The 72,089-nt window shown below is 39.3% G+C and overlaps 2 protein-coding genes, 1 long non-coding RNA gene and 1 other non-coding gene across 24 annotated transcripts in view; 3 read left to right on the top strand and 1 right to left on the bottom strand.

Moving 5' to 3' along the window:
- Nucleotides 1-8,886, top strand: part of LOC141639058 (uncharacterized) — a 10,042-nt gene extending 1,156 nt beyond the window's left edge. For 3 of the 20 annotated variants that reach the window (XM_074448249.1, XM_074448248.1, XM_074448246.1), the window contains 3 exons: nucleotides 35-291; nucleotides 1,847-1,914; nucleotides 2,265-8,886. In XM_074448249.1, the coding sequence (XP_074304350.1) occupies nucleotides 4,234-5,367 (1,134 nt within the window). In that variant the 5' untranslated portion in view covers nucleotides 35-291; nucleotides 1,847-1,914; nucleotides 2,265-4,233 and the 3' untranslated portion in view covers nucleotides 5,368-8,886. The other 17 variants (XM_074448250.1, XM_074448247.1, XM_074448245.1 and 14 more) reach the window with 13 other exon arrangements.
- A 6,957-nt stretch (nucleotides 8,887-15,843) lies between these two features.
- On the top strand, nucleotides 15,844-19,341 carry LOC141639057 (uncharacterized). Of its 2 annotated transcripts, XR_012542347.1 has the most exons (4): nucleotides 15,844-17,168; nucleotides 17,245-17,339; nucleotides 17,422-17,783; nucleotides 18,231-18,260. It is a non-coding gene; the product is annotated as an uncharacterized LOC141639057 (long non-coding RNA). The 2 variants fall into 2 exon arrangements; XR_012542346.1 differs by having other exon boundaries at nucleotides 17,422-19,341.
- Nucleotides 19,342-29,022: 9,681 nt separating this feature from the next.
- On the bottom strand, nucleotides 29,023-29,129 carry LOC141639061 (small nucleolar RNA R71). Its single transcript, XR_012542353.1, has one exon. It is a non-coding gene; the product is annotated as a small nucleolar RNA R71 (small nucleolar RNA).
- A 23,647-nt stretch (nucleotides 29,130-52,776) lies between these two features.
- Nucleotides 52,777-57,101, top strand: LOC141639054 (NAC domain-containing protein 43-like). The gene is made up of 3 exons (XM_074448235.1): nucleotides 52,777-53,202; nucleotides 53,951-54,228; nucleotides 56,137-57,101. The coding sequence occupies exons 1-3, from the start codon at nucleotides 53,031-53,033 to the stop codon at nucleotides 56,842-56,844; spliced, it is 1,158 nt and encodes a 385-aa protein (XP_074304336.1). The 5' UTR covers nucleotides 52,777-53,030; the 3' UTR covers nucleotides 56,845-57,101.
- Nucleotides 57,102-72,089: the final 14,988 nt, after the last annotated feature.

Raw genomic sequence — 72,089 nt, 5'->3', positions numbered from 1 at the left:
TATATATGCTTGTTACTCATAATTAGTTGTTTAGTTTTGATAGGTTAAACATAGTTACACTTTGACAAGATGATTTGTGAAGTAAAGTTATAGTTGTTCTAGCTATAACTTCAAGATTCATTTGAGCTCATGACAAAGTACAAGAATAAGTCCCAAGTAATGATTGTTGAATGTACGAGTTACAAGTGATGAATGTTAAATGAAGTTCAAGATAAGCTCAAGATGAAGAGCTTATGATCATGATGGAAGAGATGAATCCTACATTGAAGATCTTCAGGAAGATTAGATAGCGTAAGTCATCTTTCAATAACGTTGTTTTAAGAAGTAATTTTGACAAGTAATATTATAGCTGTTTTAGTTATAACTTTACTAGTTGAACTCAAAGATATAGGTGATTCTACTATAACTTTGAGTTTCAATATGAAGAACACGGTTTTTATGTTTTTTAAAATCTATTTTTCAAAGCTTAAACCATAAAAAATCTTTAAAGGAAAGTGTTTTTATAGTATAGTGAGATCTGGGACATGATTAGATCGAATAAGTTTGAGATTATCCTATTGATTAGTAAAACAACTTATGAGTTGTCATGCTATCTAGGGTTTTCCTTCTACTCTTATCTAAACCCTAAATCTAATAAATCTTACCTAAGGTTTCGTGAAGAAGGAATTGGGCGTGTGAGCCGTTCTCTTCATACACGGTTTCCCTTTGTGCAAGTTATGGTTTGGAATAAATCCTAGTAATAATTTTTGGTTAAGATATTTTATTTTCATATATTATTTGATTAAATAAAGGGATTAAGATCTCTTTAATACTTGGATAAAAATTGAGGAAATCAAAATAATATTTGTTAAGAGATTTCTTATCTCTTTATATTAATTTTATTCTTTCTTATTCTCCAAGATTAAGGAAAATTTGACTTAATTCCTTTCTTGCCTCCCACACGAAATCTCTTGTGCAAGTTAAAGACTAGATTAAATCTTAAATAATATTTGATTAGAGATTTGTTATCTCTTTTATATTATTAAGATTTATTTTTTCTTTCCTATCTTTTAGAATATTATTATTGGAAAGATAGAAAGAAATATTGGTCTCTTGTGTAACACTCTACACGAGATCTCACGGCATCTAGGGTTTTTAGAAGAAAACCTAGATCTCCTCTTCAACTATAAATACAAACACTTATTCATTCTTTAAAAACACTTTTCAACCATTGAGCTTTAAAACATCCATGCAAACAAAACGTGTTTATCTTTATTTTGCAATTGAAAATTGTTTTTGAAAAGCCATGTTCTTTATTGCAATTACTTTTGAAATTACATTATTGGATAATGTAATACAACGGATTTACGAGCTGTTGGGTACTTTATTGAGTAGGGATTACTCTGTCGAGTAAGTTAGATTGGCATTCTGGAATGCGTTCTGCCTAATGGGTACTCGATCGAGTACGGGTAACTCGATCGAGTAGGCGGTACTCGATCGAGTACCTCGGTTACTCGATCGAGTAAGTCGGGTTATACGAATATTTTGGCTAGGTTTGATAGCAATGCGTGAAATGTTATATAAAGTATATTCGTCAGTTTCTTTTGCTTTTTACCGTATTCTAAACCTTTTTACAAAAGAAAAAAAACAACGTAAGTTCTCTTCTCGCATTGCTATCAAATCCAAGGGCTAGAGTCGTCGGATTTCGGAGTTCTTTATACCATTGAGATCGTCGTATTGTGGATATGATCCTTGTACCGTTTTTATGTCAATTCGTTAGTGTTGTTTAAACCCTAATTGGGTGAATTGAGGGTTATTGGGATTATTGTTGTTTATAGATTGTAATGGTATGATTATGTGATTATAGGAGGTAATTTCGTAGAGGAACGCTTTTGATCCGTTGCTTGTGATTGTTGATTGGTGATTTCGTTCCAGGTAGGGTTTCCCTACTCAGTTATTGTGTAAATTATTATAAGATGGTTGATTGGTTGATTGGCATGATGATTATATCGTAATTGGTTTTGGTATTGTTTTACATTGATATTGTAATTGGTTGTTATTGATTGTCCGTGGTTCGCGAGGTACGGTCTCGGCTGAATGGAGCCAATTGCGGGAGTAACTTCACGCCCTTCATTCGCCTCTTGTGGTTCTGATGTGAACATTATTTGCACACATTAAGTCCCCTAATTGAACCTATTTTGCATACTATTATAACATTTCATAGCCATTTTATCCGTCAAATGCTTTCTATTTTGCTTTCCTAGTGCATTTCGTATGTTTTGTAGGAAAGAAGGTAATTAGGCGGAAATTCCCGTCTACCGTGCATATTTGGAAGCTTATTGATGATATTAGATGGACTAGTATGAAGAGAAGGCAAGAGTGGTGACCAAGGATGTAGGAATAAAGAGTATATAGAAGGCTCATAGGCTTAAAAGCAAGGATGACGAGAAGGAAGACATTACAAGAAGAAATTGCTCAGAACCAAACCGAGAGTTACTTCTTTGGCTCTGAAATTATGCTAGATGAAACGGCATCGAAAAATCAAGTGATATAGGCTTTTGAATCACTCCAATAGGAGTCCAGATGAGAAAATGACGTCTGTTTTACAATCCGAGCTCAAATAGAGAAATTGTCCGCCAAGACGAGCGTCCCGAGACCCAATCCGCTCGTCTCCTGCAGGACGAGCGTCTCCCCTTCAAAGACGCTCGGATTGTTTTATAGACAAGAATGAAGAAGAACACTGTTTTAAGATCCTAGCATCCCGTGCTTGATCCGCTCGTCTCCCCCTGCTACAGTCTGAGCGTCCCGACCCACAATCCGCTCGGATTCCTTCACAGTGCAAAATGTCCTCTTCCTTGTTCCACTCGAGATGCACACATTTTTGAAAGACTAGCAAAAAGGAGACTCACATCTTTCTTTGAGAGGAGCATTTCTCTCCTCAACAATTAGCATTGTCATTTACTAATTTACCCTTGCTTAACCTAATGATCCACTACTATAAATACCCCATTTGTAATAATCAAACCATCAAGTTTTTCCTTAGATTAAATCAAGCTTTCTTAGATTAAATCAACTTTCCTTAAATTATATTAGGAGTAGATTATAATAAATTATCCTTTAATCTTTCCACAAAATTACACATTAATCTTTTCTTAATTATTGTTCAAGTTTATTATTGAGTAATTCAAGTTTATTATTGGGTAATTAGAAGATCATTTGGGTTTATTGGGAGATTGACAACCTTCCATCAATCATCAAATACTTCTATTATTCTTTGCATTATTATTTTGGAATCTTCATAGGTATAATTCTCTTAATCCTTTTTTTAATAATTGTTAATCTTTCTTACTTGTTCATCATGTTTTGCCTTGTTAATATGATTGACAACCTTGTTAGCATGTTAAACTTGATATTGAGTGATTAGTCTCATATCTAGGATTAATGGGTAATTAGGGAAAACCAACATGGAGAATGATTCATGTTTAATCTAATATGTTTTCATAATTAAATTGCTTGTTTGTTGTATTGTTAACCTATGCACATGTTATGTTTGATGAAATGCTAAGCCTATGAATCCTTGCATTTACAACTATCTCTTATCTTTTCAATGAGACTAGTAAGATATAAACCAACTCGAGTCTTATTAGACCATGCATAGAAGTGATTAGGAGGAAACTAAGTCGACTTGTAGGTGTTGTACAATCTAATCGATTCGGCTCCGGGACCCAACTCTTCCTAAGAACCGTAAGACATAAACCAACTCGGTTCCTTTATAACATTAATTGCTTGCAACTTTGAGAACATGTTTGTATGGTCAACTCCCATGAATCCCTTGTGAACCCATGACATCCTAGCATACTTTATTACTTGTTTACACCCTTATTTGCTTTATTGTTTGTTTTACTTTATCGCTTGCATTAGTTTAGACACAACTATAAACCCAAACAAATTGTGATACTAGCATAAATTGAGATAGATAGACTTAGAACCCAAAGCACACCGTCTCATGGATCGACCTCGACTTACCACTAACTAGTTGTTTGTTGAGAATATAAATGTGTTTGATTGGATGTGTGACGACCAACTCTTGTCCGACCAAAATGGCGTCGTTGCCGGGGATGGTGCTATGTGACTAAGTTCTTACTTGTTTGCCTATTTTGATTTTGCTTTCACCTTGAAGAACTTGTTCCTCAAGGATTGTTCTTTCCATTTTTGTGCAGTTTCCATACTTGTAGTTGTTTCTTTGTCTTAGCTATGATGGCTCAAGACTTGACATATGGAGTGTGTGGTGGATCTTTTGAGTATGACTATGGGTATGGGGAGTTTGAGGAGCAAGTCAACACAAACCTACCTTACAACTTATACGATGAAAATCCTAACTACTACCCCAACTTTTCCCACCAAAATCACCACATTCAATATCAACAACAACCACCCACTCAAAACTCACTTTACAACCAATTCCAAATGCCACAATATGAGCACTTTCACACCCACCCACAACAAAAAGATGAGCCCAACTTTGACATTCAAGATATGATTCTCCAAATGATGGGAGACCAACAAAATTTCTTCACAAAAATTCTAGAGGAGAGCCAAAATAGGAGCAATGTTCTTCAAAGCATTCTTACCCATGGTGAGGAGTTGTCTATTCGAATTGCCCAAATGAAAGAAACCCAAGAAAAACCCCAAACAAACACTCTCCACCAATCCTTGAGCATTGAACATGAATGTGAATTTGAGGCAATGACCTTTGATGAAGAAGATATGAAGTGGGAAGAGCCAATCTCCTTGAGCTCTTGTGAGTATGAAAGTGTGGTATTTGATGAGGAAGACATGAGGTTGAGTAAGCCAAATACTCTTAGCCTTTGTGAGTATGAGGGTGTGACTTTTGATGTGAACATTGAGGTGTTGGAGAAAGAGTTGATGAGGAGGAGTGAAGCCCCCATCTATGATTGGTATGGAGATAGCGATGATGACAAACCTATGGAAGAAGCTTATGCGGGATATGTGTCTTGCAATGAAGAAGATAAATGGAGTTGTGAGATTGCCTTACTTGAGGAGCCCATCCTTGAGAAGTTTGAGTTATGCTTCCATGAAGAAGATGAATTCCTGTTTCCTATTGACCATGAAGACTTTTTCGCACCCACCATGAAACCTATGATTGTTGGAGATGATATGGTGGACCTTCTCCAAAAAGTCAAATTATCATATAAAGGGTACTTGGTGGAAAAGCTCAAGAACAAACTTGCAAATGAACGTGCTTGTGGCGATTTGGCACCCACAATCTCAACTCCTAAGGTATCTGATCATCAATGTTATGAGAATTCTCCTTCTTCTTTGGAAGGATTGACAAACCCAAATGCTATCATCATCACAAAAAAGTAAAGGAGAAGGTGGTGAGTGGAGGTCTCCGGACGAATATGAGCCATACTTCATTCCTCATGTTGACAAGAATCATGGGCTTGTTGATTTGAAGCATTGGGAAAGCTCTAGTGCCAAGGACAAGGTGAAATAAAGAACATATGACAAACTTCCTTGGCCAAATTTCATGTTCAAATGGAGCAACCCATACTTATGCTTATTTGGAGCTTGTTCACAAGCTTTTTATCTTCTTTTAAGAGCCTTGAGCTCTATGGACAAAACAAAGAATTTCAACAAATTAAACTAGTTTGGTGGAGTCCTATCTCAAACCACCATTTGTAAGATATCCTTTCCTTTGATTTTGCATTACATTTACACTTGCATTTAGTTATATACATTTAGCATGCATTTGTATTATATTTCATATTCCATTTACATTAGTTAGTTCATTTAGTATAGTTTGCATTGTAGTATATCTCACATGTCTCATATAGTTAGTTGCATTCATGCATAGTCACTAATGACCAATCCTATTCTTTTCTACACTAGAAATAGTGCTTAAATCGGTTTGGGAGGTTTGATCATAGGTGACCATAGTTTACTAGAAATCATGCATCACATAGTATAACTTAGATTGCATTCATTTGTTATATATGTCATATAGAATTGCATTTAGTTAGAGTATTCATATCATATCATTGCATTTGTACTTTAATTTCCATAAAATCAAAAAAAAAAATCCAAAAACATGTATTTCTTTTTCATTCCTACTCCTACATGTACATTGAGGACAATGTTCAAAATAAAGTGGGGGATGAGAATTTATATTCCAAAATGCATAAAAATTGAAAATTTTTGAAAAACACAAAAACCTGTCTTTTTATTTCATAAAATCAAAAACCATAAAAATTTGAAAAATTAAAAAATCCAAAAACACGTTCATTTCCTTTATAGTGTAGTCTTGTATATATTGTTTGTATATATTGTGTTTGTCTATCCTTTTTCACATTGATCGACTAAGCCACATCCGAGACATGAGGATATTGAAGACCGCATGGTATGATCTTTCCAATCTCCTTTTTCCTCTTTATGTTAATGACTATGTGGTTTTATTTTGATTGATGCGGTATAAACAATGTGAATTTAGGATTGCATTTAGTTTATATGACATAATAGTTGGTAGAAGCATATGCATTAGGATGTATATATGTTAGTTGCATCATGGCATATAGTTGCATGTTAGAAAAATTTTGTGAAAGCATCTATTTGGGAAACATGACAAGTATATAAGGCCCTTGTAGATACTTTTTCTTCTTAAGACTTTGCTTGTTAGAATACTTGAAAAACACCCTAGGATGTGTCATACTAGTATCCTTTGACCCATGGATTAAGGCCTAGTCAAGAGTACCTTGTGGTGTGATAACTCCTTTGCTACCGTTTATTCCAAGGTGACCCTTGAAACCATGCAACCATCATTCATCCATGTTCTACCATACATTTTATCATCAAAGGGAATGGGAACAAAAATTGTTCAAATTTGAGTTCAAGAAATGAAAATGAAAAAAAGTTTGCAATTGCATCAAATGAAAAGAGGAGCAAAAATAGACTCCTAATACTTCAAATATAAGCACTCTCCCTAAAAATGGGGCGACTTTGAAAATGTTCAAAAGAAAATGCAAAAGTTGAAAAGTTGTCAAGTATTGAAATGCCAAAAATCAAAAAAAATGGCAAAAAGAAAGTGTTCTCAAATGTCAAATGCCATAAGAAATTGGGGGGAAAAACAACAACAAAAGCAAACTCCCAAATGCAACTCAAGTTCTATTGATCCCTTTTCCATCGTATCCACTTTTGTGCATGGTAAAGAGGGGACGACCCTTCTTCTTGTCTTGGCGAGAAGGGGAATTCCGCGATCCTCCAGTGTTTCTAACACCATAGGGAGTCTATTCTTGACAAAAGCATTTAACGATTGAGGACAAAGGTATTACCCAAGCTTGACACAACTTGGAGGTGATTTATTGGTATCCTTCTAGGCTTAGTAGTTTGAAGAAACCGTATCTATGATGGAATGTGTAACCTTAGATTGCTTCCCTTGTAGATAATTTCCGCCACTTAGATGAGGAAAGTGGCTATTATTTTGTAGATGCATCCATTACTTGATTTTGTGTGCTTAAATGCTTGGATGTGTCGCCATTTTGGCAAGCCCCACCTTGCCTTGCAAGAAGGTATCCTACCTCATGGTTGTCTTGTTGTGAGTTGAAGGGGCGGAGTGAGACTCGCTAATTGTCTCATATCGGTTATATTAGTAGGATAATTTAAATAAAGGTCTAGTTTTTATCACCTCTTTACTCGGGACGAGTAAAGTTCGGTTTGGGGATATTTGATGTGGACATTATTTGCACACATTTAGTCCCCTAGTTGAACCTATTTTGCATACTATTATAACATTTCATAGCCATTTTATCCGTCAAATGCTTTCTATTTTTCTTTCCTAGTGCATTTCGTATGTTTTGTAGGAAAGAAGGTAATTAGGCGGAAATTCCCGTCTCCCGTGCATATTTGGAAGCTTATTGATTATATTAGATGGACTAGTATGAAGAGGAGGCAACAATTGTGACCAAGGATATAGGAATAAAGAGTATATAGAAGGCTCATAGGCTTAAAAGCAAGGATGACGAGAAGGAAGACATTACAAGAAGAAATTGCTCGGAACCAAACCGAGAGTTGCTCCTTTGGCTCTGAAAGTATGCTAGATGAAAAGGCATCGAAAAATCAACTGATCTAGGCTTTTGAATCTCTCCAATAGGAGTCCGGATGAGAAAATGACGTCTGTTTTAAAATCCGAGCTCAAATAGAGAAACTGTCCGCCAGGACGAGCGTCCCGAGACCCAATCCGCTCGTCTCCTACAGGCGAGCGTCTCCCCTTCAAAGACGCTCGGATTGTTTGATAGACAAGAATGAAGAAGAACACTGCTTTAAGATCCGAGCGTCCCGTGCTTGATCCGCTCGTCTCCCCCTGCTACAGTCCGAGCGTCCCGACCCACAATCCGCTCGGATTCCTTCACAGTGCAAAATGTCCTCTTCCTTGTTCCACTCGAGATGTGCATATTTTTAAAGACTAGCAAAAAGGAGACTCACATCTTTCTTTGAGAGGCGCATTTCCCTACTCAACAATTAGCATTGTTATTTACTAATTTACCCTTGCTTAACCTAATGATCCACTACTATAAATACCCCATTTGTAATAATCAAACCATCAAGTTTTTCCTTAGATTAAATCAAGCTTTCTTAGATTAAATCAAATTTCCTTAGATTAGATTAGGAGTAGATTAGAATAGATTATCCTTTAATCTTTCCACAAAATTACACATTAATCTTTCCTTAATTATTGTTCAAGTTTATTATTGAGTAATTCAAGTTTATTATTGGGTAATTAGAAGATCATTTGGGTTTATTGGGATATTGACAACCTTCCATCAATCGTCAAGTACTTCTATTATTCTTTGCATTATTATTTTAGAATCTCCATAGGTATAATTATCTTAATCCTTGTTTTAATTATTGTTAATCTTTCTTACTTGTTCATCATGTTTTGCTTTGTTAATATGATTGACAACCTTGTTAGTATGTTAAACTTGATAATGAGTGAGTAGTCTCATAGCTAGGATTAATGGGTAATTAGGGAAAACCAACATGGAGAATGATTCATGCTTAATCTAATATGTTTTCATAATTAAATTGCTTATTTGTTGTATTGTTAACCTATGCACATGTTATGTTTGATGAAATGCTAAGCCTATGAATCCTTGCATTTACAACCATCTCTTATCTTTTTAATGAGACTAGTAAGATATAAACCAACTCGAGTCTTACTAGACCATGCATAGAAGTGATTAAGAGGAAACTAAGTCGACTTGTAGGTGTTGTATAATCTAATCGATTCGGCTCCAGGACCCAACTCTTCCTAAGAAACGTAAGACATAAACCAACTTGGTTCCTTTACTACATTAATTGCTTGCAACTTTGAGAACATGTTTGTATGGTCAACTCCCATGAATCCCTTGTGAACCCATGACATCCTAGCACTCTTTATTACTTGTTTACACCCTTATTTGCTTTATTGCTTGTTTTACTTTATCGCTTGCATTAGTTTAGACACAACTACAAACCCAAACAAATTGTGACACTAACATAAATTGAGATAGATAGACTTAGAATCCAAAGCACACCGTCTCATGGATCGACCTCGACTTACCACTAACTAGTTGTTTGTTGAGAATATAAATGTGTTTGATTGGATGTATGACGACCAACTCTTGTCCGACCAGGTTCCCGTCATAAGGGGGATGTGCACATTAAGAAACATGGGTTATTCGCTCGATGGAGATGAGCGAGTCTTAGGTGGGAACGGCTGCGGTCCACCACTGGTGGTGTGGAATATCTGTTGCGATGGATATTCTCGCAGGGCTACACACTTTAGTGTGTAGTCAGATGATTGGTGATGTGACGGTGTTGAGGGATTGTGATTGTGTTTCTGTTTGTTGTATTATCTTGTATTGTTTATGCAGTAACTGACCCCGTTAAAAGTTTTGAAAACTAGGGTGATCCATTTGAGGATGGTGAGCAGTTGTTTAGTAGGTATAGTTTGGATGCGCAGGGGTTAGCTGGGGATGAAGTCACCACGAGTCAGACAGTAGTCTTCTGTTGTTGTGTCATGACATTTTAAGTATTTTAGTTGGTTTTGGTTTAGAATAGTTTAAATTTATTTACTTAAAATATGTTTCTTGATGGTCAATTTAAATTACAATGCTTCCGGTAACCGAGATTGTAGCACTCTCATGCATTAGGTGGTCTTGGTAAGGCACCTTGGTGTATGAGGGTCTTTCAAACTGGTATCAAAGCGACGATTTAGAACCTGTAACTAATTAACCCAATGAATATAGAGAGTCAAACTAAAATGAACCCGGGTAGGAGTTGTTAGGAGCTAATGCAAAGGCTTGGGAAAGTCCTAAAGTCGCGAACTCGCCCTATAACTTTGAACCGGTCACTATGGGGTGTCATGGGATCGCTTCTTGTTTACTTTATTTCATATGCATATGTTGAATGAAGTGTATGATGGATGAATTGGTTGAAAAAGATGAAGTAGTGATGCATGATAATATGATTTATGGTTTAAGCATGTTTATGTGACGAAAGTGAATTCATAAAGTTGTGGTATTAGTAACATATGAATAGGAGTTGTGATGTATAATTATGATTTGGTTTTACATAAAGTTATATAGTAAAGGCATGCGGGTAGTGTAGTATCATCAGCATGACTCGATCGAGTGGGGGAAACTCGATCGAGTAAGGTGGGCTTGATCGAGTATGCTGAGCTCTATCGAGTGGGTATATGCATACGTTGGGCAGTAGCTACTGGTTTGTTCTACACGATCGAGTAAGGCGAGTACTCGATCGAGTGCCCGATACTCGACCGAGTACATATGTGACTCGATCGAGTATGTTTTGTGATAGTTCTGGGCAGGTTCTGGAGTTGGGGTACTCGGTCGAGTTTGTGTCTTACTCAATCGAGTATGTGTGGTTACTCGATCGAGTAAGTTCTGTGCGGTTCATATTTGCTTTGAGCCGTAGGCTATGTGCTCACATTTATCTCCCTTTTATAGCTCAAAGATATGCCGCCAAAGAAGTCAGCTTTGTACGTTAGGGCTCAGGAGATGAGTGTTGAGGAGATCGCCAAGAGTCTTGAGCATCAAGACGCGCTTACCAAAACCCTCAAGAAGATAGCGAAGGATAAGGAGGCCGGGGTAGACTTTGCAAAGATGAGTATTACGATATCTCGCTTCAACCCCACTACCTATGTGGATACATGTGCGCTGATATTACTCGACAACTGGCGCCGGGAGATGGAGAATATCTTGGGATTGGTACACTATCCGGAAGAGTTTAAGGTGTAACAAGTTGCATTCTATCTGAGAGATTCAGCTAGGGAATGGTGGGATAAGGTGAAGGATAGTGCTTTAGACATCTACAGGAAACAGGGTAAGACTGCAATCCCATGGTCTGAGTTCAAGAGGGCTATGAGGCTGAAGTTCATTCTGGAGCATGTTCGCAGCAAACTCCGTAATGAGTTTGATTCCTTTAAGATGACCAGTGATATGACGGTGACCGAGTGCTATCATAATTTCAACGAAAAGGCCAGATATGCTGAGGATATGGGGCTAAATCAGGAGAATTTAGCACTTCGCTTCAAGAAAGGGTTGACTTATCAGATCATGGAGAAGCTACCGCCGGGGCCTCTTACCGATGTGAAAGAGGCTTATGAGAGGGCTGGACGGGCTAAGAGGTTGGTCGAGATGACAAAGGAACACAAAGAAAAGGGTTTTGAAAAGAGGAAGGCTGAGAGCGATGGTGGTGCTCAATCTAGTTATAAGAGGGGTAACCACAACCAGGCAAGAGCTTATTCTTCGGGATCGGGCTTTAGTGGAGGATCTTCTTATGGGAGTAGCCGTGGTAGTAGCAGCAGCTGGGGTATATCATGTTTCAATTGTGGCAGTATGGTTCACAAGAGGCATGAGTGTATTAGTGCAGTGAGGAGAGGCTTTCAGAGACAGTCTTAGGGGAGCTTTTCACAGGGACCGATGCAGAGCTATGCTAGGAATAAACCAATTGGGTCATAGAATAGCCAAGGAAGGCAGAGTAACAAGAACGGTGGGTTCAAACGAAATGGCGGTAATTCATATCAGAAACCGGCGGCTAACAATAATCAGGGGTCAGCTGCCAAACCTTCTACATCAGCCAGTACCGTGCAAGGGAGTGGACAAAAGAGCAGTGGCAAGCTGTTTATGATGGACAAGCAAGCTGCTGAGGATGATTTACACGTGATCACCGGTATTTTTCTTGTTAACAACGTTTTTACCTTTGTTTTGTTTGATTCGGGGGCGTCACACTCATTTGTATCATTGAGTCATGCTAAGTCTTTGGGTTTGAGAGAGTTTGAGTCTATAAAAGATGAGGTTTTTTACCGTCAGGTGAGTCAGTGTCTTGTGGGAAGTTGTATAGAGGGGTGTCCATGGTTATTGGGCAAGTTGATCTTCTAGTTGACTTGTTGGAGTTTCGTATGGATGGTTTTGAGATGATAGTCGGGATGGACTGGCTGGGTAAGTATAAGGCTAGAATAGAGTGTCACCAAAAGAAAGTTTCTTTAAGAGGTCCTAAGGGGGTTAGTGTGTCTAATCGTGGGTTTATTGTCAAACCCAAAGTCAAAGTGATTGCCGCAGTGACATTAAAGTAATACTTGAGGAAGGGGTGTCGTTTGATCCTATGCCATGTGAAAGACAATAGTATGGTGGAACCGACAGTAGCTGAAATACCATTGGTGGGGGAGTTTCCAAATGTTTTTCCAGATGACATACCAGGTTTACCACCGAAGAGAGAGATAGATTTCACTATGGAGTTGAAACCCAGAGATGGGACGAATCTCTAAGGCCTCGTACCGTATGGGTCCTAAGGAGTGTGGGCGTAGCCACCTGAGTATGCCCAGCCAATCTGTGGACAATGGCAGCGATCTTTTGAAAGCCACGCTCGGCGGCGTAATGATGCTTTCGACCGGATCGTTTTAAATCGGTCGGTTTCGTCTCGGTAAGGGTCTCGAAACGATTAGAGATGTTCGGAGTCGCCACCAAGCATTTGTGGGATGCTTGGAACCCGTTCGAATCCACTTTATACCTCAGTCAAACGAAGCACAAAGCAGTGTTTGACATAGGTACTAAAGATAAGGAATCGTCCCTCTTTAGCATCATATCTCTAGAATGACTCTCGTACGCCCTGGATAAGGTTGACACTATCCAAAGTTTATGAGTAAGAGGTGAAGGTACGTATTAGGAAGCCCTTTAATCAGACACCCAATCCCGCCCGCGGTAGCAGCCTCTACTGATCGATCTTGGTTGGTTGAATGCAAAAGTTGATAAAACGGTTTAAATGCATCAATGCGCGTCCAATAATTTAAACCTAACATGTGAGAGCTTTCTAAGTCGGTTGATTTAATCCAAGTATCAAGTATAAGATGTCGAGTTGGATTTATGGTTGATTTGCATGCGAGACGAAAATTAAACATCCATTTACCGTATTAGGTTTATGGTGCATAACGTGATCCATTTGTCTTAGTAAATTATTTTGCAAATGTGATTTTTGAATGAGCAAATTAGTCATCTGATCCGTCCTATATCCGGGTTGGCCGGAGTCAGGATCATCCTTGACTAACGCTGGAAAGGGAACAGACTCTGCACCAGGCGGCCACATGAGGCGCGGGCCTGTTGGCGATGCAAGGGGGCCTCCCCTGGTTTTGAAAATAGGAAAGAAATGGCCTGTTTAGGCGCGGGTCAGTCAACGGTTTAAGACGCATTCTGACCATTTGAAAAAAGTTTGTAAAACGTGTTGAAAAATGGGTATTTGAACCCGTTTTGGTTTGAAAGGAAAGTTTAGGCCGCATTTGTTGATTTGAAGATCGAGACTCGAATAATCGTCATTATTTTGATGATATTCGATGTCGCGCTCGACTTGGCAAGCTTGACATGAATAGTTTTTAAAATAATTATGAACTAATTGTTTTAAGTTCATTTGAATATAATTAGTCAATACTCGTCATCGTACTCGGGTTAAAATCCGACATGGTATGTAGAACCAAGGATGACTTTGTGTTGGTAACTAATACAAAATGTAAAGAAATGATGAAAGGCTTTAAAATACCTCTCAAAATGTAAAGAAATGAAATAAAAGGCTTTAAAATACCTTTTAAATGTAATTAACCAAATATTATCACCGAAACACGGATTAAACCGTCTTGGTATTAGGAACCAAGGGTGAAAAATGTTTTATGGTTAAAAACTTGTAAAAGCAAATAAAATAAAAGAGGTTTGAAAATATTTGAAATGGTAAAAATCGATTACAAATATGAAAGTGAATTAATGAGGAAAGACGAGAACAAACACTATTGTGTCTGACCTGGACACCCCATTGAGGCGCGAGCCTCTGTGCAGAACAAGGGGCTTCTGTCTCAGGCCAAAACTCAGTTTTGGCTCTTCTACCCTATGTTTTGGATCGTGTTATGCATGATTTAGCATGTTATAGTCATGAAATAAGTAAAGACATGATAAAAGAAGGATTTTTACACCCTCATACTTACATGCTTGGTTATGGCGAGAAACCGACGTAAGTGTAACAACTCGTTTGGTCGGAAAAGACTCGGTTTAAAATCGTTTTAGTAAGTAAAAAGAGTGTTTTATTAAGATTAGTGACGATGTAGTGGTCGAAGTGGTCGGTCAAGTGATTTAATGCACGATGATGGTACCAAACAATGTGTAAGGCTTGTATTTTTGATCGGTAGGTCGTAAATACGCGTCGGATTTTGACTTAGGAAGTCGACTCGAGAATTTTAAGGGAGAAAAGAGGGGGCGGACACTCGCGTAAGTTCTCAAATGGGGGCATTTGAGGGGTATTTATAGGAAAATGAGTGGTTGTGTGAGTTTTGAGCAACGTGGCCACCTGGGCTGCTCAAAGAGGCGCGAGCCACATCGCGGGTCTTCGAGTTGTCCAGTCACTTTCACACAAATGCAATCATGATTTGTTCTATCCTAGGATTTGTAGTCACATGTTTGGTACTTGACCATTCATGAATCCGGGAAATCTTAGTATAGAAGGCTTTGAATGATTTGTTTTTGGTGGTTGACTCGGTTTGACTCGTTGTTGGAGTCGGGATTTGAATTTTTGAGTCGGTTTTTGGTTCGGTGTCGGTTTTGACTCTAATTGGGGTCATTTTGACCCCGTCGTCATGCATTAAAACCTCCAGGTACTTTTGAAAAGTTTTATTTTTGAAATCGTTTTAAGTGTTCCGACGTAAAGTTGTACACGAACTGTCGATCAAACGCTGCGATTCCAAAGCATGTTATAGTCCGATAATCATCGGGTGTTCGTTGGAGTCTCAGCAGATATAGGGTATCTATAGAGCCCCCACTTTGACCGAGGCTTGGACAGGACGAAAGTCAAAGTAGAGCCCCTAGGTCAATTTAAGATTACAACCCGGAGACCCAAGCGACGTCCAGGCGGCTCGAAAGGATTCGGGCCAAGGACCTGCCGCCAGGAAGGGCGACGCCAAGGCGGGTCGTCGGGAGGTCAGTGACTAGCGTGGGACGTTTAAAGTCCGTTAGACTACGTCGGGCTCGCAGTCATAGAGGCATCTTGTTTGTTTGACAAAGGCTATCCGCGTGGGACGTTTAAAGTCCGCCAGACGTACGCTCGCCGGCCGCGATGCGTAGGGCTCGCCGGCCCATGGTGCATATATGAGAAGGGCTCGCCCGGCCATAACACCGGCTATGATGCGTATATGAGGAGTCATACGCCGCCGCGATGCATAGTAAGGCTCGCCGGACCATGGGCGTATATGAGAGGCATCTTCCGGATATGTCTCGCACCATTGTGGACAAAGGCTCGCCGCGTGCGTGTAAGGCTGCGTACGTATAGGAGGGATCGCCGGATGCGTAGTAAAGCTCGCGATGCGTAGTAAGGCTCGCCGGCCATGGGGCGTATATAGAGAGGGCTCGCCGGCCGCGATGCGTAGTAAGGCTCGCCACCCATAGTGTGTATATGAGGAGGGCTCGCCAGCCGCGATGCGTAGTAAGGCTCGCCAGCCATGAGGCGTATATGAGGAGGGCTCGCCAGCTGCAAGCGTAGTAAGGCTCGCCAGCCATAGTGTGTATATGAGGAGGGCTCGCCAGCCGCGATGCGTTGTAAGGCTCGCCAGCCATGGGGTGTATATGAGGAGGGCTCGCCAGCCACGATGCGTAGTAAGGCTCGCCAGCCATGGTGCGTATATGAGGAGGGCTCGTCAGCCGCGATGCGTAGTAAGGCTCGCCAGCCATAGGGCGGTCGGTTAATTGACCGTGAGAATAGCCACGTCGGATGGGCTTGTTTTGAAAGTAGCGGACTCATGATGCCGCCGTGGAAATAGTGAATTTGAATTTTCACTACTGTTGTTTTTGAAATAAGCGGGTTCCGCGAGGGAGCCCCCTATTGACATTTGAAGGAATAGCGAATTTTGAATCTTCACTACCCGTTTTTTGAACTTGAAGTGGCGGTTTTAATCGCCGTTTGTCTGAATTTTGAAGGAAATAGCGATTTTTAAATTTTGCTATTACGTCTGAAGTGACGGTTTATGTGCCGCCGTTGACATGTGAAGGAAATAGTGAATTTTGAATCTTCACTATTACTTTTTGAAGTGACGGTTTATGTTGCCGCCGTTGACATGTGTGGTGAAAATAGTGAAATTTAATTTCAACTATCATTTTGAAAATGACGGTTTTAATTTTCGTCATTTGAAATTCGATGAAATAGTGAATTTTGAGTTTTCACTATTATTTGAAAATGACGGTTTTAATTGCCGTCGTTGAAATTTGAAGAAATAATGAATTTTTAATTTTCACTATTATTTCTGAAATTGACGGTTTTAATTGCCGTCGTTGAAAATTTGAAGAAATAGTGAATTTTGAATTTTCACTATTATTTTGAAAATGACGGTTTTAATTGCCGTCATTTAAACTTGAAGAAAAAGTGAATTTGAATTTTCACTATTATTTCTGAAATTGACGGTTTTAATTGCAGATAAAAATCCGACAAATAAAAATCTAAGTCGGATGATGAGGACTCAGCCCCCAGTTTTCCCGGCGGAGACCATCTTTCAGGGACCGGGCGGTGAGGAGCTACAGTTGCACCTACCAGAGCCTGCGGTTGCCGAGGTGACCGATGTTGGCATGGAGTGGAGGTTGGTCGTTCTGAGGGTGAGTTCCTGACTTGAACATTTTTCTTCATTCGTGTTTTGCCTTGCATTGTATTGAAGGACCTTTTTGGCTGTAGGTGACGACCGTTAGTCATCAGGCTTTGTGGCGGATGGCTAACCGCGGAGGGCGCTTGCTGGTGACCTGGCTGCGAGGGAGGCTCGGCTTTCTTAGGTACTTTTTGTGTGATGTTTTTGTGTATTTTGTGTTGCATTTCGCGTTTTTAGATCTTGATGACCTATATTGTGTTTTGTAGGGTACTGCGGATCCGGCGGAGCTTGCTCGGGTCCGTGGTGAGTTGGATACAACCAGGTCGACGATCGAGGCCCAGGGGTTGGGGATCACCCGTCGAGACCAGGAGTTGAGGCGTCGTGAGGACGAGTTACGGAGCCGAGACGCGGAGATTGCTTCTCTCCGGGCTCAATTGGATCCAGTGGAGGAGCTTTATGTCGAGATGGAGCACGAGATGCTGGAGAGTTCTCCGGAGAGGGAGTCTGAGCAGGTGGTAGTGTCTGGGTTGGCGGCGACTCCTTGCGAGACCGGGATTGGTCCTGTAATACTCCGTATTTATGAGTTTTTGGGTACTCTATCGAGTAGGCCTTACTCTGTCGAGTAAGGGTGAGTTGCGTTTTAAAATAATTTCTGACCTGTTGGGTACTCGATCGAGTAACTAGGATACTCGATCGAGTAAGGGGGCACTCGATCGAGTACCTTAGCTACTCGATCGAGTAAGCCGCTTTCGAGGGAGTTATTTCTCGGGTTTTGTTAATTATGCGATTAAGGTATATAATCTTTTCCGTCATCATTCTAAACACTTTTCAAAACCTAAATTACTGTCAAAGAGAGAAAGCAAGTACGTTCATCCCTTTAATCGCATTGTTAGCAAATCCCGGAGTTTGGAAGGTCGGTTTTCATCGTTTGTTATACCGTTGAGATCCTTGCGTCGAGGGTAAGATCTATGTACCCTTTTACTGTTTTTCCTTTAAGTTGGTTAAACCCTAATATGGGGATTTGGGGGTTTTGTGTAGATTGTGATTTGGTAGTGTTTATGTGTTTGTATGATAGGAGGAGGTTTTGTAGAAGAGGCTTTTTGATACAAATTGTTGATACCGTCTGATCATTGTTATGCTTTCCAGGTAGGAGTTCCTACTCAGTATTAGTCCCATAATGGGATGATTGTTGATGTGTTGAGATTGATTGTTTAATATCGTAATTGTTTTGTGACGGCTGTGATTGTGGATGTGATTGTTTGTCTCTGGTTCTCGAGATGCGTTCTCGGCTGAGTGGAGTCACTTGCGGGAGTGGCTTCACGCCCTAGTTTCGCCCTCCGTGGAACCCGCCACGGGAGGGGATGTGCACATTAATGGGACAGGGTTATCGCTCGGTATGATGAGTGGGGCTTAGGTGGGAACGGTTGCGGTCCCCCACTGGCAGGGCTGGTCCAGTGGACAGTCGGTGACGGAGATTGATGGGAGTGGTGTGATTGTGTGTGTGTGTGACCGTTTGAGCTGTGTTGTTTGTTGTGTTGTTGGATTATATAAATTGTGTGATTAGTACTTACCCCGTTTAAATGTTTTAAAAACTGTGGTGATCCATTCGGGGGTGGTGAACAGTTATTGAGCAGGTATGATATGACGCGTATGAGATAGCTGGGATGAGTCATCACGTGGCAGTTAGAAGTCTTCCGCTGTGTCAGACGATGTTTTATAACTTTGATAGTTTTAGAAGTAGACCGTCTGAGAATCTTGTATTTCTTTTTATCAGTTTGGTTTTGCTATGTAATCACTTTAAACTTTATTTACTTTTAAAGTTGTTTCGTTATTGTCTTATGAATATCATGCCTCGGGTAACCGAGATGGTGGCATCCTTATACCTGAGTGGTCCTGGTAAGGCACTTGGAGTATGGGGGTGTTACAAATGGTATCAGAGCGACGATCCTGAAACCTGTAACCAATGAATTTAATGAATATAGGGAGTCAATTAAAATGAACCCGGGGTAAAGGTTGTAGGAGCTAATGCAAAGGCTTGGGAGACGTCCTAAAGTCGCGAACTCGCCCTACAATTTTGAACCGGTCACCATGGGATATGAGTCGGGATCGCTATGTGTTTATCTTGTGAATTGTGTACCTATATGGTGATGTGTGGCATGAATCGGTGGATGTATGTATGTGGAAAATGGGGAATGTGTAGAAAAGATGGTGATGATGTGATTTCGTAAGCTATTGATTGAAAGCATGATAGTTGGTCTACAATGTTGTTTTGAATTGTAGGAAAAGTATATGAGAATGATGAATGATGTGGTAGAAAAAGGAAGTAGTTCATATGTGATAATATGTGATGAATGATGATGTTGCAGGATGGATGATTCATAATGTGGCATAATAATAACATGTGCATAGGAATGTTGTGTCGTATACGTATATTTGGTTTGCATAAGGTTGCATGATAAGTTTATGTACTTGTCCACTATTGTTCATGTGTATATGTGGTAAGAAGTGTGTAGCTGTAATGAATGAATTGGTTGGAAGAGATTAAGTAAGTAATTGCATAAAAATATGAAATTCATGTGTGGAACATGTTTTTGTGGTTAATGGATTTTAATACTATGGCAATGTTTGTAACATGTGAATAGGGGATTTTATGTTGTATATTATGTTATTGTGTACGTAAAGTTGTAAAATAAAAGCATGTGGTAAATCGTGATTGACAAGTTAAATAATCTATGTGCATGATTAATGTTGTTGCTTGACTTTTAAAAATAGTAATATATGATTATGAATACTGGTTTTACGAGTTTTGGACTGGTTTTGTTTGCTTGGTTGTTGTTTAAGTTGTTTGGAAGTAAAATCAAGTAGTTGTGTTTTTCGATTATAAAGAGGTTGTCTTTAAACTGTTATAACTTGAGATGCATAAATGATTTTGATGTGATTCCAATTGGAGGTGATATTTTGTCCTTTTACGATTCTAACGATAGGTCACACGCCCAAAACGACCAAGTAATGAGTGAGTTATGATTGTTTTACTGGACAAATCTGATCTTGAGAATTGGGGTACTCGATCGAGTAGCCTTGGTACTCGATCGAGTAAGGGGAACTCGATCGAGTCGTTAGTTACTCGATCGAGTAGCCCTGGTGATTTGTTTTACGTGCTTCTGATCTTAACCTACTCGATCGAGTAAGTCCCTTACTCGATCGAGTGGCCGACTCACTTTCGATCTAGTGACCCCTGTTTTGGGTCATATGCTTATCTTTTGACATTCGTTGCATATTATGTTTAATTCAAAGTTGTTATTTTACTTCTTTATGCATTGTTTTACATGTAAGTTGGTCTTGATACGTAAGTTACCCAATCTTATGGGGTGGTGAGTGGCACCTTATGGTGAGTATGAGTTTGGTGGGAGGAGATGAGCTATATGTGGTTGTCTTTGAGAAGTGGAAAAAGAAAAAGAATATTGATGAGCCGATTGAGGCATGGTGCAAGTTTTGGTGAGACGTGGTGAGTGATTTATTCGCGAAATTGAGTGATGTAAAAGTAAGTGAAAGTGGGTAAGGGATGATGTGGGTCTAAGGAACGTGAGAATGAAAAGATTGAAAGAAAGGTTTGGATAGTGGCAACTTGAGATGTGTAAAGAATTATGGAGTGAGATGGTTAGGAGTCGTGTGGGTCAAGAATATATGTAGTGAAAGTTCGTTTTAAAGGGGTTGAGAAGAGTGGTATATAGTGAACTTTAGGGAGACATGTTGCGAGGTGGATTTGTAGACAGTGAGTGAGTTTGGGAGATTTGGTTTATTAAGAGGTGAAACTACGTGTGATTTCTTTGGGCATTTAACGGCATGAAATGAAGTTGTTTAAACAGTGAACATTGATTTTATGGATAGGTTAGTGACAAGTGTGAGCGATAGCATAATAAGAGAAGATCCATGGTAAGAAAGAGTGAGATGATATCGACATGAAATAATGGGATTTAAGCTTTGGCGGAATGAGAAGGTAACCGGAGCAACAAAGAATTAGATAGAAGTAATAAGGAGTTAAGCTATTAAATGGTATTGTTGAATGTGAAGAGAAAAAAGAAGTAAAAAGTAAGCTAAGGAAAATTTTCACCGGAGTTATGTGATATAAAGGTAAGGAATCATCGAAATGTGTGATATTATCATAAGGATGTTAGTTAATGGTTATATGGGAGCTTCATGACAACATGATTAATAATGAGTTTCGAGGAATTAAGGGAGTAAGAGTTGGTGGACTATTTACACGATATGAGATTTTTGGTGGAAAGTTAGATGACGATACAATTAAGATAGTATTGGGAATAATGTTGAGGTAATTTTGTTGATGGGTTTGATGTTCTTTATTTGGGGATGTTAACCAAAGATAGGAGAAAAACCGTGTTGTTTTGATATGAGTGTAAGAGGTTTGATATACGAGCAGTGGTGGTATTGTGGTGTTGTCATTAGTGGTTAAGGGTGATGATAGATAAGAAAGACAATGACCATTTAGAGAGGTTGATTTTACAAAGGTCGGATTGATATGTATGGTTGTAAGGGAGTATAAGATGTGGTTATATGAGGCGAGCGCTAGTGGTTGAATATTAATGGTATGGCATGAGGTGATGGTTATGCGAATGGGAAAATATGTTATGAGGGGCATATGAGTTAAGCTCGGGCGACAGGTAACCTTTATCGAGTGGTAACTTACGTGATCAGGATTGACTAGTTGGATGTGATTATGGGTCTATGATGTGTATAAATGTTTGTGTGAGGTTTTGACCTCACGAGAAGCGGTATGGTGTGATAGTTATAAAGATGTTATATGAATGTTGTGATATATGTAGGGTACGACAATCTGATGGAATGAGGCTAAAAACGTAATAATTTGATTGATTTGGCATGGCTAGTTATAATTTTAAGTGTATTGATAACACATGCGTATTCCGTGAAATGGTAGAGATGGTGTTCATGAGGTGCTTATCTGTTTATCCATATAATATGTTGCGTTGTGATTTAATAAAGTGGATTTGAGTAAGTTTTTCTTGTCGAGAAGTTATCTTTGAGTCGGTGTTTATGGGTTTGAGTAAGTTGTGATGTCTATCGGTGCGGTTGTGGTGCCTCGGGTGGTGATCCTGGCACGGTACTTCGTGTTGTGATGCGGGTATTTTACGCGCGGCGCGGTGCGGTTGTTGGTGACGGTGTTGTGATGCCGTCACCGGTTGTGGTGGAGTAGGCGGGATGATTATGATACGAGTTTTCGAAAGTGCATACCAGTTATACATAGACTGTTGTTTTGTTTGTTGTTGTTCTTTGTGAGTTTTGGTTGAACATGTAGACTGTTGTTTTGTTTGTTGATGTTTCTTACCAGTTTCAACTTGGGTGTGAGGGTAGAGTATGATATGGGAGAAAGTTGTGTATGTTTTGTTGTTGTGATGGTATAGTGATTTTCTCGTTGATAGGGCACGGTTTGTAAGAGGTTGTACAGAACATTTGACCTTGTTGTAGATGAGACATCGGTGCACATAGTCATGGCAAGTGATTCGTAGAACATGTGTGGTAATGATCTCGAAAGTCTGCAGTGGTTTTAATCTTTCGTTGGGCCAGTGAGGGAAGGGTGTTTGGATTTAGTGTCTTGTTAAGGCATATATGAGTTTTGCAGTGATGAAAGAAAAGAACTTGAGGATCTTGTGTGAGTGTACGTAACACGTGTGGATCGTGAGTTATGCTTTTGGCGATAGAAGTTTTATATAGTCTATATAGAGAGGTATGTCATGTTGCGGTAATGTGGAAGAGTTGGAGTATTGGTTATGCTAAGGGTTTTGCGGTATTAGTTAGATGGAGTGTAGAGTGAATTGAAGTATGAGAACTGTTTAAGTAAGAAAGCCTTGGAAATAGGAACGGTTATAGAAATGAGGTTATAGGTGGTTATCTTTGACATGTGGTGGTGATGAGGATGATGAGATGATTTAACTAAGGATTTAGTATTAGTGAGTTACGAGGACGTAACATTTGTCTTAAGAGGAGTAGGATGCGATAAAAGTGAGTTTCATGGTTGTGCATGTTGTAAACTAATTGGAAGTAGAGTGTTAGCATAGCGTAAAGGAGGGATTTGTTTTGTGGTTGATGTTGTTAAAAGGCCATGGCCGTGCTTGTAATAGTGTGATGTTTAGGAGTTCGAGAGTTTTGATAGTGGCATGATGATGTTTATGAGTGTAAGTAAACTTCGAGGACGAAGTTCCTTTTAAGGGTGGTAGAATGTAACATTCCGTTTGATGTTAGGGGTATTTTGATATTGGATTGGCTCTGGATGATGTATTACGGAGCTAGTTGGTAGTGTATGGAGTTAGTGTTGAGAGATATATAATGGAGTCGATACGATATCGTGAGCCATGTTGTGGAGGTAGGAATTGTTAGTGGAGTTGGTGTTACGAGTTCATGTTTGGGTTGGAGTTTTGTTTTGAGTTCTTAGTCACGTTGTTGTGTCTTGATCGAGTTAGTATGTTTGTTTTTGAGTATGGGTTAAACTTCGGGGACGAAGTTCTTTTTAAGGAGGGAAGACTGTAATACTCCGTATTTATGAGTTTTTGGGTACTCTATCGAGTAGGCCTTACTCTGTCGAGTAAGGGTGAGTTGCGTTTTAAAATAATTTCTGACCTGTTGGGTACTCGATCGAGTAACTAGGATACTCGATCGAGTAAGGGGCACTCGATCGAGTACCTTAGCTACTCGATCGAGTAGCCGCTTTCTGAGGGAGTTATTTCTCGGGTTTTGTTAATTATGCGATTAAGGTATATAATCTTTTCCGTCATCATTCTAAACACTTTTCAAAACCTAAATTCTTTGTCAAAGAGAGAAAGCAAGTACGTTCATCCCTTTAATCGCATTGTTAGCAAATCCCGGAGTTTGGAAGGTCGGTTTTCATCGTTTGTTATACCGTTGAGATCCTTGCGTCGAGGGTAAGATCTATGTACCCTTTTTACTGTTTTTCCTTTAAGTTGGTTAAACCCTAATATGGGGATTTGGGGGTTTTGTGTAGATTGTGATTTGGTAGTGTTTATGTGTTTTTATGATAGGAGGAGGTTTTGTAGAAGAGGCTTTTTGATACAGCTGTTGATACCGTCTGACTGTTGTGCTTTCCAGGTAGGAGTTCCTACTCAGTATTAGTCCCATAATGGGATGATTGTTGATGTGTTGAGGTTGATTGTTTAATATCGTAATTGTTTTGTGACGACTGTGATTGTGGATGTGATTGTTTGTCTCTGGTTCTCGAGATGCGTTCTCGGCTGAGTGGAGTCACTTGCGGGAGTGGCTTCACGCCCTAGTTTCGCCCTCCGTGGAACCCGCCACGGGAGGGGATATGCACATTAATGGGACAGGGTTATCGCTCGGTATGATGAGTGGGGCTTAGGTGGGAACGGCTGCGGTCCCCCACTGGCAGGGCTGGTCCAGTGGACAGTCGGTGACGGAGATTGATGGGAGTGGTGTGATTGTGTGTGTGTGACCGTTTGAGCTGTGTTGTTTGTTGTGTTGTTGGATTATATAAATTGTGTGATTAGTACTTACCCCGTTTAAATGTTTTAAAAACTGTGGTGATCCATTCGGGGGTGGTGAGCAGTTATTGAGCAGGTATGATATGACGCGTATGGGATAGATGGGATGAGTCATCACGTGGCAGTTAGAAGTCTTCCACTGTGTCAGATGATGTTTTATAGCTTTGATAGTTTTAGCAGTAGACCGTCTGAGAATCTTGTATTTCTTTTTATCAGTTTGGTTTTGCTATGTAATCACTTTAAACTTTATTTACTTTTAAAGTTGTTTCGTTATTGTCTTATGAATATCATGCCTCGGGTAACCGAGATGGTGGCATCCTTATACCTGAGTGGTCCTGGTAAGGCACTTGGAGTATACCTGAGTGGAGGAGCTTTATGTCGAGATGGAGCACGAGACGCTGGAGAGTTCTCCGGAGAGGGAGTCTGAGCAGGTGGTAGTGTCTGGGTTGGCGGCGACTCCTTGCGAGACCGGGATTGGTCCGACGGGAGGCGCTGAGTAGTTGTAGTAGCTTGTCCGTGTTTTGGACTCTTGCTTGTACACATTTATATTTTGCGTGAGGCGGTTTGTATATATGTGTTTTTGGATTGTGGTTCATTTTGTGATTTTTTGGCTCTCTTGTGTTGTGTTTCGGAGGAGCGCAGTCGGCTGTCAATTCTCCTTTTTGCTTCACACTAGTTCCGGCATCGTTAGTGTAGAAAAACAGGCAACAGGTAGCACGCAAACACGAAACAAGCATTTGAAAATAGTGATTCGCAATTAAAATTGAATTTTGGAATTTGAAAAGAATTTTGAAAATTCCGCGACAAGTCGTCACGTTTAGAATTCAAAAGGAATTGATTTGAAAATTGAGCAATTAACTCGTGTCTTGAATTAAATTGCATCAAAATTATTGAAATTGATTTGTGACTCGATATAAGAATTTAAACGCAAACCGTCAGGGATGAATTTTTAGAAAATAATTTTACGAGTATATTTGATTCGATTTTTGTGGGGTCAAGACTCGAATTTGAGAGTGCTTGAATTTTTGAGGAAAACTAATGTCGTGTTATCAATTTTGGATTTTTATTTTTGCTGGGAAAACTAGGAAAACGCGAAAAAAATTCGGAATTTCGGTTGACATGGAAACGAACCGTCGCGGATCGGGGCGACTAGCCCTTCCCCCTTTAAAAAAAAGAAAGAAAAATCCGTATCTTTAAAGCTGCGTTATGGAAACCGTGTCAGCAAGGAAATCTGAGTGTGAGAAACCACAAAATGTCCCGGACCATCCCGAAGAGGCGCGAGCATTCCGGCGGGAGGTTTGAGGTGTCAGGAGAAAACACAACTTGAAAGGGACAATTCAAGGCGAGAATCCTGGGAATGGGCCTAAAGAGGCGCGAGCTATTGGGCGATAGAAGCCGGCTCTCCCTTTTTCTGAAAAACACGCTGATTGTTTTGTATAAATAGTGATGTTTGTGCTTCATTGTTTCATCATCCGAAACACAAAACATCTCTACAAAACCTCTTCTTCTTCCACAAAAATATTTCATGGATGCTTTTGAGAATGCGTTGCGACAATGGTGTCGGGATTCGTCGCCTCCCGAAAAGTATCAACTCATTTGCATGGGAGTTGGTCAATTGTTGGTGCTTCGTCAAGTCAAGGTGCAATCCTCATTCCTCAAAGCATGCTCTCGCTTTTGGGATTCGAAACACCATGTTTTCGTTTTCCCAAAAGGTGAAATTTGTCCACTAGCCGAAGAAGTCGGAGCCATTGGTGGGTGGCCGGGTTGTGTTCCGGTGCTTCCTCCGTCTCGGTTATGCTATAAGGAGAAATTCCGTTCAATGTTGAGCTTCTCGACGAGTCAAGTCAACTTCCTTCTTGCCCCACATGGTGTGGATATGGTGGCTCTTATCAACATCTTTTCAAACCGATTAGATGCGAATGTTTCAGAGGTGGCTAGGAGAAGAGCTCTTGCCTTTTGCCTTGTCCATGTATACCTCTTTATTGATGCTTTGAAGAAGGAGGGACCGAAATGCTATGGTAGCATGACCCTTGTACATGTGGTTAAGCAGATGGAGCATGGTAGAGACCCATTGATGCGTGTCTTTTATATGATGTTGTACATCCCATTTTACACGCATTTCAGAGCTCATTCATGTAGTTTATGCTACATTTCTCCCTATTTCCGTCTACTTCCGTATTTTTGTACATTATTGCAGAAATGTGAAGAATCCAGCGGAAATCGAGCTAAATCTGTCCCCGAGTATCCTGCATTGCATTTGACGTGAAGTATTCACTTAAGGAACGAGCTTGGCGCGCATTTTGAGGCCCAAAAGACAAATCCACAAGATTATAGAAGTCAAGTAGCAGCTCAAGCAGTCGATCGACCACTACCATCAGTCGATCGACCAACTTGCGGGTTCCAGAAGCTATTGTACACTAAAGAGCATTCGATCGACTGCCATGCTTAGTCGATCGACCAAGCTGTTATCCCAGACGAGAATTAAAAGATCGAGGAACTTGAAGCCCATTATGTTTTGGTTTTGTTAATAAGTGTTACGTATGTTTGCTATATAACGTAACCTAGAACATCAGATACAGGCATCCAATTTTGATCCGATTTTTATCTAAGTTTTTATCATTAAGTCTTTCATTAATAGTTTAGGAAATAATTAGGGTTCTTGATATTGTTCCATATTCAATACAACTTGGTTTTCGGATCCTTCTTCTGCAATTTCGTTCGGTACTATTCTGTTCTTATTACAGTTTATTGTTTTATTATCGTTCATAGATATAGAATTGCTAGTTAGTATCCCAAAAGCCAATTTATCAATTTATGTCAATTGCTTATTTAATCGTTTTAACCATGAATTCAGTAATTTTATGCCCTGATTTTATTGTTGTTATCGTTCATAGTATGAGTAGCTAATCTATTCGTGCTAGGATGTAGGGGAATTATAGTGTAGGCGGCGTAGAATTAACATGGCCTGAAAATTGCGCGTGTCAGTCGATCGACTGCCATACCTGCTCGATCGACTGACCACGTGAGGTTTACCTTCGTTTTAATTGATTTAAATGTTGTATTTAACAAATCGAATGCATGCGACTAGTTGAATCCTTAATTTATGACTGACCCATTAGATCGAAAGATAGGAAAGTTGTTAGATCACCAATTAAAATGACTAAACTATGCTGAGATCGAAAGATAGTTAAAGTTTATATTATAAGTCACTTTTCAGGACGAGAGTCAGTATTAGTGATATTAGGGACTTATAGCGAGATCGAAAGATGCTATCTGTAAAGAGTGGACCGAGAGGACCTCTTGTTTTCCCGCCTCATGTGTTTGATTTAGACCCGTTTAGTATGCTGCCGCCGAAACTATAATGAACCGACCATCCTAGTACCCCTCTTTTATCTGTTTTATTCACGTATTTAGTCTATTGCCTTTCATTACTCTTAGCTATAGACCAAATCAACTCAACCCCCACAATCGTTACCTTAGACTAGAATTAGACAGCTATTAATTATATTCGCCTCCTTGTGGTTCGACCCTGTTACCACTAGCCTAGGTCAGTTCTAATAGGAAATATAAATCTTTTTTTTGGTACTCACAACGACGGGTATCAAATTTTGGCGCCGTTGCCGGGGAGGCAATTGTTATAATTTTTAGTTGTTTTTATTCAGTCTTTCTTTAGTTTAAGGGACTTCCATTCCTTAAACTTTTCTTATATTCTTTTTGTAGTTTCTTCTTATGCGCAGGTCACAGGGTGGTGAACTAGTACCATTAAATCCTGAGATCGAGAAATCCTTGCGCGAGTTGAGACGATCACAAAGGGTGTTACCGACAGAGGAAGAGCTGAGTACTCTGTCAAGCTACTACGAGAACGCTCTGTTCGAAGGAGATCCACCTACATCTCCTGCTTCAATTTCTTGGTGAGATAGTTACTTCTCCAAAATCCCAGTCATGGTGAAGAAGTAACCATTGCTAGTCACTCGAGCCTACACATGCGAATCTCTACAAAGGATTCGAACTACCTCGGGAGGCGAGAAAATTCGAGCCAAAGCCTTCCTATATTAACCTGGTTGAGAGAAACCGATTCGGGGAGCTGCAAATGAAGATGCGACCAAGCACATGGAGATTTTTATTGACTATTGCTGCTCTATACCCCCGTCGGCCGGTGTCACCCAAGACCAGATCAAGGAGACCATGTTCATTTTCTCCCTTCGTGATGCTGCAAGAGAGTGGTATAGAGATCTGGACCGAGCCGCCCATGGGATCACCGACTGGAATTCCTTAGCCCTGGCATTCTACAAAAAGTACTTCTCTGCCTCGAAGACGAATGCCATTAGAGCTCAGATCACGAGCTTTAAACAAGGGCCTGATGAGAACTTTCATGAAGCATGGGTCCGTTTCAAGAAACTGGTGCGAACCATACCGCACCATGGGTTCGAAAAATGGAGTCTTTGCAACCAGTTCTATAATGGGTCAGATGACGATCGAGGGCTATTTTGGATGCTGCAGCCAATGGCCGATTTGCTGAGAACATGGGAGAGAATAAGGGGTGGAAGATCATCGATGATTTGGCCACTCATATGGCTGAATATGGGAATTCGAGAGGAAACCAGAGGAGAGTTGTTGAATCTTCCTCTGTTGCTGCACTAGAAGCTCTAACTGCAAGGTTTGACAAATATGAATTGGGAGGAGCTTCTAAAGGTGGGATGTACCATGTTAACGCTGTTTCAGACGGTCCTTTCGTCTGTAGAAGATGTGGAGCCGAGGGGCATTTCTCGGAGAATTGTTCTGTTCCCTTTGAGTCTTGTCTTTGCCTTTCAACACTATAGGCAGACAAACACGTACTATGAGCCGAATGTCCACACCAACTTGAGGTGGAGTAGCCGAATGTCCTGAATCCGACTCAACCTCCACAACAAGAAGAAGCAAGCTTATGTGCCCCCTCATCATAAGCAACAACAATACCAAAAACCTCCCTATGTGCCGCAAAGAACAACAATCCCGTAATTCCGATTTTACTCGAGTTTAAGAACTTGTCTTGAAGGAGTCCCAAGCTAGAGAGGCCGGGATGAAGCTACTAGAGAGCCAATTTGCTCAATTGGCTAGTAAGAGTACCACTCGAGCTCCCGGACACTTACCGACTAAAACTGACCAGAAAGAGACCCTGAATGCCATTACTTTGAGGAGTGGGTCTACCCTGGAGGGGCCTGCTATGGTCGAGGATGCCCCTGAAAAGAATGAGGCGGAACCGAGTCAAAAGAAAGCTTTAACGAAAAATAACAAGAACAAGGCGTCTACCAGGTATATCAGTCGATCGACTGATATACTCGGTCGATCGACTTATATGCGGGTTACAGGAGCTTCTGGAACTATACACCTCAGTTGATCGACTGAGCAAGGTGGTCGATCGACTGAGACCCCTGCTGATATTGAGAAATTTCGTCCTTCAATGCCCGATAATTTAAGAGACCATTTGTTTCGGGGTTCGATAACTCCGAAAGTGTTGGGGCAAGACCCGAGTGCTGATGGGTCCGTCCCGATTCCGAAGTTCGACCCAATGTCGGTCAATGGCTCACATTTGAGACGGTCTGAGGAGGGTTCAAGCTTCAATAAGGAGAAGGTGGTGGACTTTCAGCCTAAGTCCACGAATGCCGGCATGCGAGACTTAGAAGAGAGGGCTAAGGTACTTCTCTCAGCCCCATATCCAGAGAGACTAGTGCCGACAAAGGAACAAGTATCTTTCAATAAATTTGAAAAGGTTATTCGTAGTTTGAATGTACAAGTTCCTTTCCTTGAGTTGGTCAATCAAGTGCATGCCTACACTAAATTCATGAAACAACTCTTGTCTAAGAAAAAGTCACTTGAAAATGTGCATACTGTCGGATTAACCAAAGAGTCATGCTCTTATTTGTCTCACACTGCACCCCATAAGCTAGAGGACCCGGGTAGCTTTTCTGCGTTCCTTATAGGTACCTTCTCTATTGAGAAGGCATTATGTGACTTAGGAGCTAGTATAAGTGTCATGCCCCTGAGTCTAGCTAGGAAGCTCAAACTAACTAGGTTCGCAGTGACGATATGACAATCTGAGATGGTGACCGATCTGCGGTCCAGCCAATAGGAGTCTTAGAGGACATCCATGTCCAAATAGGGAAGTTTTTCTTCCCCGTCGACTTCGTTGTACTTGACATGCCTGAGGATGCCCACATTCCCATTATTTTGGGTAGACCATTTCGCACACTTTCCGGTGCGATCATAGATGTCGGTCTAGGAACCTTGACTTTTAAAGTGGGCAAGCATTCTATTGTTTTTGCCCAGCCGTCTAAGAAAAAGGACCCCATGTGGCCTGTGACTTGTAACACGGTTTCTGACAAGAAATCGTACTTTGTGCTTCCTGATTTACCTATCTCTATTCCTGTTGTAACCCCTCCGCCCCGTTGGGAGCAAATTGGAGGAAGATTTGTCTATTTCTGATATTGCAGGAGCTGGTTTGGGGAAGGAAGAGCTGCAAGTCACTCTAGCTGCAAAGAAGCCAATCATTTCACGAGGAGGTCTTGGTTGCCTTAGCTATGCCACTGATGAGGAAGTTGATGACGAACCGGTCAAGGCACGGAAGTCCGACTTGGACTTTGATGAGCAAGAAGAGGTCATCGACTGGGGACATGATGAAAGTGTTGATCCGTTGAGCCATACAGACGTGGAAGCTAAGAAGGGTGTAGCTGAGAAGATAAGCACCGTTGAGGCTACCTCTAGTAGCCAGAAGCCGACGAAGTGGGCCATTCCGTGGCCGTTCTTGATCAACTACTAGTTGATCACATGTTTTCCAAACTTTTTATTTGCTTTTGTTAGATACTTTTTATTGCTTTTGTGTGCGCAAAACTTCGCATTTTATTTTGCTTGCTTAGGATTTTATGCGTTTTAGACTTTATTTTGGGTTTTGCGCAATTTTGGGCGCGTATTATTGTGCCCTTGCAGGTTTTTAGACCTCTTTAGCTCAAGTAATTGAGCAAATACGAAGAAATAAGAAGTTACAACAGTATCTTCAGTCGATCGACTGGGCTATGTAGTCGATCGACCAGTCTGCAGGTTCCAAGAGCTACTTTTCCTTTCACCCTGGTCGATCGACTGGGCTATGTGGTCGATCGACCGACCTGCACTGCTGTACCTGTTTACGACCTCTCTCCTGCTATGTTTGGTCGATTTGCGGAATTAAGGGAGTTTTCTATTCCACTTTATCTTCCGTCATTTATTTATTTCTTCTATTTTTCTCAATTTTGAACATAATACCGCTTCATTATTGTCTTTCTCGATTTTATGCGTGGTATTTTGTTTGTCTTTTCAGGTACTTATTAGTAGCATCTGCCATCTCTTGAAACCCCTAGCTCACGCTGGTTTGGGGAGGTTTCCTTTTGCTGCGCTTAAAGTCTTGTGAGTTCCCGATTTCCACTTCATGTCATGTTTTATTTGTTTAAATTTCTCGCAAATTCCTGTTTTCCTTGTTTATTTCCTTACATGATTTTGCACAATGGGGACATTGTGCGATTTGGTTTGGGGAAGGGTTTTGCGTCGCATATCATTTGCTTGCATTCACGTTTACATTCTGTTTTGCATTGTTTAGTTCATTTTATATATGTATACCAAAAAATCCAAAAAAATTGAAAATTTTCAAAAAATTCAAAAAAATGCACGTTTATTTTAGCATATAGGTCGAGTCGGAATGGTAGTATTTCAAGGATGATATTGCATTTGCATTTGTTTATGCCTAAGCCTTGCTTGATTGACATGTTATTAGTAGAATCATATATGCATAATCTACGAGTTTTCGTTAATTATTTGCTGAACTTGAGACTTGACTTAGAAAATTGGCAAACTACATCATATTTCTGAGATTTAGAGCCTATAACTAGTGACATCCATGACCAGTTTATCTAGGATGTGAGTAGTACTCCTTATGAGGCATGTTACATAAATATGCATAAATATGAACTTAATCTGTTTAATACCTGTATGCATTCGGTTTGTGGTTAGTTGACACATGTGGTAGAGGTTTCCCCTTATTCGTTTTGCCCATGAACTCCACACTGCCAAAAAATATCCTTTTTGTCCCATTTACTACATCCTACATTTAGCCTGCCCTTGTCAAGCTAGTAGTCTTAGTTATTGGGATTGTTACTTCGTTTTTGGTGGTAAATGCTCTTATTGAGATTTAGTTGGGAAAATGAAATGAAGGAAGGAAAGAAAAGAATAGGAAAGAAAAAAAAAGAAGTGAAAAAGAATGATTCGAAAATATGAAAAAGAGGTTCCGTACTGTTTAAGCGGTCGATCGACTGGCATCATAGGTCGATCGACTGAGGTTCGAGAGAAAGAAAAGGAATCAATTCGCATAATTTAAATCCTTATCTTTTGGCGATTTTTGCTCCCATGTTTTATTCATATCTTATGGGGAGTTAGTTGATTACTTTTATACCTGGAGATTGTGAGATTTGTGCTTGCTATAGCACCGTTTCGTTTGATTTATGAGCAAGAAGTTGGATGTTGCCCTATGGTTCCGCTTTGGTACTAGCTTGATCACCTGTACCTCCACTTTTCCATAAATGTTTTGCCTCTTCTTACCCATACCTCACATATCCACATATATGCCTCGGCATGTGTCATGGTCTTTTGTTGGTTGGAATGCATATGTATGGTCATAGAGATTACTTTCATATTATACTGCAGGCATGTTCTTCTAGGTCGTAGTTAGGTGAGTGTCACTACAAATGAATTCTTTCTATCTTTACATTATTCACCTGTGCTTATGAGAGATTTGAGCGACCCGTGAGAGTCCAATTTGATAAGTCTTTGTAGTTGACGGTTCAGCAGTTTTTAACGACTTCATAACTCGGTTGCATGATTCATAGTTGCTAATTGGTTGTTAGTTATTGCATTAAATTGGTTTAGGCTTTTCATGTTGCAATTCGCTCTGAGATTGAACTCGTTCCATTAGGTCATTAGATCGAGTCTTGTTCTTGCTTGGGGACAAGCAAGGGTTTGGTTTGGGGAAGTTTGATGAGTGTCTTTTATATGATGTTTTACATCCCATTTTACACGCATTTCAGAGCTCATTCATGTAGTTTATGCTACATTTCTCCCTATTTCCGTCTACTTCCGTATTTTTGTACATTATTGCAGAAATGTGAAGAATCCAGCGGAAATCGAGCTAAATCCATCCCCGAGTATCCTGCATTGCATTTGACGTGAAGTATTCACTTAAGGAACGAGCTTGGCGCGCATTTTGAGGCCCAAAAGACAAATCCACAAGATTATAGAAGTCAAGTAGCAGCTCAAGCAGTCGATCGACCACTACCATCAGTCGATCGACCAACTTGCGGGTTCCAGAAGCTACTGTACACTGAAGAGCATTCGATCGACTGCCATGCTTAGTCGATCGACCAAGCTGCTATCCCAGACGAGAATTAAAAGATCGAGGAACTTGAAGCCCATTATGTTTAGGTTTTGTTAATAAGTGTTACGTATGTTTGCTATATAACGTAACCTAGAACATCAGATACAGGCATCCAGTTTTGATCCGATTTTTATCTAAGTTTTTATCATTAAGTCTTTCATTAATAGTTTAGGAAATAATTAGGGTTCTTGATATTGTTTCATATTCAATACAACTTGGTTTTCGGATCTTTCTTCTGCAATTTCGTTCGGTACTATTCTGTTCTTATTCCAGTTTATTGTTTTATTATCGTTCATAGATATAGAATTGCTAGTTAGTATCCCAAAAGCCAATTTATCAATTTATGTCAATTGCTTATTTAATCGTTTTAACCATGAATTCAGTAATTTTATGCCCTGATTTTATTGTTGTTATCGTTCTTAGTATGAGTAGCTAATCTATTCGTGCTAGGATGTAGGGGAATTATAGTGTAGGCGGCGTAGAATTAACATGGCCTGAAAATCGCGTGTCAGTCGATCGACTGCCATACCTGGTCGATCGACTGACCACGTGAGGTTTACCTTCGTTTTAATTGATTTAAATGTTGTATTTAACAAATCGAATGCATGCGACTAGTTGAATGCTTAATTTATGACTCACCCATTAGATCGAAAGATAGGGAAAGTTGTTAGATCACCAATTAAAATGACTAAACTATGCTGAGATCGAAAGATAGGTAAAGTTTAGATTATAAGTCACTTTTCAGGACGAGAGTCAGTATTAGTGATATTAGGGACTTATAGCGAGATCGAAAGATGGCATCTTGGAAAGAGTGGACCGAGAGGACCTCTTGTTTTCCCGCCTCATGTGTTTGATTTAGACCTGTTTAGTATGCTGCCGCCGAAATTATAATGAACCGACCATCCTAGTACCCTTCTTTTATCTGTTTTATTCACGTCTTTAGTCTATTGCCTTTCATTACTCTTAGCTATAGACCAAATCAACTCAACCCCCAATATCGTTACCTTAGACTAGAATTAGACAGCTATTAATTACATTCGCCTCCTTGTGGTTCGACCCTGTTACCACTAGCCTAGGTTAGTTCTAATAGGAAATATAAATCTTATTTTTGGTACTCACAACGACGGGTATCACCCATCATGGTTGGTGCTTGGCGAGATCATCCAAGCTTTGGACAAGGAAGGCTCTTGTGGAGAAGCTCCTTCATTCGGATCCCCAAGGATCCTCCAAGTGTGGCTGTTGGAGAGGCTAAGGTATGTAGAGCCGCCGGTTGATTCTTCTTCTTATTCCTTTCATCGCCTTACCATGAGGAAGAAATTGTACTCGGATAGCTTTGCTTCCACTGAGGCTTATTGGGCCGCAAGTGTGGCGGAAGAGGGTGGTCCTCACATCCGTTAGGTGGTGCCATGGTACCACTTGAGGTCCTTCATAGGCTTGCAAGCTTCGGGTGCTAGTCCTCGTTCTTTGATGGTGGTGGGTTTGAAGGTTGCTTCCTTCATCTATTCCGAAAGGCTCATGAGGCAAATAGGGCGTCAACAAAAGGTGCCCGCTCAAGATACCCTTATCTAAGAGAATGTTTTCCGGAACTCCGAGCTTGTGGAGGTCTTTAAAAGATGGTGGGCCACTCGGCCGCTTTGGGAGGTACCAGACCCCTTTGCCACGACATGGGTGACTCCCGCTTATGTCAAGTAGTCAAGAGCTCCGTCTTTGGAAGAGAGGTCCAAATTCTGTAAGCACGAGGTTGTCGACTTGGAAGTATCGAGAGGTTGGCAAGGCCAACTGTGCCTTCTTTGAGGAGTACGTTGATGGGGTTAGCCCCGATGTGATGAGGCCACCAAAGAGGAGAAGCTCGGGTCCCAAGAATATGGTGGGCCGTGCATGGGCTCATTTTGGGCCGAACATGGGGTATTGCAATAGACCGGAGGCCGTTGCCGTTGTAGATCCATTGAGGATCCGTTCCGAGGAGGAAATCCATGCTAGGCGGGCCAACAAGAAGAACAAGGGGAAGATGTACCCCGAAGGAAAAGTCAAGGGTAGAATGGAAGAATGAAGACGTTCATTGCCCTACTTTATTATTATGTTGTATTATTGTTGTGAGTTTTTATTATGTTGTACTAGCTATGTTTTGTGTGTTTTGTGCTAGTTTTATTATGTGAGGTGTTTTAGTCGACACCTTAGCTTGGACAAGTTGTAGACTCGTCGAGCTTTATTTGTTGTTGAAATTGTAATCCCTCCCATTATTAATTAAATAAGAGGATTGCTCGTGTCGAAATTGTGAACGCTTGTCTCTTCCATCCAATTTTGTAAAGGCAACTCGGTTTGAATCGTCCTAAACATTTGCACTTGGGAAAGTGGGATTTTTGTGGGAAGGGAGAAAGGCTTCTTTTATATTTTTGTGGGAAAGGGAATGGTTTTCCCTTTTTTTTTTATGGGGATGTTTTTTGTATGTGGTTTTTTTTGTTTTTGATTATGGGGATGGTTGTATCCTTCTTGCGTAAGAAAGGACTGCCTACGTATCCACCTCAAGAGTTGAAATCAAACCATGATCGTAGTTCGAAATGTTTTGTAAATTGGATTGGGTTTTGTGGTTGTATCCCTCAGGTATAAGAGGGACTGCCTACGTATCCACCTGAAGAGGTGAAATCAAACCATACTCGTAGTTCAGGGGTTTCGTGAATTTGATTGGGTTTTGTGGTTGTATCCCTCAGGTATAAGAGGGACTGCCTACGTATCCACCTGAAGAGGTGAAATAAAACCATGCTCGTAGTTCAAGGATTTTGTTTGTTTTAGTACAAATGGATGTTGCCATTGATAGATCAAAGGACATTCGAAACAGGCAAGGTGCCGCAACTCAGACTCGATAAAACATGCAATTTCAAATCAGAACGCGTTTGAGGAACTTGACTTGAAAAGGGTTGGTGTGGTTGCTAGTTGTAGAACTAGGCTCAGGTCGTTGGTTGCTATGGTTCAAGGGTACTATTTCTTATGTTGGTCTAGGTTGGTTGGGTTTGTAAAATCCTCCCCATCTAGGTCACTCAGTCTCACTGCGCCCCCCGAAATTATTTTCTTGACCAGGTATGGCCCGGCCCAGTTGGGTTTGAATTTTCCCCTCGGATCGACGGGTAATGGTGCTCGGACCGATTTGAGGACCAAGTCGCCCTCCTTGATGTTCCTGGGTTTGAATTTCTTGTTGAATGCCCGTTGTATACGTCGTTGGTATAGTTGGACGTTGTACAAGGCGTTGAGTCGCCGCTCGTCTAGAAAAGTGAGTTGCTCGTACCTTCGACGGGTCCATTCCGCCTCAGAGACTTGACTCTCCAGTAGGATGTGTAGAGAAGGGACCTCTAACTCTATTGATTGAACCGCCTCCATGTCGTATGCTAGGTAGAAGGGTGTGGCGCCTGTCGGTGTTTGAATGGAGGTTCGGTATCCCCAAAGTGCGAATGGGAGTTTGCTCGGCCAATCGCGGTAGTTGTCTTGCATTTTCTTGATAATGGTGACAAGAGTTTTGTTAGCTGCCTCCACCGCTCCATTGGTTTGGGGACGGTAGGGGGATGATCGATGTCGTTTGATCTTGTATTTGTCCAGCAAGGCTTGAGTTTCCGCCCGAAAGTGAGAGCCTTGATCGCTGATGATCTCATGGGGTACCCCATATCTGCAGATGATGTTGTTTTGGATGAACTTGGCCACTTGTTTGGCGGTCAAGATTCCATATGACTGTGCTTCCACCCATTTGGTGAAGTAGTCGATGGCGACGAGGACGACGCAATGCCCCTTAGTGCCTATCGGGTTGACTTTCCTAATGATGTCGATGCCCCAGGTTGAGAAAGGCCAGGGTGACGCTATGGTGTATAAAAGGGATGGTGGTATGTGTTGTATGTTGGCGAAGATTTAGCAATTGTGGCAATGTTTGACGTAGTTACGGCAATCGGCTTCCATGGTGGTCCAGTAGTAACCTAGCCGCATGATCTTCCGGGTAAGCATCATTGCGCTCATGTGAGGGCCACATTTTCCGTCGTGGACCTCTCCCATGAATTGTTTGACTTTGTGATGGTCAATGCAAAGGAGGAGAATTCCTTGGGGTGTTCATTTGTATAGTTGATCTTGGTTTATCACGAATTGTGACACAAGCAAACGGATGGCTCTTTGTCTTCTTTGATCAGAGTTGGGAGGGAATTCGTTTTTTGTTTTGTAGTTGAGGATGGCTTGCTACCAAGGTTTGTCATGGCTTTCCTCGTCGTCGTTGATGGCACAAATGTGAGTTGGCTCACTCCTTCTCTCGACACATAGGGGCATCGATGTCATGTCGTCATATATATTGACTAGTGCGGCAAGTTTTGCCAGGGCATCAACAAATTGATTTACCTCTCCTGGCAAGTGGAAGTAGTCGATTAGATCGAAGAACTCGGCCTCTTGATTGATTTTCGCACGGTAGGGAGCTTAGCTATCACTTCGGATTTTCCATGATCCGGACACCTGATTGATGATGAGTGAGGAATCGTCGTGGACCCTCAGTCTCTTGATGCCAAGGGTGATGGCTGCTTGTAGGCCAATGAGGCATGCTTCATATTCAGCGGCATTTTTGGTAACGGCGAAGTCTAGTTTGACTGAGATCGGAACATGTTCTCCCTCTGGTGATATTAGAAGGATTCCTACCCCGAAGCCTCTCAGGTTAGATGCACCATCGAATTATAGGTCACATGCGTCGGAGTGAGCATAAAGAATGTCTTCGTCAGGAAGTGACCATGTGTCGGTCGTTGGATCCTCGTTGACGGGATTCTCTGCTAAGAAATCGGTGACTGATCTTCCCTTGATAACCTTGAGGGGTACAAACTTGAGGTCGAACTCGGACAGCATGAGTGTCCACCTAGACAGCCTTCCATTTAGTACGGGTTTTTCGAAGATATATTTGACTGGGTCCATCTTGGAGTAGATGTGGACCGTGTAGCTGAGCATGTAATGCCGCAGCTTCTTTGTTGACCATACTAGGGCAAGGCATTTCTTCTCCAGTTGGGTGTACCTTGTCTCGTACTCAATGAACTTTTTGTTGATGTAGTAGATGGCTCGTTCTTCGCCGTCGACTATTTGTGCTAGCATTGCTCCCATGGTTGTGTCAGTAACAGTCAGGTATAGGGATAAAGGAGTCCTTGGTTGAGGCGGCATGAGGACATGAGGTTTGGATAGTATTTCCTTTATCCTATCGAAGGCTTTTTGACAATCGTCGTCCCAATCGATGTGATCGGAGGCGCAAAGCTTCTTGAATATTGGTTCACAAATCATGGTGAGCTTGGCAATGAAGCGGCTGATGTATTGAACGTGACCGAGAAATCCCCGAATCTCCTTCTCGTTCTTAGGCCGTGGCATTTGTTGAAGGGCTATGATTTTGGTTGGATCAATCTCAATGCCTCTTTTGCTGACGACATGTCCCAAGAGTTTTCCGGAGGTGACCACGAATGCACAGTTCTGAGGATTTAGTCTCATGTTATATTTCCGCAGACGAGCGAAGAATTTCCGAAGGTCGTTGATGTGGCCGTCCCGTTCTCTAGACTTGACAATCATGTCATCGACATACACCTCTACCTCCTTGTGCATCATATCATGTAGGAGAGTGGTAGCGGTTCTTTGATAGGTTGCTCCGGCGTTGATGATGCCGAATGGCATGACCGTGTAGCAATATGTACCCCACTGTGTACTGAATGCAATCTTGTGCATGTCTTCCTCAGCCATTTTGATCTGGTTGTACCCAGCATACCCGTCCATGAATGATAGGAGGGCGTGTTCGGCAGTATTGTCCACCAGAATGTCAACATGTAGTAAAGGGAAGTCGTCCTTTGGATTCTCCTTGTTCAGATCCCTGAAGTCGACGCAAACCCGGATTCTCCCGTCTTTCTTCGGTACAGGAACAATGTTGGCCACCCAGTCAGAGTACTCAGACACTTTGATGAAACCAGCCTTGAACTGTTTGTCTACTTCTTCCTTGATTTTCAGGGCCCATTCAGGACGCATCCGGCGAAGCTTTTGCTTCACGGGTTTGGCTCCGGGCTTAATGGGTATCCGGTGCTCTGCAATTTCCCTGTCAATGCCAGACATATTTTTGTAGGACCAGGCGAATACGTCCTTGTATTCATGGAGGAGGTTAATGAACTGTTGTCTTTCCGAGGGGTCAAGGGTTGTCCTTATCCTGAGTTCTTGACGTGTGTTATCGGCTCCTACGTTAATAGGTTCGGTCTCCTCAATGACGGGGGTTCTGGTTTCCCGTTTGTCAAGTTCTTTGGCTAGGTGAGGTGGGTAGTCACTCAAGTCAAATTCCCCATAGTCATTCAGAATTGTATTGCAGTTAAATTGAGACAAGTCATAAGCAAACTTAGCGTTCATTAAGTTGACACGAGCGAAAAGCTCGGAGAGGACAGACATCTCATGGTCAGTCAGAGGCGACACAGTAGAGGAGGTGGCCCCTGGAACAGGCTCCAGGTTGTCACCTTTCACGGGAGTGGGGATGACCCTAGTAGACTCAGCCTCTAAATCAGCCACGACTTTGTGATAAAACAGCCGGAAGGGGACCTTGACTGGGACATCAGGAGTGTTAGGAGTTATGACAGACTCTGACTCCGACTCAGACTCAGATTCTTCTTCAGTTCCCTCTTTGAACATTGGGCCTTCTTCAGTTGTGATCTTGAGAACGCGGCCTCGGCGATCGGTCCACTTGACGGTCTTCCTCCAGCCCTATGTAGCTTTCTCCGGGTCAGTGTCGGAGATCAAGGCAGTTGGGTCAAATTGATTGTCCTTCAGAGCGATGTTGATAATGTCCTCATAGTCGAGGCGCCTGATATTGTCCTCTCCAAAGAGGAGAGTGACAGCTTGTCTGTCGAGGAATGAGGACGGCTTAGACTCAGTTGATGCAGCTTCGGTATTGCTAGGGATGAAGTAGCAGTTCTGGAAGACTTCCACACCCGGGTACTTGACCTTGGCCACAGAGTCATAGATCGGCTCCGGAAAGTCATGGTAGAGCTCGGACTCTCCCTTGGGGACAAAGTATCCATTGAGGGTCAGATGATAGGGACGGAGGATAACCCCGTGCTTCTAACGCTTTCAAACTAGGAGGTTCATTTCCTGGATATCTTCATCGGTAGGCTCGTATCCTAGCCCAAAAGGGATGTTAGGGATCTTAGCCTGTTTCAAAGGAGGCAAGGTGCTTTTCAGTGGATTGAGAGGTAAACCCGGGAAGTAACACTGGCGCATCAGAATGCGGTTGACTGTGAGGTTGGCAAACGGATCACAATCTGAGGGTGTTGACTCGTCAGTTATGGCGTTCACGGCTTGGAATCCCCACATTTCATTATCGTCCTCCTCAATGGCTTGGGAGGCTATTCCCTTTCTCATGACAATTTTTTGATCTTTGAAAGCGAGAATTGTGATTGTTTTCCCGTTGAAGGGGACCCTGATCTTCCGGTGGAGAGTTGAGGTAACTGCCTTGACGGCGTGAATCCAGGGACATCCCAGGAGCATGTTGAAGGAGGCGTCGATGTCGACTACCTGAAAAGCTGGTTTGCCTTTCCAGTGGTCCGGTCGCGACGGTTAGAGTGATAAGCCCTGCAACCTTACGACGAGTGCCGTCATAAGCGCGTACTCCTTGATTTGTCGGGACCAAATCAGCTTCCTTAATGCCCAGTTTGTGAGCCGTCTTGAGGGGAATAACATTCACTGCGGCTCCGTCATCCACAAGGACCATGGGCACATTCTTCTTGAGACATTGTACGGTAATGTACAAGGCAAGATTATGATTGGCTCCGAAGAGAGGGATATCTTCGTCAGAGAAGACGACCGGGTTGTTCAAGTCAGGGGCGTCCCTTGTCATTTGTGCCACTATTTATTCCGGGGAGGATGTAGATGGCACAATTAATTTTCCCAAGGCTTGTAGCAATGCCTGCCGATGCTCAAAGGATGTTGCGATCAGTTGCAAAATTGAGATTTCGGCTTTTGCCTTCTGCAGCTGTTTGAGGATTGAATTCTCGGGAGCCTTTGGTTGAGTGTCCATGTCCGGGATAATTTGGTCATTCGTTGTTGGAGCGACCGTTGGATTGTTCGGGTTCTGATAGGGGCGTTCGGATCGGGTAAGGTGGCCGATCTCTTTCGCCTGCTTCCCTGGGACGATATAGACATCCTCAACATCATCTCTCCAGATGCCATTAGTTTCCGAATTCTGAGGGTACCTTGGAGGGGTATTCCTCGGTGGGCAGTTTTTGTGAGGGACATTTTTGTGAGGGTAATTTTTGTGAGGGTAGTTATTGTGGGGTTGATTATTGTGAGGGTGATTATCATGAGGTGCATGCCAGAATGGTCGTGGGAGCAATCCATCCTGGTGAGGGTAGTTTCGAGCGCTTGGGGGACTCTCCCTCGGGTGTGGTGGTGGAAGATTGAAGATAAGTCGACGGTAGGCATCGTCAAGTCGGGTGATCATTTTGGAGAGACTGGCTATGGCTTCCTCAACCTGTTGGAACATGGCGAGCATAGTGGCGGCACTGAACACAAACACCCCGTCCGAGGGATCTTTCTCCAAGGCATTCACCTCGTCATCAACTGGCAGGATAAGGTGAAAGCAGTCCAGGGTTGGAGATGGCGTCGGAGATGGCGTGGATTCCCAAAGGGTTGGTTTTGTTGTTCGGCTTAGTTGGCGGGGGTAAAGGCAATTCCCTTTTCTCAATCATGTCTTGGATGATGTGTTTGAGTTTGAAGCAGGTTTCTGTGTCATGCCCTTTCCCTTGATGGTACTGACAGTAGGCATTAGGGTTCTAGAAGCGGGATTTCTTGGCATCGGTCCGATCCGGGGTGAGTCCGATTGGTTGTAACTTCCCTTGGTCCATGAACCTTTTCAGGGTGCTTGCATAAGTTGACCCTATATTAGTGAACACTCTCTGGGGGCGCTCAGCTTTCTTAGTGGTTGGTTCAACGAGGTTGACCTCATCAATCTTGTTCGTCTGGCCATAAGGGCGAGATCCGGTTGAGGTGGATCCCCCTCCTCCATATGCTAAGTAGCCTCTTCCGGTGGTCTTGGCTAGGACACCCTTTCGGAGGTCATCTTGATGCGTGTCCCCGAGGATTTGCGATTTTTGGTGGAAAAGGCCCGAAGGTCTTAATGTTCAGTACCTCGGTAGATTGGCATACACTGGGCGGAGATTGTTGACAAACTTTTCCACCAAGGTTGACTCGCTCGGCTGAAATCAAATGATAATATGACCTTAACACGAGCAAGCGACCTGACGGTGAGTACATACCCTCCTCCAACGGTTAAGAAGTCGGTGAATCCCTCCTTGTTTTAAGGTTAGGACCTCAAGAGTACGGGTATTGGCTTGGATTTCAACATTGTCGGCATATTGCTTGGCAAATTCAACTGCGACCTCATCCCAAGTAGTAAGGTTCTTCAGATCAAGGGAGTAGTACCATTGGCGAGGGATCGGTTCCAAAGATGATGGAAAAAGCCGGGTGAAAAGTTCCTGTTTAACCCCTTTTATGGCCATGTAGTCTTTGAAGGCACAGATATGATTGAGTGAGTCTTCCACTCCTTTGAACTTGGGCACATCAGTCAGGGTAAAGTTGTCGAGTAGCTGATCCCTAACAGGTTCGAACCTTCGATTGTTCTCAAGATGGATATTGTTACCCCGGACTAGGAGCTGTTCTTCCAAGAGCTTTACCCTCTTCTCAGTTTCAGTCAGAGGTGGAGTGTTATGTTCTCCAGTTTCCTTGTTTTCCTTAATTTATGTGTCGATACGAGTTTCGACACGATCCGAGTGACCTTAAGAGCAAGTGAGATAGTTGAAATAGATTCACATGCTTTTCCATGTTTGTTGGCTAGTTGAGCAGTCGTGACATCTCTGTTGTTATCATTGTTGTTGTCGTTGACGGACAAAGTCGAAGACGGGGCCATGGATCTGAGGCAAAAAAACGGCTCACATTACAACTCAATCCAACACGGTACAAAGACTGAACGCAGACAACACGAAGGACGGAACAAAGAGCAGACTCAACAAGACGAGGATGACCGAGTGTGGTACCTCAGTGCTGACTCGATTTATGACGTGACGGTGTTGACCGAACTTTTGATACGCGTCCAATGTAATGGCGTGACGCCATTAGACAAGTTAGTGTAATAGGATTTGCTATTTTTATGAGAGGATAAAAGTTAGTGTAATATGGTTCACTAATAGTTTAGCATGTATGTCACTATATATATGCTAGTTTTTTCAAAGGTAGATATCACAATATATATCAACAAATAGAGTGTAACAAGTAGATTGTCAGTTAATCAATCTTTTCTTTGTAGACATTTACATTTCTTCATACAAGTTTATTGTTCAGTTGCATTATTTCTTGTTCAACTTTAGTGAGGATATATTTCATATTATTCTTTTAGAAGCCTATAATTTCCGCTGCTACTCCAACAAGGATCTTCAACAATATTAATTCACAACCAAAATTTTGGGAGCCTCCCCAAAAGCAACGCAAAATGGCTTGTTTTTTCTTTGGCGACCTCCCCTATAAAAAGCGGAACCCCATTTATTGGGAAAGTGTGTGTAAGAATGGGGTTCCCCATTTGAGGAGAGAAAGGACATATAGGGAAGATAATTTCCCACCTTTTCGGATGCAAGACCCTCTTTTCTATTTTAAGGAAAAGGAGGATCCATTACCTAATTAACGTTTTACGAGTTAGGTAATGGAGAGAGGAAAGGAAGAGGGAAAGTATTTGGCTAAGATTTAATCCCAATCATTATATAAGAAAGAGAGATAAAATGTAGAGAAGAAATGGAGATAATCCTAGTTCATAAGCTTGACTATGTTAGTGTGTAGTTGTGTACATATGTGATGTTGCTCAGGAGCTAGATAGTTTCTGGTTTGTTTAAGGTCTTATGACTACCCATTCTAGCTTATGATATCTCTTATTTTTTAAGTCCCGATTATTTGTTTGCCTTTAGTTTTGACACAAAGATCAAAGAAAGAGGAGGTGGCTAACTATTAGGTGACAAGTAATCAAATTGAGGGTGGATAAGTCAATTGTCCATCTAAGGCATAGAAAGGCGAACAATTAACTGAGATACCCAAAATAGAATAAGCAAATAAATAACCGGGATAGAGAGAGTACAATTTTAGTTGACTTCTACAAATGTAACCATTACTCCGTGGCTTAAGTAAATGACTAATGCTAACGGGTTTTAAATCCCGGTAAAGAAGTCGAGAGTATGTCGAGTACTACTTAAACTACATAATATGAAAAGCATTGGCATAAAATGACAATGCAGAGTTTTGAATGTTTTCCAGAAATTTTAAGCTTTATTTCATAATTTTCTAATGTTCTTATTATTTCATGATTTACTGAAATAGAATAATTTCACATCCATCATAAAGTTAAATTATTTGTTGTGAAGATTGATTAGGTGCAAATGAAGCTTAAGCCCTTAATTCAACTTTTAATCACTTTAGCGGTTGAATGGTCGATTATCAGTCCAACAGCTTCAATAAGAGGCTTCTTTCATCTTTAAAAAAAAAAGCCCTAAAAACCATGATTGCAATAAAGACTCACAAAAAGTCATTCATTAACCGAATGCATATGTCCAATTCTGTTACATATTTTTAGGAAAATATTATCACATTACAAAACTACTGTATTTACGTAAAAATCTTTGCAATTAAAGACAATGTTGTTTTGTACTGTTTTTTCAAACTTCAACTACTCATTCTTTTCATCCTTCTACATCATCTAGAGTTCCGATTGAATTTTTGATCTAATGACCTAACCATTTATTTAATACATTGTCGACAAACACACTGTTTTCTCATACAAGTGTCATCAATAGTCCTGAAATTCATGGAAATAATTACCGAAGTGATAGTAGATTTTAAGGTATCAGAACATTGATTTGGCTCTGATTAAATTTTGGTTAAAACGAATTACTATGGAATTAGATTATAAATTATATCTATTTCTTGTATGTTCAACAAATTTTTGCCAATTCATGTGATATATAATTCAGGGGAAAACATATTACTTAGGCGTTGTCAGTTCATATGATGAACCAAACGATTTAAGTCCTTATTTTTCGGCTGAAATGAGCTAAACTGAATTTAATGGAGCTTAGCTGAACTGAACTGAATTAAACTGAATAGAGCTGGACTAAACTAAATGAAGTTGAGCTGAGCTAAACTAAACAAAGTAGAGTTTAAACTGAAATGGCCTGAAATTAAGTAAAAAAGAACAGAGCCTTAATATCACATCGAAATATCAAACTCATAGCTCAATCCCTTAACACCATAGTATATACACGGAATGGATTCAATTGCATATTTTTAACAATAATCAATGCTCATCATTAGTGCTCGGGTGTATGAGAAAATCTCTTATTAAGTAAATACAACCTATGTTACTTAGACTCGTTTAGAAGTATCCGGCATGGGTGCGTGTCCAAGTGTCGGACTCGGCTATTTTTTTGAAAATAATGCATATTTTGGTCTAAAATGAGGTGTCCAAGTGTCATACCCATGTCCGAGTGTCGAGTGTTGGACACGGGTACGCGAGGAAATTAGAAGAGTCGGAATAACATAGAATACAACTTATGGAGGGTAGCAAACCACTTCTATTTTCTATGAATTTAAGTAAAATTCAGTACAATTTCATGCTCTTGTATTTGCAACATTTTTATCAACCAAAGAACATGACCCATTTGTAAATTCTAAGAATTCCATATTTCAGTTAATGTGTACAAATAATCACTCAAAAGTTACACTATTCCTGAAGCTATAATTGGTTACTTTTAAGATGAAACTATGTACCCTATGGCTTTATATGTTTCTACTTGGTCCCAATGTGTGTGCTCGCTTGATACTAAGTACCTTATCATAATTATTGTGTAAAACTATTGTACACGGTTATACCGTTATTTTGGAAGTTAAATACATTATTTATTTATAGTGTTTAAACAATCAAATGGTCATCTGTTAGAATACCTTTAATCATAAACTTAAACTTTTGATTGAGTTGGTTCTTTGGCATGGTATAAGAGCCAATATGACCATTAGTATTGCGTGTTAGAGTATAAAATCATTCTTGAGTCCCTAATTATAAGCTTTAACTTTTGGTTGATTCCTCCGATATCATCGACATGGATGAAGCTAAGCACACAGGCTAAGCAGCCCAAGGCCTGAATGCATATTTTTGAATAAAAACAACTTTGATTAGAAATATAGGTAAGATTAATGTTTCGGCTATAGATAAAATTTGAACCTAAGACCTTTGATATTTACCAATTAACACACTAGTTAAACACCATAGTGAAGGTTAAATCAAATAAAAAGAAGGAAAAGAAGAGGGGGACCTAGAAAGCAATGAAAGCAAAATGCCTCCGAACACATCATATCCTTGTAGTTGCGGTTGTTGCGCTAAGAAAAGCTATGGGCTTAAAGAGGCCCCACAATAAGAGGAGATCATATAAGGTCGGAAGTCACCCTTTTGAAAGCTCCCTTCGTCCTACATTCTTGTTTCTCCCAACGTCCTCCTTTGGGTCCCTCTTCCTTCCTTTTTCCTACCTTTATACGTTCTTCATACTACTAGTTATTACTACTAGTTAACTGCATGCAATGTTTTTTCTGTGTCATAGAACGTCATTGGTTCGTTGCATGTCATCGGACGTCACTAGTATCAAAGTCTGATACTAAGTTTCAATTCCACCCTCGCATATGTTATACATGCATTACAGAACATTAAAGGTAGTTATATACGTTCTTGGGCCGAATATGGGCCAAGTACAATGTGAATGTTATGATTCGTAGGCTAAGGGGCGAGTCTACCTTATCAAATGGTGTAGCAGATTATACACCGTTTTTGAACAAACGTGTGAGAATTGACGTTTCTGTTACACCATTAATGATGGTTTGACCATTATTCATTGGTTATCCGTTCTTTTAGCTGATGCTTTTGATACTTGTAGATGTTGAGTAATAATTTTGCTACATCATGTTATAAATCCTGGACTCGTACCTGACAATCTAGGCTCTAGATTTTAGAAGGTACTGTTTAGGACTGATCCAATGGTCGATCAAGTTAATGAATAGTGCTAAGGAAAATAAGTTGAAATGTATGTGAGAGGATGATATTAAAAGCAGTTAACAGTCTACGACTCTACGAGCAATGACCATAAGTTGACTGACACATATGTGTGTGAGGGAGTAGGGTATAAAACACGATATGATATATATGTCTAAAGCAAAAAATGACTCGGAATTATTTGATGACTTTTTTAGTAGAGAAAGTAGTGTTTGATAGGCCAGCAACGCACACTAGCTCGACAATGCCTTCATCCTATTCATGTATAGCATGCAGCCCAGTTTTATTAGCTCTGAATCCTCAAAGACTCCATATGTGGTGTTCGTGTAATTCATCTCACTGTACAATTTTGGAAAATTATAGGATTCATAGGCCCTCTTCAATGGTAGTGTCCAATTCTACCTATATCCCAGCCCCGGAAATGCGAAACGTAGTAAGATTCCAGGCTTAAATTCCACATCGATCATACGGGGAAGATGTGAGATTATTGCACTAAACTTTTCTACCATGTGACATATTTTTTGGGTTGAGCTCTCCCATACGTATCGACGATATCGGAGCGGTGATCAAGTAGTGATGTAAGTATTAGTGGTTTAAGTTCCTATTTTCAAATTTCAAACCTTGAATTTAAATACATAAACACGAGCTTTTGTTTATTTTCAGATTAGAGATTTTTTAAGATATACTCCATTTGTACCAGACCAATGGTAACACTTACCTAATACGGCCGTACCACACCAATGGTAACATTCCTTATTTGGCCCACAACATTACCAAATTATCCTTATACCCATTTGATATTTACATAAAATGCCACTACATACCCCACCTACCAACTCACAATTAAACCCACAATTACATACCCCACCTATTTTCTTCCCTCTTTACCCCTTTTTTTACTCTCTCTTCTTAAAAGCCTCATTTTTTACCACGTTACCATCTGTATGGTACGGAGGGAATGGCTAACTTAACTAAAAAGAATTCACAAAATCACAACAAAACTAAGGACTCGTTTGATTGCCCCATAAAAATAAGTGAATTGGAAAATCTCATCATTTGAAAAAATGGTAGATGTTTGGTTACCCCAAATGCCCAAATCATGGTATTTTATTTTTCCCATAAAGTTCCAACTCCTCCATAATGCAAAAGTTTGATTACCTAGGCCTCTCTAGGTAATTGGAAAATACTGTGTCAATTTAATTACCGGATGTCAATCAAACGATTTTTGGGCAATTTACATGAATTGACCCATTCATGTGTTTTGTAAAATTATATTAAACTAATTCCCGTATAACAACCAAACGAGGTCTACAACTTGGATTATGTTTCGTAAAACTGGCTGAAAAAGTGGTTGAAACATGAAAAGTTAGATGAAAATTATGAGCTTATAAGGTAAGTGATTATATTGGCAAACTAGCTGAAATGGTGGCTGATTTTTGGTGAAGATGATGTAAAAAAAAATATATAATCTCCCTTATACTAAAAGAATAAGAGATCTCCAATATTTTCCCGCCTAAATGAAAATTACTCTATAATTGGGTCTCATTATGTAAAATCTACAATTGGGCCATTTTGTTTAATTTCATTTACTCCCTCATTCAAAGTTTCAAACCAAAGGTTACATTCTCTTTTTGGGAGTCTAACTTCACAAATTTTGACTCTGAATTCCATCAAAAGTATAAAATTTTGATAGATGAAATTTAAATATATATATAGAGATTTATTATGAAAAAAATTACATAAAATATTATTTTTTGATGAAAAGCGACAAGTATTAAAAGTGTTGAACCTTATATTTTCTACCTCTTAATATTAAACCTTATTAATAGTAAATTTTATAATTAAATTTCAATTGAAGTTAATACTATTAGTCTATTACTAATTGTTAGTTTCTCTAATATGTCTATCTAGAAAACTGCGCATTCGCGCGGGATCTATACTAGTACTTAATAATATGGATTGAAAAAGGTAAAAAGAAAAGATAATATATGATTAGGTACCTTATTTCTCAAATATTAACTTATGTAACATTTTATTTTAGGTAACTTATTTGGTTAAATAAACTACTTGTCAAACACTTTCAAACAAATAATAAGATAGCTGAAATTTTGATCAAATGAGATATATTTTGGTCAAATAAGCTACATGAAATGTATTGTCACACAGTGTATGTGTTGGACTAACTTTTACGGTGAGTTTTTCCATTGTTTATACTCCCTTCATCCCGGTTAATTGTTCCTTCTGGACTTTTGGAGCCAAGACCAAGGAAATAAGTGAAAGTGATTTCTGATCGCATAAAAAGTAAATCTCTCACTTGCAAATGAATAAAGTTCATAAAAACTTACTAAAAATAGAAATAAATAACAATTGAATAATACACTCCAAAACCGACTTAAATATTTTTAAAAGGTGTGAAAACCGCGGTGAAATCAAATTTAGAAGCACCTATACTACCAACCATAACATTTTCTATAACCATATAGCCCTGCATTACGGTTGTTTGTTTACCTTTACGTTTTGACAAAATGACCAATGAGAGAAGAGGAGATTATTTGTGGTTATTGTTGTCAGATTAAAAGTGGAAAATAATGGATGTGGAAATTCAAGTTATTTATCAGAAATATTTCTAATATGGAAAGGTATACAAATGATTGGGACTTCAAAATGAAATATGTAAACAAATGACCGAGATAGTGGGAGTATATTTTCTCTTTGAGACAAATTAAGGTTGTAAATAATCTAAGTCGGCTCACTATGCACTCAGAATCAGTTTTATCAATGCTTAACCAATGCGACTTGAAAGGATCATAAGCTTATTTGGGCGTCTCTCGTTATTGTTTATTTATAATTTTAATACTTTTTAACATTAGGAATATTTTACATGATATCCCCTGCGTTTTCCCGTTTTCTTGTACCCCTCCGATCCTTTTTCATTTGTAAAAAAACTAACATCTACAACTCATGGTCGGGAGTTCTAAAAACCAATTCTTTTTTTTTTAAAAAAAAAAAAAAACTTAATGTACTTGAGAGATATACTCCCCTTTCATTTTGACACAAAAGTTAAGGAAACACATTATCCCACCATATAATTAAATTTAGACCACACAAATACACTACTCCACCATATAATTAAATTTGAACCACACAAACACTTACCAAAAAAAGAAATAGGGAAGTTATTTTGAATAAACGAAAAAGGAAATAGGGAAGTTTATTATGAACTAGTTTGGATGCCCGTGCGTTGCAACGGGGTAATTAATTTAGTAAAAAAAATTGGTTATAAGGTCTTAATATTTACATCTTATGTCTAATCATTTATTTAAATATGATCAAAAGTCTAAACATCTTATTTAAGAGACGCAAAAGATGTTAGGTTGATAACTAAGTTCCAAGGATGCCTCATATTTATAATCATAAGACCACTACATCTTATGTTAATCTTTCAATGTGGGATAATTCTATTATTTTTATATAATCCTACATTATTTTTCAATGTGGACATATAATATACTAATAAGCACACAATTTTATATATGTACAAATTATATGAAATCCATACGCTAATGATAACATTTTTACCACGAATCAAATTATGTTATTTTCATAATTTTCTTAACAATATTTTTTTGCCAATTGGAGGGAGTATTTGATTTGAAATAAAATGTCACCATTTTCTGAACTCGTCATAAGAGTCATGATCCGTAAATCGTTTTTAAATGAAAATAAATTGAGTATAGTATTATAATAAATTGAGTTGAAGTTTCAATTTTTTGGACTCGACGAACTCAGTGCCATGAGCCAACCAATGTTGTTAAAATCGCGATCTGAATTGTAGCATCGTAGAATCATACGATCCAAATAGTGGAAAACGATTCAAATCGTCGTAGGATCGTTTTGGTGGTATAGGATCGGTATAGGATCGTATTGGATCCCATAGGATCGTACAAGATCGTGTAAGATTGATGGTAGGATCATTCAGGATCGTAAAAGGTTTATTTGTGTTATAATTTTGTGAGTTTGTTGTTTCTTTGTAATATTTAATATGGTTATAAAGATTTTCATGTTATTAAATAAACTTTTAACATTATACATCACAAATTATACATATTTTTTTAGAAAAACTTGTTTATCCAAACTATTTGTGGCAGATCTTACGATCCTCTATTCGATCCCACGGTCCGATCCTAGCAATCCATTTCCAATCCAATGTAGGATCACGATCCTAACAACCTTAGAGCGAACTTAAACTAGATTTCGAAATTCAGAGCCGATCTCAAGCTCATTCGAGCACGACGTGCTATTGGCTGGTTACACCACTCTTAAGATTAGTTAATATTTTTGCACGAATGGGTATGTAATATAATTATATTTACGAAATTGCCTGCTAATGTCAGAAATGACCTAAGATCCAAAAATATTTAGAAATGTGTTATTAGTTAGTTTTTTGTCGTGTATACCATAGTAGTGTTAGCTTTAGTACAACAAGTTTCTCATCAACACTAATATCTCCAACCTCGTCGTATATAAATAATAGAGCCTTTCTATCTGTGTTCTCCCATTTTGGGTACCACCAAAGTTGACAATATATCACTTCATCAACACTTTTTTCTCTTTCTTATTCTCATAATAATTGCTCTATAATATAACTAAAGCATATTATAAAAATGATGATCAAACCTTAAACTTGTTCTTAGGTTTGATTTTAGTTATCACAATTTTTAAATGTTTTTTGTTGGTCCACTTTTGCAATAATTTATATTATTATATATATAGTACGTAAGTACGTAGCTTTATAGATAAGTGAAGATGAATATATCAGTAAATGGGCAATCGAGAGTACCTCCAGGATTTAGATTTCATCCAACTGAAGAGGAGCTCTTGCAATATTATCTAAGGAAGAAGGTTGCTAATGAGAAAATTGACTTGGATGTGGTTTTTGAAATCGATCTCAATAGGCTTGAGCCTTGGGATATTCAAGGTATGTACTCTTTTTTCATTGAATTATTGGATGTAAAACACTATCATTTGAAGGTGCCGAATAACAATGGAAATAACGGTTAATCTTGTGTAAAATAGTTGTACAATATGAAGTACAATATGGTTATTATTCATATTGTTAAATGAATGGGATTATCATATCGCTACTATCGATGATAGAGAATACTGACGGGAATCTCTAAATTATTCACATTTTTTCTTTTTTAGTCGTTTTAAATAAGCTTCATACTTTACATTGCAAGAGTAACTTTTTAAGTAATAATTTTCTAGACAATTATCCTTATTAAAACATCAACTTCGCAAGAAATGACACTCATTTGTGTCATTTGCATACAACTTCTTACTACTGGTATTTTACGAGCTAAGATCCAAGGCCGTCTAATAACAAGTCCCAAAAGCTCTTAAAGCCGGGGCCTTAAACTCAGAGTCTAATTTTCTAGCTAAAGGTAATGAGTTTTTCTATTACATGACGCCTCAAACGGTTTTTTTTTTAGAACCGAGCCTTTCATTTATCTGACGGCCCTACTAAGATCGAAATGCAACTCATTCTACTCTTTTTCTATCCCTTATAGTTGTTGTTCCCATTTATTCCTCTCTTAATTTTTTAGGTGGGTCTGAAATTTGAAGTTTATTGTGAGACAAATGAAGTAATCTTTCTATTCCCTTAGTTGTATATTTAAGGAAGGATTCATGAAATTAAAAGTTTTGCTTTTTTTTTTTTTTTTCAGAAAAGTGCAGAATAGGGACAACTCCACAAAATGATTGGTACTTTTTCAGCCATAAAGATAAAAAGTACCCAACAGGAACAAGGACTAACCGCGCCACGGTGGCCGGTTTTTGGAAGGCTACCGGAAGAGATAAGGTAATCTATGGAAACTGTAGGAGAATTGGAATGAGGAAGACACTTGTTTTTTATAAAGGAAGAGCTCCCCATGGTCAAAAATCTGATTGGATTATGCATGAATATAGACTTGATGGAAGCTCCAACTCGAACAATGACACCCAGGTAAGATGTTTTTTTTTTTTTTTTTTTTTTTTTTTTTAATGTATGTTTAATTCATTATTCTCTTTATAAATAGGTAATTATCATTTAAGACCATGTTACATATATGAAGCCGATCTAATATTGTTTATTTCTATCCTTTATCCTTCTAAATAGGTATTTGGGTTGCCTTGAATCAGTTTCATACCTACGTACGATTATCTTTATAAATCAGTAATTATCATTTAAAACCGTTATATATATATATATATATATATATATATATATATATATATATATATATATATATATATATATATATATATATATGTGTGAAGCGGATCTAACTAAATGCTTATTCTAACTAGGTATACGGGTTGCTTAAACCCGTTTCATACATACGTACGTACGATTTTCTTTGCATTATAAATTTTGTACATACAAGGCTTTTTTTCATGTGTTATAGTATACATTATGATCTATATATATATATATATATATATATATATATATATATATATATATATATATATATATATATATATATATATATATAGTTTAGTGGAGTATAATGATGTCTAGATTTAGATTTGATTGTGGATATTCTTGTCGTTTGCTGCCTTTTATATAATTAATTCCAAGTTGACTCTACATAAATTTAGGGGTGTTTGGTTGGGGGCTATGGAATGGATTGGAATGGATATTACCGATTCAAGTGTTTGGTTGACCACTTTTGGAATGGATTTAGAAACCCTAGGGTTTCTCAATCCACCTCAATCCCTTGGAATCCCATACTCTACTCCTCCCCCAAGTTTCTAAATCCAATCCCCCCTAGATACAAAACCTCAAATTAAGAAAGAAAAAAAACTCAAATTGTTGTTGTTCTACTCTACGTAAGTCTTTATCTTCTACTTTCATAATATTTTTTTTTTTGCTTTTATAAAAAATTTGCTTGTGATTGTTCATAGGTATACATGATTCGGTGCAATAATACATGTGTCTATTGCTTTAAACAATATTTACGGGTTGTATGACGACTCATATGACAATTGCCTTAAAAAAAGGTGTTGTTGTATAAGTAATATTGAAATATGCACATGATTGAATTATTTTCGCAGGATTGAATAGTAGAGTTCATTGTCTATGACCAGTTATATTCCGTCTGTTGATTGAATTACAATCCATTACAAAATTGAACCAAACAAGTGTTAAAAGGTATGGGGTTCTAAGTCCATTCCACCCTGGATTCTCATCCCAATCCATTCCATTCCCACACTTTGAACCAAACAGCCCCTTAGTTAGTTTCCAAGATTGAAATGATATGATTAGAGACAGTATGTTTTTAAGGGAAAACAAGAAGTTACAAATTTAGCTTAAAGTTTACTCCGTATTATATAAGTTTGAAAGTGTCTTTTTGCACATCCTCACATATATAGTTCATAGAATCCTAATGAACCAAAAATACACTTCCTCTTCGATCATTTAATAAGTTCATAGAATCCTAATGAAATAACTAAGAAACAATTAGGATTTATTAAGTTCGTATGAGTATTAATAACAACTTCCATTATAAAAAAAGGAAAATGATGTATAAAGCTTCAAATTAATCGATTTACGGAATTTATAGTGGAAATACAATATCGCAAATCATTTGTGCAAGTTTGGGATCAATAATAGTGAAATCATTAATCTTTAAATTCAATCTTTGAACCAAAATGTTTCCAAGCTACGTGATAATGATTAGTCAATCTTAAATCATGCTTTCGACTAATATAATTTCACAATCAGTTGTCATAATAACGCGTTACCTTTATTTATTCACATCTAACCTTTTTTTCTAAAAGCGATTGCGAGTGATTTGCAATGCCTAGATTTTCATGATCTCTAAGTATATATTTTTATGTTTGTTGTGTTATCTATGTTTCTTTGAAGGTATCAAGTCATGTTATGAATGGAGAGTTTGCACAAGAAGAAGGATGGGTGATTTGCAAAATCTTCAAGAAGAAAAACCACATTGTCAAAACCCTAGATACTTCCATGAACACAACAAACATGACAATGAAGTTACACTCAAACATAATTGATTCACCAAGTCACAATAATAATAATGATCAAGGGGCTCTTGAGCAAATATTCCAATCCCTAGGGAGTAATAATAATAATGACAAATTACTACTTCAAAATAAAAACATTATTACAAAATCAACATTTCATCAACTAGACAAATTCATGAAGCTCCCAAGTCTTGAAAGCCCAAGTAATGACTTCTACTACCAACCTATGAACCCCTCTCGAAACGACGTTGTTTCTATCGCCAATGACTCGGAAATCGGGATTAATGACTGGGCTACCCTTGATAGGTTTGTTGCAACTCACCTAAATGGTCATCATCATACTATGGATACCATGGCATCCATCTTTACATCATCATCAACCACCGTGGATCTCGGTGATCATGATGCCATTCAATTATCACCGTTGAGATCATCATCATCGACGTCATCAGGCAACAAAATTTATCAACAACAAGACAATAATACCCTTGACAACTATGGAAACAGTGAGATTGATCTATGGAGCTTTACAAGGGCATCCTTGTCAATTGACCCATTGTGCCACGTTTCAGATGCTGGTTTGTAATGTTACAAGGTTAAAAATGTGCATTTTATATTAGGAATGGTTATGATTATACTTGAACCACTGCTGTTATGGTGGTGGTTGTTGATATCAAAAGGGTTATCATAGCTCATAAGAGTAATTATCTTGTGGTTTTACACTTTTACTATTACTATTGAATACATATAGCAATAGTAAATAGAAGTTTCTGAGTAATTAATTAGTACGTTTTTAATATTCTCAATAATAATAACAAAGTGTAGGTCCAAAATTTCATGTTATATTGATATAAGAACTTACGTGCAGAAGCCCTCTTATATAATTCATCTAGCCAATTTCTTGGTCGTTACAAGTTCACTGTTAATTAAATCAAAGAGGTATTAAGGTAAGATTATTGATTAGACTCTTTTCCATCTTAATATTTGTCAGATCATCTTTTCACTAATTTTTATTATTTTCTTATCGTTTAGACTCACTTGCGATCCCGCAATTTGCGGGAGCCATTGAGGCACTGGGGTAATGTTGTTGTAGTTGTTGTTTAGACTCACCTCCGACTTTATCACTCAGACTCAACTTTTCCACTTAACTTTAAATTTGAGATTTAACAAAATAATAATAATAATAATAATAATAATAATTTAACACATAAAAACCATTTATTTAATGATATATCTAAAATATAACTTTGTTAGTTATTTGTTAATTTTGAGACAAGATTCACAATTACACAAGAGTCTTGAAACAAGACTTACTTAATACTCTGTACAACAAATAATCTCGCCTTTCAGATGTCAACTAGCTTATTTGGTGAAGTCATGAGAGGTGGAGCTTAGCTCAATCTACTCATGACCTCGGTTCATAACCCGTCCCCATTGAAATTGCCCTTGTGGTTCCCCTTACAAAAAAGAAAAAGACAAATAATATTACTCTCAACGTAGTTGTTAAGATGGAGGTATCGTGACAATAGGTCATAAGTTTAAGTCTCCCTCTTCATATTATGTACTGATCTTGCTCCTTATTTGATGTAAACAAATACAGAAAAAGTAAGGTTTACTACTATGGTAATATTTCTTTGGGCTTAAGCTAATTAGCATTCTACCACATTTCTCAAAATGATTATGTCATTCATAGACACATTTTACTCATTCATAAATCATTTTACATTTTTACCCTTCCCATTTTAACACAATTATCTTTCAAATTTGTTTTCATTTCTAATCTCTTTTCAACTTACTCCCCCTACCTGCCGCCACCGCCCAACCATCATCCCTCTCGTCACCGCGTCAGCAACGATGCCCCACATACTCCCTCGCATCACCGCCCCTACCCCCTCTACCCAATCCAACCCACCCACCTCTTGCACTACTCCTTCCCTATCGCATTACCCCTTGTTTGTCGCCGCTGATCGCCAACCACCGTCCCTCCTCGACCACCAGATTGTCGCCCACCACCCCTCCCTCTGCGTCTCCGCAACCTGCCCTCCCCTTTGCTGCCATCTATTCCCAATTAAAACCCTAATTTCTACAAAATATCTCTCAAGTTATGTGATGTTATTAAATTAATACAATAAAAATTGATATTTGTAAAGTTTAAAATGTTATTATTATTTGATTAATATGAGATCTAAGATGTATAATTGATGAATTTTACCAAGTATTTGATTAATTTTCGAGAGGAAGAAGAAAAGGGAGGAAAAGAGAGAATTTTTTTTAGAAAGGTAGATGATGGAAAACTTGTGGAAAAAGTCCATGAATAAATAAATTTCGTACATGAAAGAATAACTACGTCTCAAAATATGCAAGAAAATTTGATAGTACAATAAAATGATTTGAACAAAGTGAATATGTGTCATTTATATAAATTACTACTCCCTCCTATTCACTATGATATTCCAAATTGCTTTTTGGGTAGTTTTTAAGAGGAATGAAATTTATGGTCGAAAATAAAGGAAATGGAAAGTAATAGAGGAAATGTGGGGTTAAATGCCCTAACAACCACAAATTATGGATTAATAAGGAAATTGGAAAATCTTAATAAATTTGTAATTTTAGGAAATGTGGAAGATATTAAAGAATATGAGGGGTAAGTACAGTACTCTTAAGTCAATTTCCAACATTTAAAGGGAATTAACTCCTACTTGAAAATTTAAGGGTTATTTCATGAGAATAATCCATCCTATACTCCCTCTTCTCATATTAATCCATCCCCGTGTTTAACTGAGAATAATCCTACCTATTGCATCGTTTAACTTACAATGAACTCATGGAAGGGAAACCTAAACAACCGGTTTTCCCCTAATTAGGCAACCTGAACTTCATCATCTTCAATCTACATCCCTTTACTCCATCATCAATCACCAAACACAAAAAATCGCAACTCCCAAACTAGAAAGTTTGATTTAATAATTAATAATCTATGGTGCAGGAGATAAACGATGAAGATCACATAAGACAAACCAGATTACAAACAAAAATCCCAGCTATATTCGTTCACAACTCAAAGCTCAAATCAACCAAAATCACAAGTATAACCTTCACATAAAGGACCAAATTTACAAAATTTCATAATTAAGACAAATTGTCGCCAAAAATACGCACAGATTTCAAACAAAATACCCAAATTATAAGGGGATTTGTTCGAAACTTAAAGGATAAGCGATGACGCGGGTTTCGAAGAGCTTCAACAATAAATAGCCAACTTCTTTGTCCCTAATTACCATCGCCATAGCTTGATTATTACAATCTATTAAACAAAAACCAAATAAAACCCAGAAATTATTCAGCTGAACAGTCTTAAAACCACATAACATCTACAAATTTTCCCTCTTTTTATCAAATTAGGGTTAATTCCTCTTCTCTGAACCAGATTATGCCCCGAAGATTGAAGAGGATGAAAAATTTTGATTTCCTAGTACTCTTTTAACAACCACTGTGGTAAAACTTAATTTTCATTATTTCTTTATTAAATTACCCATCTGGGTTTTTGGGATATTTTATGTTAGATTTAGATGGTAATTGGTATTAGTGATGTTATCATATCAGTCTAATTTTGTGTTTAATTTAATGAGAGGAATAAATTAAGGAAATAAATAAGGTGAAAATGGGGAGAATTAAAGAAGAAAATAAAAGAAAGAATGGGAAGAAATGGAGATGGCAGAAGAAGAAATGAAAAGGAAGAAGAAGATATGAATAAGGAACCAGAAAAATAGAAAAGAAATGGACCCCACATAATGACCTGTTGGGAAATGGGTGATATCAGGTAAATTATGTGATCAGTTCAATACAAGCTAAATGACGTCAAAGATTGGATTTTTCCCAGTTAAACACGAGGATGGATTAATATGAGAAGAGGGGGCATATGATAGATTATTCCCATGAAATAACCCAAAATTTAAAGGCAATTGATAATTGATCAATTATGTAACACATGATTTCAACAACTGATGTGACTGGTAAACTGTTTACAGAAAGATGGTAGTGAAGAGCTCATCTTCGACGTGTAGAGAGTTTTGTACCTTCTCCTTTTTCTAGAAACAAGATTGCAGCAACATTAGGGTAAGATTATTGGTAGTTTTAAGACAAAATTTTGGTAAGTTTTAAGACAAGACTCACTCAAGACTACCAATAATCTACCCTAGTTTTGACAAAGTCTTAAGTTGAGTCTTGGAAATACAAGATTCAACTTAAGACTTTGGGTGAGTCTTGACCCCACCTTAAAGAGAAATTAACCAATGAGTAAATCTCATATGTCATTTCCTTTTTGTGAAAAAAAAGAGTAAAGTGGAAATGTAGAGTCTGAGGTGAGTCTGATGGAGAATGTATAAAGTCTCATGTGAGTCTGAGATGGGTCTGAACAATAAAGAAATAATAAAAGTTAGTGGAAAACTGATGTGGCAGAGTCTTAAGACTTGGAAGAGTCTTACTGATAATCTCACCCTTAGATGGAGTAGTAATTAAGAGATCTGAGAGGGGTTTGAGCCTTTGAGGGAACACAAATTCTTGTTTTAAACGGTCTTAAGTTAAGACGTATCGACAATCATAATTTAAAATGTAAAAGGGATTATGAGAGGTCTTAACTTAAGACCGCCTTAAGCAAGTAAATCATATAATAAGGGGTGTTACACGGGGTGATTAGATGAATAATTATACAGGGTAAAATAAGACCCAACAAAAAAAAACACCAATGGAAAATCGGTTGGACGTTCGATATGATCACCTGAATATAGTACCCGAAATCCGAATCAGTGCAAATCGAACAGAAACTAAAACAAATCCAATACTAACAGAATGATACTCGAACTTGAATAAATTTGAACCGATTGACTAAACTGAAAATATCCATGCATTTTCTCATAAAAATACTCATATGTTACGTGGTTTTTCATTGATTATTTATTTACGCAATTTATTTTCGCAGTACGTTTTTTACTCAGCTCGGTACTTTTTGTATAATTATTTTCATTTGCATACCCCTAACAAAAAAAACCCTAAATCCAATTCTCTCAATTCCAAGACATCCAACTTCTCATGTTAATCAAATTTTTACAATTAAAGATGATAATTAGAATGTAAAACATATTTTTGATTAATTAATTGCAAATTGTTAATCATATCATTGTTTTCTTTATGTTTTTTTTATTTTTTTTATTTTGATTATGGTCTGGGTTTTAAGGAGGTTGTAGGGTGGCGGTGTTGGTTGACGATGGAAAGGGGAAGTCTAGCATTAGACGGCGATCGTCAGCATAGGCGTGAGACGTGGTGGTGTTCAGGCGTTGATAAGGGGAGAGAAGAAGAAGATCGAGTGCTTTGCGTGGTGCTGAGCTGGGTGGTGTTCGTTGGTGGTTGCAGGGAATGGCCGACGGTTTGGAGTTGACCGGGATGGTCGGAGGTCACCGGTGGTGGGCTGGGGGAGGGTGGTAGTGGTGGTAGGAGGAGTTGGCAGTTTGTGTTTTGTAGTACAATAACTCGATTTATTTTTTTGTAAAAATTTCGGGTAGGCTGTAGATTGTAGTGGTGGTGGTGGTTGGCGGACAACAGTGGATGGCGGTGGTTGGCTCAACGATTCAAACAATTATTTAATAATAAAAAAATAAGCATAGAAAGTAAGTAGAGGTCGAACCCAAATGATCGATGGTTTATTGAAGGGTCATCCAAATACTAATAGCGGTGTTTTGTGTTATGTGTGTTGGGTTTATTTTCTAAAATTACTACAAGAAACAACAATAAAATGAAAATTAATGAAAATAAAGCAAGTATTGAAAGTAAGAGGTGTAAACAATATAGAGAAAACACCACAATGTCATGGGTTCATAGCGGTAATCAAAGGGAAATCCACATGTATAAGTCTAGGTTGAGTCAAGGTTGTAGTCGGACTATGGACAGAGGCTCTCGATCTTACTTCCCTACCTAGGTCAAGTCGGGTTAGCTCTCGCGTACACACGTTCTACCCACCAACATAATGCATCGTTTAACAACTCCTAAGGCTCTCGATCTTATAGGAGTGTTGAATAAATAAAGAATCATATAAGTTTGTTAAAAAAGCATTTCATCAAACACTTAAGATGCACTAGTTGAAACCACAACTACTTTTAATCAATTATTAGACTCGTTTAGCATGGATCTACCCTTTAACCATCCCTTATTCCCCCATTAACCCAAACTAAGAGACTACTGACTACTCATCATGATTATCATGTCAATAATATCATCACATCATAACAAACCTGAACATGATGATTAAGCAAAGTAACTAACCAAGGATTAACAAAAGATTAAGTAGAGATTACGAAATTATACCAACTCAAGATATGAACAATAATGGAAGAACAAAATAGAAGAAATCCTTGATTAGATGAAGATTGTTACCTTCTTCAATAAAAACCTAAGAAATCTTCAAGTACAAAATTAGATCTTGAACTAATTATGAAATGATTAAGGAAAGATTAAGCTAATTAAACTAACTAGTAGGCTATATCTAGTGCTTAGGGTAGGTAGCTGGTCTCCTCCTTTAATAGAGTACAAGAGGGTATTTATACTGCTACAAGTTTAGGGTTACTTAAGAGCCTAAATGAAGTGTCAACCCAAACAAAGAACCATAGCCTCGCTCGACCTCACTATGGCTCGCTCGAGCTTGGCCTTGAATGGCCAACTCTGATCCAAGCCTCGGGTGACCTCTGGCCTGGCGCTCGAGCTGTGGCTTGGCTCGCTCGAGCTCAACCTGCAATTGGCTACTCTTGGCTTGGCTGCACGTTGACTCGTGAGGGCTGTTCATGGGTTGTGGTGGGCTGGCTCCTCATTACCCAAAAACTTGTTTATTGACCTATGGTCCTTGACTTTGATCTCCGCTTCGTGCTTGATCATTAAAAACATCCATTTAGCTCCAAAATGCTCCTTTAATGCAAGATTTCAGTTCTTTTTCGACAAAAAACATAAAATCTCATAGATTTGTAAATACGAAGCTAAAGACACAAGAAACGTCCCTAATTGGCACATAAAGCATGTGAAACTACGCTAGTTATGGGGCTAAAAGTGCGTAAATATAAACCACATCACCAGCTGATATGTTTACCAAGCCGGTTCCGCATAGCAACTTCTAATAACATTGTTTGGACTTGCTGAATATCAGAAGCATATGATTGCCCCGTTGTGGGCAGTATCTGAGTAGGAAGAGAGAAGAGTATATGCTACACCTGGAATCTATAGGGGTGCATCTGGTACATTTGTGTGATTTTGAGAGGATTTACGTCAAGGTGGAGATTTGTTGGATCTGTGCCACGAATCTGTTACTTGTCGTTTCGAATGACGATGATGGGCGTAGACCAAAATGTTATCGATCCTTATCTGTATTGGGTTAGGGTTCGAGCCTTTCTAGGTCATTTGGTATTAGGTTTTAGAGAGTACTATATAAACTCTGTAAGCCTCACCCTAACAGTTATGCATATCATAGCAGTCTGAATCTGAATCTGAAATCTGTAAACTCCTAAATATTAATAAAAGTATAAAATTCTCCTCCCTTATACCTCGTAGACGTAGCTAACACACCTTTAGTGAACCACATAAATCTGTGTGTTTTTTCGTTATCGATCTTTATTTATCTTTCTGGCGTCTATTGTTTATGATCATAAAAACAGTAGCACATAGACTAAAAGCAGTGACAAGAATATTTCAAACAGCTAGTGAGCATTGTACAACAAAAAGTTAATACTCCCTTCCCCATCTTGCGTTCTTTTTTTAGGGAAAAAGGTTATATTATCTAGTTAAGAAAAGTCGACATAGGATCAAACGCAACTACATCAACAATCATATCTGGGCATACATCCACCCATATCCTAGAAGAGAAATATAAAGGAGTATAATGAGCCATCAAATGAGCGGCTTCATTACCCCTGCGCTTGACGAAACTAAACTTAACGGAATTAAAAAGATGTACCAAATATGAAATATCAATCACAGCATTTCCAAAGTAACTAGATGGAATTTTCTTTGTCTTGAGATCGTTAGTGAGTACTAAGCCATCCGACTCCTAGATCACATGAGAAAGACCCATTTGGGCAACCATGCTCACCCCCAATTACACAACTTTACTTCCGCGATCTCCGCATACCTCTGTGCTCGCACTTATTTGACCATGGTCCTTCCAACCTCGCCCTTATTGTTCCTCACCACCACTCTCATCCCGCACCCTATCCCCTCAATGGTGGCTACATCAAAATTTATTTTCCATATGCAATTAGGAGGAGCACACCACTGAGTAGTGTGCCTGCCCCCTCCTGCACTTAGGGTCACGTCCTTTCCCAGTTCAGCCTCTACATATAACTGGTTATACTTGAGCGCATCCTCTACCATTCTCGCCACACCCTTCTCTCCACCATGGAAAACTTTATTCCATTCATTTCAGATAACCTAAAGCATAGTTACTTTCCGTCCTATCTCATTTCTATGGTCTTGCTCTTTATTTCGTCGAAACCACTCCACCATGTCATGGATGCTCTCCCACTCTTCAACCAGATCAATTTTCATCTCTTCCCATATCAGCTAGGCTTCAGGACAGAAAAGCGGGCTCCCTAGTTTCAATTTTTTTATGGCATCTAAAATAGGTCGCATCCACCTCCTGTACTCTTCTTTGCAAATTACTTATAGTAGGCAGGGCGTACTTAGAGCAATGCCACAAGAAAATATGTACCTTAAGCGGGACTTGGAGGCTCCATAACTCTTTCCATAAGGGGTCACTGGTACCATTATTACTCGACGCTTCATTTAGCCCCTTCTTCCAGTGGATAAAACTGTAACCCGACTTTACATAGTACTTACCATCACACGCGTAATGCCAATAAAATTCATCGTCACCCGTACTCGGACAAATAGGGATTTTAAGTATGTCATCCATTTCAGCCATCATTACGGTTTGCGCTAGCTTCTCCTCATTCCACGCATCATCCGTATAAATACCGCTACTTTTGCATTTAAATGTCCATGTCTAGGTGACCAAACTCTAAAGGATGGCGCTCTCAAAGTCCAATTGTCTTTCCAAAAACGCACTCACTGCCCATTTTTTTATCAACCACTTATCACCCTCTTAATCACTCATTGTCCCTCCATGATACTTCTCCAGGTATAAGATGGGTGATGACCAATCATAGCTTCAAGCGGACTTGTTGTAGGGTAATAACGCGCCTTTATCAGTCTCCCAACAAGTGTATTTGAATATTTAATGAGTCTCCACATTTTCTTAGACAACATAGCCGCATTAAAATCCCCTATCTGACGAAAACCAATGCCCCCGGCTCCTTTCCTGCGACACAACTTACTCCATGTGTAGATACCTCATTTCTTCACCTCCCGCAAACCACCCGGTGATGATTGGACTGCATGTTTGGTATACGGAACGATTTGTGACAGTTCATAAGTTTATCGTCAAGTGATCGCTCAAACACTTGTGTCTACCTCTTAATTGTCATCTACGTGCTGATACGGTCATTTTGGCAGTAATTAGAGTACATTTGGAGTCCGGGTAAAAAACCGTCTTCATTTTCTAATAACCGAGTCAGAATATTCTGGAATGTTCCGGATATTTCTATTCCATATTTTCCAATCTTTTGATCTTTAGTAAAATATCTCCCGTAATATTCACACAAAATATTAAGGAAACGAGATTAATCCGCTATTCCATAATAGAAACGCGGAAATCTTTCTTCCGTAGGAGGAAACCACTGAGGAAAGGACGCAGCAAGTGCTGCGCCTCTTCCAAGAGACGCAGTGCTTGCTGCGCCTCTTCCTCAGTCCTTTTCTGCGTATTTTTCGTATCTTTTCGAGATTCACTTCCAAAGTTTCTCCGAAAACCCTAGTTCTTTCGTGTGATTAGTATAAATAGAGACCTTCGGTCTCACATATTTCTCACGCGAGTGTCCGCCCTTCTCTTCTCCCTTTGCATTCTAGACCACGTTCTTACTTTTTGGCGTCTACGTGCTTGAACTTTTGACCAGGTAAGCTCGGATCCTTCTGAGTACCAGCCTCGTTTTGCATGACCGACCAATTTGACCAACTCCGCATCAATCAACATTAATCAATCTTATTCGTTTTCCTCCTAAGAGGGCACTTTCGTCGTACATTCGAGTCGAGCATCACTAAACGTTAACTTAGTTCATCTCGTTTCGTCAAACATGTAAGTCTGAGGGTATAAATCCTTCTTTTGTTTATTGTTCTTTATTATCGTAATCAATATTGTAAGATTTATGTCGAAAGTACTCTTAAAACCGATTTGTAAAACCTTGTTTAAAAACCCTTTTTACGGATTATCAGAAGACAACCGTCGAGAAAGGACGCAACAACTGCTGCACCTCTTCAAAGGGACACAGTACCTTCTGCGCCTCTTCGTGAGGCTGCCGCAGTTCCTGCTTCCTTTCTTTTTCCTTCGTCTTTTGATAATTCGATTGTTTTGTTTCCTTTTCATTGTTTCATTAACATAACAATTTGAATGTGATAATTTTAACCTGTAATTTATCCATAATTCTTTATAATTAATTCATCTTTTAAATCCCAACTTAAATCCCTTATAATTCATATTTGCGGGTTTTCGTCATTAAAATCAATTCGGTTTTTAGAGATTCGATTTACCCATATTGAATCTCTGGAATTCATATTTGATATACTTGTATATGTTATTCACCGTCACCATCATTAATTCATCATTTATAACCTTTTTAGTCTAATTAATTTGATTAGTTTGTTAATTTATAAATAATCTCATTAATCTTGTATATATTCGTTCTAATTAGTTTCATTCGTGTTTTATCGTTTTTATGGCCTCATTCACATGTAAATAATATGTTAATCACTTTCATCCGAGTCAAATATCATTAATCGACCATTAAATTCACCAATGAACATTAACGAGATGCAGTTCCGGCTTCACAGCTAGAACTCAACCTAGGAATAGACGCAGCGACTGCTGCGCCTCTTCCAAGGGACGCAGCTCTGCTGCGCCTGTTCCCGGTTGATTTCTGTCCCTGAACTCCCGTTTCTGCCTTGACCTAGTTTAATTACGTATTTAATTAACTATTACTCGTATTATCATCCATTATCTGTTCGTTTATTCATTTATTCTTTCTTTTCTAAAACCATCCGTTTTAAATGTATTTTCGACATAAATCATTAAATCCAATGTAATTGTTGTAATTTTCCTTTATTGTATTATTATTGTATTTCTTTTATTGTATTGCTTGTATGCTCTCACATGCAATTAACCTAAGTTTCTACCTCGACATTAATTGTATGTTAAATTACGTGTTAACCGACTTAGTTAATTCTCACATGTTAGGATTAATTTATTGGATGTTGTATTGCATGCATATAAATTGATAATATATCGAGTATAGACAATTTTAGAGGCCGCTATCGAGGCGGGTGGGTTTAGGTGTTCGATCAAAAGAGCTTCCTAATACGTACCCTCACCCCTTACTCCAGATCTCTGTGAACATCCGTGTTCATTGGCATCCACGAGAGTCACTCTAGACATAGAATGCTAAGGGTAACGAGTGCTTAGTGTTCATGTCATTACTTTGTGTCTTGACATGACACGAGGTATTTGAATGGTTTCCAATTTTCCACAATAAATTGGTGGCGACTCCACAAATTCAAACAAACAAAGAGGAAAAGCTTGCTTCGCTTTTCGCCCCCGTGGGCCCGTGTCCACAGTTTGGCGACTCCGCTGGGGATAATACACTTACGTGTAGCCAAAAGGGTGAAACTGGAACAAGGTTAGGGAATAGTTTGTACAAGACAATTGTCGGTTTTCATAACTCGGTCTTCCTAGATCGTTTCATTCGGCTTTCCTAGGCCCAACCCAACCTATTCGACCAATCGCTCCAACTAAACGGTCATAATTCTTATTTGGGCCTAAGGATGGATAGCGATTGATGTCATCCATACCATGTTACTTACTCTTGTTTGTATCAAGGACTTTCACTACTTGAGGAAATGGACTAGGCATCGGCCTTACTCTTGTTTGGTACGAGCCTCTCCACAGACCTCGGGTTTGATTGTTCGGTATGGAAACCCACCCTTTAAAAACCAAAACCCTTCTAAATACACTCAGCATCCCGTTATAATGCTTGTATAATGTTTGTACCATATGTGATCACCATTTCTAAACAAACCATGGCGATTTTTGTAAAATCAAAATCCCTTTTAAAATGTAAAATTTTTCGAAACATAGGCCTAATATTAGCGCAAAACCAGTCGAAACTCTGTCCAATTGTCAAGTCAAAATTCGGGCCTCAAAACCCATTTCAAAACCTCACTTCGAGTCCACTCCTACAACTACACTAAAGTTGACTAGGACCAACATTTTCAAACTTTGTCATTTCCTCAAAACTCACTTGACACAAGTGGCATACTCCCACTTCACGAGTCAAAACATTTCTTTTTTTTTCGAGTAAGTGTGCTAGAATGGTCGATCGTGTTTTGATTCGTCGTTGATCTCTTATCCAGTTTCCAAGATGCCTGAAACAAGCGACGTGAACTAAAACCAACTCTAGGATGGTAATGATCAAATCCTAGCCGCACTAGCTCATCTCCAAGTCACTCAAGACCAAGTGTATGATCGCCTTGACACAATCGAGGGCCGAATATATGCCGTGGAAACGAGGATGCCTCCTCGAGAAAGTGAAGTGTCTGATGAATTTGTGAATAACTTCGGGGACAAAAACCCTCCCATAGGTATGACTACAGCTGAGAAACGACTCCAATACTTGGAGGAACAATTGATGTATCTCAAAGGGGATGACATTTATAGGGAAAATAATCGCAAATATGAAGCCGTGAGTTCCAAGTTGCCAACCAACTTCAACATGACGGATATCCCTAAATTCAAGGGGCATGAAAACCCTTTGAACCATGTCCGTGCTTTCAAGGATTACATGTCTATCAAAGGCATTCAACCCGAGATGTTCTTAAGGATCTTTCCTTCATCTCTTGACACCATCCCAAAACAATGGTTCTATTCTCTAGAGCATAAGAAGATCGCTACCTGGGACGATGCCGCAATTGAGTTTGCCAAACAATATGCGGATAATGATGAAATCCAAGTCAACATGCGCACTTTAGAGGTTCTTACCCAAAATGACAAAGAAGGTTTCACCGACTTCCTAAGTAGGTGGAGGAAGACTAGTACTCAACTTGTTGAACGTCCAGATGAAGCTACCCTCGTGGAGAGGTTCGTGGACAACCTAAAGCCCATCTATGCAAGTCATTTAAGGTACCAAAACATTAAGACCTTCAAAGACTTAACCGTACTAGGAACAAGGATCGAAGACATCCATAAAGGGCTCTTGTCCAAAACGGTAGGTCGTGGATATCAAGGCTCAACAAGTCGTTCTTATGGCTCTACTAGCAAAACTGATGAAGTTAACCTTCTCGAGCCATCTAAGAAGAGTACACCACCAAGGAAATTCACAAATCTTGGGGACACATATTCCAATGCTCTAAAATGGTTGATGAAACTGGGTAAACTTAAACCCATAGGCCCTACACCCGAACCAGAAAAGAAATCCAAGTTCTGGGATGAGAATTCGTACTGCGAATACCATAGAGGTAAGGGACATGATACAGAGAAATGCTACAAACTGAAAAATGTACTTCAAGACGTGATTGAAGACGGTCGCCTACCAATACCGCCTGGAGGTAAGCCTAACAACACTCAGAATCCTCTTGGAATTCTAGTGATTACAAGTGAAGAATCTACCATAGATTGTTCACACCTCATTTCTCCAGTCGAAGATGAAATTCGTGCAATAGAGAATGAAGGGAACTATTCTACCATTTCCCCAACCATCACCGATTTCATTGCATGGGGAAAAAGTGTGAATAGTCAAGTCATGGAACTAGAGAGTGTAGTGGTAACCCTACGTGACCGCAACGCAACACCTAAAGAATGTGCACCACTAGTCTTCTCTCAAAACACTACGATGCAAGAAGTAGTAGCCATGGTTGATGAACTAGTCGACCAAATTATCCAATTGGAGGCCGAAATCATAAGAATGAGGGAACTTGCTACTGTCAATGGAATATGGGCCGATGATGATGAAGATGAGTATCTCACTGAACACTACCTAGTCAAAATCAGTGAGCAAATAGTCCAAAATTGTGAAGATCAAGATGTAGACCACCTTACTCGTTCGGGACGCCTATACCAAAAAACTTCTCAAAATGACCCCGTAGTGAATGGTCCAACCAATGTGGTCACACCAAATGATAATGAATATGGCTCTACTGACCATTTGCTAAAGCAATTATAGAAGACAAAGGCTAATCTTTCAGTCTGGCAACTAGTGGCACGCTCATTCCCACATCACCAAGCTTTACTGCAAGCCTTGACCAAACTAAATGTGGCATATAACTCCACACCCGATGACGTAGTCAACTTGGTCTTCCAAGAATCACCAAAGCTAAGTAATCCTATTACTTTCTCGGATGAAGATTTGCCACCCTTTGGTGCTAGTCATAACTTGGCTGTTTATATAACTGTCATTTGCTTAAAGAAGAATGTGCCAATGACTTTGGTAGATGATGGCTCCGTAGTCAATGTCATACCCTTGAAAACGACATACAAATTGGGCATGAAAGAGTCAGATTGGACCCCTACCAACCAAGGTGTTCGTGCATATGATGGTACATGACGAAAGGTAGTAGGACTTGTTAACCTAACCATAGCCACAGGGCCGATTGAGCGAAAGGTTAAATTCCAAATAGTGGACATTGAAGCATCCTTTAACATACTTATGGGAAGACCTTGGATTCACGCTTCCAAAGCGGTAACATCCACCCTCTACCAGAAAATTAAAATCCCACTAAATGGTAAAGTGGTGACGATCACTTCGTCACCCATCAAGGCAGTAATCGAAAAGAAGTCAAGTAATCAAGTCCTTGCGGATTCAATAAATGAACTTGGGGGCTTCCATAACATATACGTCATAGAAAAAGAGTCGGCACCTTTGTACTTCAATCCCTACTCTAAGTTAGTGGTCAACCACATGCTCAAATCCCAGGGATACTTCCCAGGAATGCCTTTGAATCCTATCCGAAGAAATACCTTTGCACCCTACAGAGAAGGTAACTCACAAAGAATACCACTTAGACTAGGTTACAAACCCACTAAAGAGGAAGTTCTCGAGATGCTCGCTCAAGTTCAAAACCGTAAGAATGTGGGAATCAAAATGCAACCCTACCTCCCTACCCTAAATGGATACTTCGTTAGGGAAGGAAGTCAAGATATCTTTCACGGATTTCCCGAACCTTGGCACTATCTCGAAAGGAAGCTAGCCGGAATCGAGATCTTTCACGATTGCTACTTCATTCCTCCAGAAACGGTTCCTACCGTTAAGACTCGTCAAGCACCTTGCTTAGACGAGCAAGCTGTTAGTCTACTATTTGGAGAAGATCGATTTATTAGAGCCGCGCAGGATGAGATCATTACCATGATACTTCAAGACGATCACTTAAACCCTACCGCGTTAATCACAGAAACCAACACCAATCAGCAGAAATGATGGAGAAAGTCGATCAAGTGGACAAACAATCAAGGAAGGCTCTTCAAGCTCACCACTGGAGAAGGAGAGATGTTCAAAGGAGAACCAGAAGACGATGAATTCGAGTCAGAGTCAGAGTCGGAGTCAGAGTCGGAGTCTAGAGAAGTTCCTAGAGAGTCTCCTCCTGTCGTCATTCCCACTCCCCTTGTTTCTCCTAGCTTAGCATCAAATAGTAACAGTAGTTCGG

This window comes from Silene latifolia, unplaced genomic scaffold (genome assembly GCF_048544455.1).
Source record: "Silene latifolia isolate original U9 population unplaced genomic scaffold, ASM4854445v1 scaffold_266, whole genome shotgun sequence".
In the NCBI taxonomy this organism is placed as follows: domain Eukaryota; kingdom Viridiplantae; phylum Streptophyta; class Magnoliopsida; order Caryophyllales; family Caryophyllaceae; genus Silene; species Silene latifolia.
The sequence above is the reverse complement of the archived record's forward strand: the minus strand, read 5'-3'. Positions and strand labels throughout refer to the sequence as shown.

Excerpts from the sequence above, each read along its gene's own strand:
- LOC141639054 (XM_074448235.1), top strand. The coding sequence starts at position 53,031 with ATGAATATATCAGTAAATGGGCAATCGAGAGTACCTCCAGGATTTAGA. Across the intron at positions 53,203-53,950 it reads TGAGCCTTGGGATATTCAAG|AAAAGTGCAGAATAGGGACA; the intron begins GTATGTACTCTT and ends TTTTTTTTTCAG. Across the intron at positions 54,229-56,136 it reads ACTCGAACAATGACACCCAG|GTATCAAGTCATGTTATGAA; the intron begins GTAAGATGTTTT and ends GTTTCTTTGAAG.